The sequence below is a fragment of the Leptosomus discolor genome, chromosome 6 (assembly GCF_034619465.1).
Source record: "Leptosomus discolor isolate bLepDis1 chromosome 6, bLepDis1.hap2, whole genome shotgun sequence".
NCBI classification, from domain to species: Eukaryota; Metazoa; Chordata; class Aves; order Leptosomiformes; family Leptosomidae; genus Leptosomus; species Leptosomus discolor.
Window position 1 is genome coordinate 19,753,204 of NC_141396.1, and position 54,253 is coordinate 19,807,456.

Sequence of the window (54,253 nt, forward strand, 5' to 3'; positions counted from 1 at the left end):
CTCATGAATGTTTATGCTACTGTTCATGGAAAGAATATGACTTTTTACTGATGCCAAGCTTCATGGTGCTGGCAGTGTCAGTTTTGTTTATGGCATATGGCTGTAGCCCTCTTTTTGTCTACCTAGTGCCTTATGCTTTGAGCGTTGGAGTGAGTCATCACCAGGCTGCCTTCCTCATGTCCATACTTGGTGTCATAGACATCATTGGTAATATCACCTTTGGATGGCTGACAGACAGAAGGTAATGCCTTGTAGCTAAGGAAATGTAAGCTTTAGCTGGTGGGAGGCTGGATGCAAGTGAGGTATAATGCATATAAAAGTTAACATTATAGACTTTTTCTGTAGCATGTGTAACTTTTTTTTTTTTTAAAAAAAAACAAACAACACACAGTCTAACTTTCAGGAATGCTTACTATTTAGTGTTTTTGTCTCTTCTGAGTTTGTTCAATTCTGCTGGCTTAATTTCTTTTTTTCCTGAAGAAATGATGTGTTTGTGCAAAGCTCTTGCATTTGACAGTGGAAACATAACCCCCTGCCTGACGTATGTTAAGCGTAATCTTCTGTACCTATTTCATAGAAGATCTCACTCTGCTTCCTCTGCTTTTCCACCTCTTTTGTGCTGCTGGGGAGGCACAGAAGTTATGGAAAAGGATCAAGGATCTGGCCTGACCTTGTCAGGAATATACTCAGAAGCACTGACCTAAAAATTGTTACACATTTTCCAGTATGTAAGAACTCACCATGTTTTGCTAACTCAGCTCACTCCAGACATCTGTGTACAGCATCTGTAACATCAGTAGAAACTACCTGAATTAAGAAGGATTTTGATTATAAAGGACACACTCTGTGTGTGTATTCAGGTTGTGCGAAAAATCAGTTACTGGTTTTGTGGGGCAAGGAGAAAGGGAATTGCCATTTTAGCTCACGCTAACGCCAGTATTTAAGGGCTGATGTGATTGATGACAGCTAAGAGAGTTATACTGTAGTATTTTTTTGCATAATACTGGGAGCACCTTGTTGAGCTGGGATGTAAAGTCTGATGGAATACTGCTTTGAACATTGAAACTTCAGAGGCCTGCAAAATCTTGGCAGCGAGGCAGCTCCCCTCACTAGGGGCAGCCTGAAGAACACTGCATGCAGCATGGGCTGCTGCTTACCAGATGTTTCTGCAGCTCTAGGTGGGCAGCTTTCTCTACGTGGGCTTATTAGTGCTGAGCTTTTAATCTTGAAGACTGTGTAAGAAAATGGACTTAAATTTGAGCTATATAAAAGAGAGACTGAAGTGCTGCATGCCAAGACACAGAAACTGAGATGCTGCGTCCAGTGATAATCTTTTTCTTTTCTGTTTTGAAATTTGCAGGTGTCTGAAGAAGCATCGACATTTTTGCTACCTCTTTGCTGTGGGAATGGATGGCCTCTGTTGTCTTTTCCTGCCAGTTCTCCAAAACTTCCCCTTGCTTGTGCCTTTCTCATTTACCTTTGGCTACTTTGATGGAGCCTATGTAACGCTGATCCCTGTCGTTACGGCAGATGTAGTGGGAACTTCTTCCTTATCATCAGCACTGGGTGTTGTGTATTTTCTGCATGCCATACCATATCTAGTGAGCCCACCTGTTGCAGGTCAGTTCAGAAATGACTTTCCTATGATCTTATCACTACTTCAGGTTTACTTGTTGGTGTGATGTAAAAGGAGAGGAAGGACAGCAAATGCACACTGAATGTGGAGGGTAGCCCCTTGGCAGGGAAATAACACACCTAGACCTTCATAAGACTCCAGATCCCACTTAAGCCCTGTCTTGATGGGATAATTTCTACACATAGAGTGAGTTGAAATTTTAAAAAAAAGCAACAGTATGGAGTGGGGCTTCTGAGAGCTGTTACATCGCCACTTCACATAGTTCAGAAATTATGCAAGTAGAAGGAACAAAACATTTCACTGTAAAATTACACGATTTTGAAAATGTGACCTGAAGAGTGATTAATTCCAAGACTGTTGTTGTTGTTGTTTTGGGTTTGGCTTTTGTGTGTGTGTGTGCAGAGTACTCAATCTTTTCATCATTTCATCAAACTGCTTTGAAGCTTCGCTGCTGTTTGGTTGCAAGCTCATCACTGTAATATCTAACCATCATTGTCCCTATCGGTTCCATTAGAGTGAAGTAAGGATGAGAGCTGTGCTGCTATTATTCTTTAGAAAGAACTTGGCATGATTTTGAATGTTGTGGAAGGACAGAAATCTTTTTCAACCAGCATGTATATATATGTCTTGCATATTTTTTCCGCTGTTCACATCAATTCGCAATTAATCTCTGCTTCTGAAGCTTTTAGTTTAATTTTCCATAGCAAAAAATATTGAAAAATGGAATTATTTAAGTGATGCATGAACCTAGGGCATAGCTCACTAGATGCTTCTGTATGAGGATCTCACGTACACAATATTTAATCCCAGGGCTCTCTAAGCATGACTAAAGAGTGCCAGTTAAATCCATACAGTTGAAAGATGTTTATTTAGTGTTGTGGTAATGACTGTTGTGCCTTTTCACACAGGTTTGATCTCTAAACAAAAGCCCATAAAAATCTTATCTGCCCGCTGAAGACAAATCCCTCCCTGTCCCAAAGTATAGGGACAGTGATGTAAACCCATATTGTTTGATCGTATTTATATGTGATAACTCCAGGAGTTTATAAACTCCTATTGATCCCAGGATTTGCAAATTATCAGAATTTTAGGGGGCCTTTAAAAAATAATGATTTTTTTTCCGTACAGGTTGGCTTGTGGACACAACTGGCAGCTATACTGCATCATTCCTCCTGTGTGGATTTTCTATGATATTTAGTTCAACGTTACTGTGCTTTGCAAGACTAGCAAAGAAAATCAAAAGAACACGTTTGCGGTCACTCACCAATGATACTGGCACCAAACAGCACATCTGGACAAATGGAGCAATAGCTTACTCTGTCACAGCAGAATTAGACCAAAAGGATGTTGAATTTTTGTGTGCGGATAGAAACAGCTGCAGCAACAGATGACAAGTACCATCAGGATTCAGGACTGCACAGCTGTGACTGAGATGGAGGTGGCTCTGTAGTGTTACGCTATTGAAGGTACTACTTCTGTGAAACAAGGCATCTCTCAATTAGCTTTTTCTGTTGTGTTTTAGTTGGCTAAAATCTACATACAGCAACAGTAATACCAAGTTAATGCAGTAATAGAAGAAAGCTAGACTGAAAATAAAGAGAGTTTGTAGATACAAATGTTCACAGATTTATTTGAAATGCAATATGTCAACTCCACAGGTAATCTCAAAGGTGATAATTGGCTATAATCAAAAGAAAATAATAAAGTAATCAGTCACCAAAACTGAACAATAAAGTTTAAATTATTTCAAAAATAGTATTAGTTAAATAAGCTTTTTGGTATTATGATCTTTATGATCTATTATGTTTCAATGGACTAATCACACACAGCACCAAAACCCCTCCACCTTTATAAGTCTGCATTAAACTCTTTGCAAATAACTGTTTCAAATGCCAAAGCCTCCCCCCCCCCCCCCCCCCCGAAAATCTGTCAAGAAACTGTGATTTATGCTGGAAGTATCTCTAGAGCAGCTTTAATTTTTACAATGTGCCTGAATTTTGTACATAAGTTGCAATTTAATTTCAAATATGGTTTTAGACCTATTTTCCCAAGCCCCCTACAGCAAAATTTTGAGGTGGTTGCTGCTTTTTTTTCCTGGATATCTTTAAAGCTTGAATTTTTAAACATTGACATTCCAGGTATGTTCCTCGAGCTGATCCTTGTCTGGGAGGGTGGAAGAGGTGCTGTGGCTCCTGTTCTATCTGGAGAGAGTAATTTTGTGCCAGGGGACTAGGCATGCTGGCAGACAAACCTGCTTTAGCTACATGAGTTGGAAGAAGCCCAAAGGCAGTGCAGGAGACCAGAGGAGAGGCTCATCTTTTTCCAAATAGAGGACCTCTTCCTCCTGTAAAATCAGTAGCTGTTGAAGAAATTTAGAGTCTGTGCAAGCAGATGACCAAGAAACTGCCCACTCCACAGGCTATTAGTAAAGAGGGTGTTGGCAAAGTTGTTTCTGCGTGTTGCAATGGCAAGTCTGTCTCTTTTTGGACCCAGGAGCTGTATCTTCAGATGGTGCAAATTACTTGTTTGTGCCAACTGAAGAGTTGATCTGGTCACTTGTCCTGGATGGCCAGAACACAACAGCTGCGATTTGCCAATGGTTTCCTGCTACTTGTGTGAAGAGTGTACTACAGCTGGCTGCTTGATGGGAGCTATGGACTCAGTGTAGCTCCTGGGGGTAAATTACTGATGTGATGATTTAATAAATAATGGGATGTTTCTACATTTCCAAAGTGAAACTGTGTCAGCAATGGAGGAACTTCACATTCTGCAATGCAAATCACTTCTGTGTTTTGATGCCGTATGGATTTGCATTCTGTTCATTAGCAAATTGATCAGAGTCCAAATAATTTTTATCAGTGCTGAACTAGTAGTTTTGTTAGTCATCTGCAGCGTATTCAATGTTTGCTCATGGTGTCCTATTCCAGTTTATGCCTCAGACGGGAAAGCAAAATAGTTTGATATTCACAAATTTGATTTAAACCAAGAGATATGTATATATGTGAATAGTATGTGTATCAAGTGGTTCTATTACTCATGCGTATTTCAGATATATTAATTTTTTTTACTTTGGTTGTCTGTGCTCAAATAAAGCATTTCTCGCTGCTCTGCTTCGGAAGTGTGGTCAGAGCCAGGAGCATGGCTTACATGCACAGACAACAGATGAAGAGATGGGATGCAAAAACTGCTTAAAAATAAGGACATAACCTTTTTTCAGATCTGTGTGGCAATTGAGTCCTGGGCCCTAATTTTTCTTTTAACATATGTTTGTAAAAAAAAAGACAAAAATTACCCATGAGTATTTCTTAATGAGTTAGAAAAAATGTGCACATCTGGGAGGAAAAAAAAAGATGGCTTTATTAATTAGTAGTGGTGAATGTATTGTTTTCGATCTTAATGGAGAAGTTTGTGTCAAAAATTAGGGAATATGTGGTCTACAAAGAAGATAAACTATTTCAACAAGTTATAAGTTACCACTGTTATTTTCTTTACAAAAATTTAAACACTTTTTTTTACCCCATCATGACATGTCAGCAGTTGTTCACACTGGAACTGCATATTATGAAAGCCTGCTGGAATAATACTATATGCATTTTTATCCTAGTAGACAATCCCGTGTAACACATTATTAGGATTTTTTAAATTTTTTTTCAATATGTTTTTTCATACGCATTTCTGGTTTGTGTTTAACTTACAATTAAGACAGTATTTCTTGTTTTAAATATCTAATTCAGCAGAAAACATTCAACTGGTTTTATACGCAGATGTTTTGTAGAAAATGATGGAATTATTTCAGGGTTTTCTAACACTGTTTCTGCTCTGAATTAAGCCAATGGACAAAAGCTTGTCTACCAGTATGATGCTTTCTGTCATAAAACACACTGTGAAATATCAGCCCTGTCATGAATCTCCCCGGCTCAGAAACAGGAGGAAGGAAGCGTAACAAGAAGTGACCTGTGAGTAGGAGAAATGGGAATTCCATCCAGGTTTGCACAGCCTTGTTCCAAACTTCTACCCCCTGGTCCACACAACCCAAACTGAACAGCTCATCTTCATCCTGCAGTGTGAAATGTTTCGGGTGGCACATTATAGAAGTCTCTGGATTATACCATTTTTAACAAATGATGTATTGTATCTACAGTGGTTTTTTTTTTTTCAGAAACTATAATATTCAGGCTGTTCTCCGCAGAGGATATTTCCTGGCATGGCACGGTGCAACAGTAGGCAGAGGTACGTGAGCTAGCTATGAACAATTTCGCCAGCTAACACTGCGTGTTCCTGACAGCCCTGTTGAGCACTGATGGATACGAGCTTGGATGGAGCACTGCACCACTGAGCCTGTCTGGCTTCCTGGGACAGTGTGGTCTGACTTGGCAGGGGTAACATCTGTCTGAGACAGAAACAGATTGATCCTACCTCAGATTAATCCTGCCTGGGATAATACCCTATTCCATGCAATGAATGGGAATTCAGTGCAAGTAGGTGAAACTGCTTACAACTGCTGAAGTTATCCCACCTTTTAGCATTCCATGAAGTTTGAAATGGGGAAATCATCATTCTTGTGAAATTGCTTATGTTCTAGTGATAATAATTATCAGATCACCTTTGGAACATTTAAGAAATTGTGCTGCAAAAATTATGTGAAGATAGCATTGGAAAAGTCAAGTAACATCTGTTGAAAAATAACCTTCTTTTCAGAAAAAAATGAGAAAACTTTGAGCCTGAAACATTTCTGCTAGCTTGGATGATAATTTCTCTCCTGAAAAACCAAGGTTGTCTGTGCTACTATATGGTGAATATATTGCTGCAACAATTCCTTGTTTGCTTTCTAAAGTGTACAAATTCATGTGAGAAGGAAGAACTTGTTTAAGTTCAGCTGTAACAGTACTTCGTGGTCAGCACAAGGAAGTCCTTAGTTGGGATTGCCTCAATAAATAATAACTTCTTCTATGTGACTATTCTGGTGTATTCCAGCAGTTTTCTATATAATTTAGAAGGTGCTTTTGATTCATAAATAAATGCTTCTTGCAGGGTTATCTTCACTCCTTTTTTCCCTGCACCGCTACCATGGGCTCCAGTGATGTATTCATACTTGGGTGCAAATCGAGAGGTGTTCAGCTTCTGTGTCATTCTGGTTTTGCCCATTGGACCTGGACATTGCAAAATGAGTGTTTCGTTTTGTCCACTTCCCGAACCTCAAGCTTAGCCTCTTCCCTGTGTCGCCACGCCAGGCAATGCAGCAGCACCACCCTGTGGGAAATAACATTTCTTCTCATTCATAAGACTCTAGGTGAGAACTAGAAGGCAGTGTTTGCACAGAGCATCCCCGGGTGGTACTCCGGGTCAGTGCAATCGTCCAGAGCCAAAAGAAGGTAAGGCACAGCAAATACATTTCTTGCATCAGTATGCCTCACAGTCAATTTCTTTGATGTGGAGAAAATTGAACTGCTCTTACTTTTCATAAAAATTCAGGCTCACGTTTTTATCGAAATACTTTATTGCTGCTTCTTATTTCTGCAAGGTTCATTTTCCAGAAGAGAGGCAGGAGAGGCCCTGGTGGCAGGGTGTGGAGGGGAACATCGATGTGATACCACAGCTTTAGGAACCTGCACTACCTCTTCCTCGAATTCTTCCTTGCTGCCCTCCATGCCCTCAGGAGGGTTTGGATGGAAACGATGCTGATGTTAGAAGCCTCAAGGTTAAGAAAGGCAGTGAGGTTGCCTAACGTACCCTTTAGCCCACATAACTGAGCACAACACCATAGGTAGTTACCAATTGCTGACTTCAACCCTACTGTTGTTCCTACCAGCCTTCAGGAGTGGTGTGCCAGTCCTGCTCCCAGTCCTTCCTGTCCTTCTCCCTCCCTGCCCTTCTCCCTCCCTGCCCTTTCCCTAGGCACGGTGTCCTGGTTTGTCTGGGACGGAATCACAGCCCAGCCATACTAGGGCAGGCTGCTAGCAGTTTCAAGTCAGCCAGAGCAGCTGAGCTGAGTCAGCTACAGATGTAGTCCATACCATAATGTCATCATTATAAAGGGGGAAGGTTTGCTGGGGAAGGGAAGCTCATGTGGAGTTCCTCCTGGGGTCCTGCTTGAGTTCCTTCTGCTTGTGAGAACTGTGATGGCCAGATATTCTAGGCTGAGTATAATGTTGTATACTTTATTAGTTTTGTTGTTTCATCATTAAATCTGTCCTTGCTTCAGCCTTCAGATCTCCTCTCCTTTTCCTGCTTCCCCTTCTCGACTAGGGAGGAGTCATTGGGTGATAGAATAACTGCTATAGTTTAGCCCCCGGTATGGGCTAAATGTAGACACAGAGCCACCTTTCTTTGTAAAAGAGAAGCTAGCAGGTAGCTGGAAAACAAGAATGGATTTTTGCCTCAGCCCTTTCTTAGGAAGAAAGTGTGGCTGTATTATGTGTATCGTTAAGCTCCTGATCACTTTCACTTGTATTATGAAAGATTCTTTGAAGGAGAGCTGAGAGGGGAGAGGTTTCTTGGTGCTTCATGATCTGGCATCGTATTTTACGCTCCTCCAGGCCTGTCATCCTGTCTGTACATGGGCCTGCTGTGCGGTGACAGGAATGCTTCAGGATGGCTGGAAACAAAAGTGCGCATCCTTCCTGATGGGCTCTGTCACCAGTTTGCTTCATTCTACTCTACTGGCTAGGGCTCAGAAGCGTTTTGGAAGTACAGCATTAGTTTTCTCTGAGTACCATGATCTCTTATACCAAGGTACAATACTGTGGAATTAGGCTGGCCTGTTGTAAAGAATACTGACTTTCAGGTGGATATCTGAAGACAGTCACCTCTTCCACTCCTTCTCTCTGTCCTTTCTTTCATTCATGTAGAGTCTGTGGGCACCCATCCCTTTTCCCACATGCTCCTTGCATTCTGCTGCTTTGGCATCTCAAAGACTGCCTTTCCTTCCTCTACAGATGTTTGCTGTAGCAGTTCCCGAGAGCGTGGTTTTGGGTAAACTAGATGGATGTTGTTTTGTGCAGTTTAATTCTTTGGTGCAACATCTCTGAAGCTAGCTTTGCTGAGAGTTCGGGGAAATAAAAGGGGCTATCTTCTGACTTTCATATCCTGCCAAAACTTTATCCCTGTTACTTTTTCAAATGGCCATTTCCCTTTCTTTCATCTACTAACGTGAGGATTGGTCAGCAGAGAGATAGCAGAAGCAAGTTTATGGATGCTCTTTAATAGTTCACAACAATAATACATATTTTGTAAGCTTTCCAGTGAGCTAGCCAAACAGTGGTTATTTTCCATAGTTAAACAACATACAAGGCAGTAAACTGAACAAGCCTTTAACAAAAGTCTTCCAAGTAACACTAAAAAAAGACTTTTTTTTTAAATTTGAAAAAGTATCAGAAATTCCATTTGTGTATAAGCATGCATTTCAAGTGGATAGATGACATACTACAATATGATTCCCTTATCTTTTTCTCAGTAAAAGGTAAGATCTGATTTCTAGCTCTACAGACCATCACTGTAGATCTGTGTAAATCACAACGTTTACACCAGCGTTAGCATTGAAGGCTAAGATAGTTTAGCTATTATTTAGTCTTTCCAAGCATGCTCTCTGTTGGTGAATGAACAAACAAGTGAACAATCATCATCTGCAGTTTCTATATTATCACCAGAAAGTGATGCCACCAGATGTTTCATCTGGTTATAACTTCAACATCAAAAAAAAAAGTTTTGAGTGTCTGTTGAAATGTCCTTGGGTTTGGGTGTGTTTTTTGGTGTGAAGGATTTTTGGGAGCTTTAGCTTGAGACAGAAAGTTGTAGTTCATATAATGCATTCAGATATTCTTCATTGTCGGGATGCAACGTAATGGCTTTCTTATAGCACTCAATTGCTTCATGTTTCTCATCATTTAGATGATGAACAAGTCCAAGTGTACCAAAATCTGTTGCATCTCCTAACCCTCCCTGAATTCTCTTTTCCAGCAATTTCTTCAGAGCATCTCTGCACTTACAGAAGAAATAAGACTCTTTTTCAATTTTCAGCCCTTCTGTGTAATACCTAATGGCTTCAGATTCTGATTTCATATGAAAATGCTGAAAATTGCCATAAACGTAGCAGAATTGTTGTTTATCCTTATCGGATAGAATATTTATCTGAGATGCTTTCTGAAATGTCTCTTCTGCTTCTTCATACATCTTTCTTTGTGCATACATGTCTGCTAGATCAGTATAGGCAGAAAAAAATTTTGTCTTTTGGTCAATTGCTGTTTTAAAATGAAAAATGGCAAGTCGGATGAGTTCTTCCACTTGCTCTTTAGGTGGGTATCTTGTAGTCCTTTTCAATTGAATCAGCTTTCCTCTGTAGCAGAGTCCTATCTGGTGATGCAAAAAGACAGATCTTGGTGTCACTGCTAGGGCCTTTTTCAAAATCTCCAGTGCCTTGTCCATTTCTCCTTTCCTTCTGTAAAATTTAGCAGCATACCGCAGGACATAAGGAAGATAATGGGTTTTCTGCATTGCTTCTTCAATGTATCTCTCCCCTTCCTCAACTTGCTTTAAGTCCTGAAGTTTTAATGCAAGTAATGTCATAACGAAAGTGTCCTTCGGATTCAGTTCCACTGCATGCTTCAGGGGCTCGAGGGACAGGCTTGTACCCTCGATTTTCTGCAAAAAATAATCTTCCAAACGATACATTGTTATGGCATAGCCGGCATTAAATTCGGGGTTGTTGGGTTCATCCTTCAGAGCATTTTCAAAGCAATCCTTTGCTCTCTCATAGTATTTTTTCCCAAACTTTAATAATGCCCATCCTTGCTCAGCATAGATCTCTGGAAGCTGAATCTTCTTCCATTGAGCAGTACCTGAAAGCTTTTTGCAGCCGTTTTCCACTTTGCTTACGTAAGTTTGAGCTTCTTTATATCTCTCCATGTAGTAATAGATCCAGGCATAGTTACCCCAAGTAACAAGACTTCTCCTGGCAATTTCATCTGGATGATTTTTTTTAACTACTTCTTCAGCTTCTTGGAGAATTTTCAGGGCTTCATCGTTTGAATCCTTTAGGTGGTATACATAGGATAGTAGATTATAATTTCTGATGTTTGATTCTGCGAAAAACTCTATCTGATCACCTATTGTTTCCTCTAGGTGTTCAAGATCCACATCCTGCTTCAGCAAAGTCCATGTAAAATGGCATTCTATCTGCAGCAGGGAGCTCTTCAAGGAATTCTTGGAAACGGTACTAGAAGAAATCAAAGAAAAACTTACTTATACTCCATTTGCTTTTTGCTACTCTTGTTTTTAAACCAGGCATGATGTACTTCAAAAGCAGGCAATACCTTAGCTGGTGCCACTAGTCAACAATACTTCAAACAAGCCAAAGCTGTGGGAAGCTGTGGGTCTAAAGAGCTGAATAGTTATTTTAGTAATTTAGCAACAGAGCTGGTGGTCTGGATGTCAAAGAGGACATGGTAGTCTCTATGTTAAAGCTGGCACACCTCTAGGCCGCAGGAACAAATTTCCTATGCTGAGAGCAATTGCTGAAGCCTACCCAAAAGAGGTAATAAAATAAAAAACTTCCCCCAAAATATAAAGTGGTATAGTGCCTTTCCCATGTCTGTGTATTTTATGGTTTGGATTATAAATTTCACTTTGAATTTCCTGCATTTGTAAACACTTGTTTGTTAGATCATAGCACTATTTTTTTGTTGTGATTATGCTGATGTATTTAGTAGCTGGCTCCCAGATCCCAGCAGTCTCCCCAGTTGCTGGCACTTGAGCGTTACAGCCTCCTGAGGGTGCAACCACACTCCCCTTGCTGGTACAGACCCCACACTCACTCACTCACCCTATGGATCCCTAGAAGATGGCTTTGGACATCCTCAGGGATCCTCTCTATACCCAGGTGCCTCACCCTCACAGACAGAGACACATGCACAAGCATAGCGATCAGACCCTGTTTACATACAAGTGGTCCTCAATAGCCCTTTATCCCTCTCTGCTTTTCAACATTGTTGTTTTGATGATTTCCCTGCCCTTGGTCCCCTCCCCAAACATCCCATACTAAGTCTTGTGCAATCCCCAAATGCTTTCCCTTGCATCCCGTAATGTGTTCCGTATTCCTAGCTAGTTCAGACTTGCAAGATGCTCATGTGGACCCCTGGTGCTGGGTGTCCCCCAGCCCGTGGGGCTGAGGGTCCCCTGGGGCAGCCCTGGGAGGGCTGGGTGGGGGCTTGTGTCCTTGACTGGGGCATTGTGCAGCCCCTGCCTGCCCTTGTGCGTCTGTGCTCCTCCATGCGCATGGGGATGGGATGATGACTCTTGGGACAGGGCTGGGAACAGCTGGGGCAGGGTCTTATTTGGGTTCCCCCTGCTGCCATTGCCTGCCTGTGCCCCTGTATGGGTGTGCAGACAACCTACCAAGGACAAACCTTTACAACACAGAGGAGGTAAAGCTTTAGCCCACATAGTGCTCTCCCTTAAAGAAGGAATTTTACATGACTAAAACCAAGAGTTCTCAGTCAAACCATTCTTTGTTAAAAAGATCTCTTTGCTTTCCCTCCTGTAAAACCTAGATGGTCTAACAGCCTGTATTGTATAACATGTGCTGCTGCTCAACTGCAAATTCATACACAGGAGGAGATGTATTTTGGGTAAAAAAAAAAAAAAAAAAGGAATGACTGGAAAGACTGGAAAGTAATGAGGCAGCAAATCAGGGAGGAATCAGGAAGCAATTCTTACAGCTTCTGGGACAGTGGGAAGGACACCGGGGAAAGCAACGCTCATTACAAGTTTTCACCCAAACCATCTCACCTAGAGGTCCTGAAGGAAGGTCAGACAAAAATAGTATTTATAAATGCTGTTAATGCATAAGTTTGTCTTACAGACTTCTTTGCCTTTCTCAAATAATGAAAACCGGCTACAGGTGAATACCACAGAAGAACAGATACTGGCTCCCAAATCAGCAAAATATTGCAGGAATAGCTTGAAGCATTTAAGTAGTCCCATTCAATTAAAGATGAGATTAATGTTGTTTTCTATTGCCTCAGCTGAGAACTGTGAAAATTTGACTGGAAACAACGGTGAGAGTAATTAATGAAAAGGCATTTGTGGAAAATGAATATTCATGAATGTCACAAAAACAGACTTGTGATGCAGATTAAACATAGTTTAGCTTAGTTCAACACATAACTGGTAAATGCAATTTCTAGAGTTGTCATAAACATCTTGGCTTTGCCCTAGTTGAATGTGTGTTTGTGTGCCTCTGTGCATGCGTGATAGTCTTCAGAAAATGTTACCTGCCTTCTTACACTTGAAGGTGCAGCCCAGAACCTGCACTGCCCTGTTTGCTGGTCCTTGCAGTAGTAGAGATAAGAAAGTAAATTCTTAAATGCATCAATGCCAGTCACCCATTTGGCTGGGCAGCAGCTATGGCTGCAGCCTGGATTTCATCCCTGAACTGCATGCACACAGTTTTTCTGACTGTCAGTTCTGTTTGCAGAGACTGGCCCTTGGCAGAGAAGCAATAATATTACAATGTTCAATTGTATCTTTATTTTATTTTGATTCTTCCAGTAAACATTCTGTAAAATATTTTCTGCTGTTTTGATCCCCAAAGTCCCTCACTACTTACATTTATGTAAATCATAAGCATTATTTTCCCATGACATAGCAAAAACCATCTTTCAGAGCCTTACCTCATGGTTTTCCTTCTCTGCTCACTTAAGGTAGCTTCAAAGCCAAAGGCTGCTCACTGTTGTTATGACTTCCCTTTTATGTGCTCCAGCCCTCACGTGGTCGGTGAGTAATTTACCGAGAAATCAAAAGTGAAACTTTGGGTTGTGTCTGAATATACAAAAGGAGCGAGAACAGCCACCAGCAGGGGAATAGAAACTTAGGAGTCGCTGAGTCTGGCTCCGTGCCATGCATTACAGTGTGTTGTGGAGAATGTGGTAACAGCTCCTAATAGCTCCCAGCGTTTACTTTGTTCAAATCCAGAGGCATCCACGATAAGGAGAATATTTCAGGCTAGTATAGGCTGACCTGGTTATCATGCATAGGCTAGGGCTCATTTCCCCCTCCTGCTTCTGCTGATACATTTTTGCACAGTTTTGCACCATGCTTTAGGCTCCTGTTTTATGGATGTTGTGTCATCCACATAACACTCTCAGAACATCTTATCACACCTGCCTGGGCTCTTTCATCCTGTGTCTCCACATTGCAAGGTCTCTGCTGTTGTACCAGGCCTGTATTTCTCTGCGCTATGTCATTGTGTAAGAGTACTAAATATCTCATCCCACCTAGAACTACAGTTTGTTGCTGCTCTTTACATAAAACTGCAGTTGTACTGTGCAAAGATAAACAAAAGTTAAAAAAAAAATGCAGACAGCCAATTCAAGAAAATGCTGTCACAGTTGTGCCAAGCAAAACAAAGCTGCAGGCAGGTCAGCACAAGCTCAAACAGAGCGTGCCTGGCAGGCCTTGGTCCTGAGGCCATGCAAGCTCAGTGCAAAGCTTGTGGCCTGTTGCTAGCAAAGCACCGCTGTGTTACAGGGATATATGTCAACAAAAAGATGGGGCACAGGTTGGGTACTGGAGCACTATGCTTATAAACAACTCAGTGATGCTTAGTTTAAGAAAAAGTAAATGCAAGTGTGGCTTGATAAAACTGATTTTAGGGGTAACAAAGAGATCAAAGAAATAGTATCTAACATACATAGATGGCACTATATATAGTAAATTCAGATGCAACCTGAAGCTGCAGACCAGTGAAGAAAAAGAAAAGTGTAAAAGCATGTCAGCAAAGATATAAAAACGACCCAGAGGTGATCCTGGGAGGAGGAAGAAGAAACCACCACCGTAGCATCCTGTTTCTCCAAAGAAAGGATTCCAGTTGCTGATGACTGTTGGCATTATTCCCTCCAGCAGCCTGAAAGTGCTGATCTGAATGCCCAGGGGAGCACTCTCAGGGGAAGGAATAGAAACTAGGAAGTGTCCATGCCTCTGTGTGTGTGTAACAATTTTAACCATAATATTACTAGTCTTGTGACTTTTTCTGTAAATAAGTGCTTTAACTGCATTATTATTCTTTCTCTTTTTGTAATAATTAGATCTAGACCAGTAATAATTCTTGTATTAGACTAAGATTTTCATTATATTAACAAAAATCTTTTTGTCTTTACCTATCTATGAGATTTGCTTCCTCTTTACCCATAAACAAGATCTTTTAATTAACACCACAGAACCTCTCTCCATTCTTGAATCCATTCCACTTGAAAATGTGAGAGCATCTTAAGGAATATGTTAAATTAGATACTGTCTAATGTCCTTTCATAATTAATATCTGTAGAATTTGATCCCCTGCCCCCATTTTGTAGGAATAAGCAAATAAGAATGCTTATAAGGGTGCCTCACAAGGCTTCTTTTTGTTCCTGGTATATGACAGTGTCAGCTCCCCTTGTTTTGTGAGTTTTTCAGTGGAGGATGCACAAGGTTGTCCCTTTGTCTAAATAAGCTAGGAATTCATTTATATAAAACCTCTTTATCACCTCAGAACTGCTGCTGCTGCTGTCATGTTCAATCTCTGCACTTACAGACAAGAATTGACAGCATTACATGTCCCAGGTCTCTGTTGTCCTTGGTACATTGCTTGGTACCTAGCTTGGTACATATGGGAAAGTGCAGGAATTTTCCTTCTGGAATGCAAAAATTTGCCCTAGTATCCACATTTTTACAAATTTAGTTGCATCTATATGCTTTGGTTTGACACAAATGCCTATTGAATAGAATAAGTGCAGGAATGTGCTTAAAATGGAGTAATTGAAAGTAAGGGAATAGTTATGCAATGCCTTTCTGCAACCATCTTTGTAACTCGCTTGGCACAGCACAGGAAATTTCATAAATACTGCAGCCTTGCGGCTGTCACTTTGGGGAAAGCTGCAGCTGAGGCGACTGTTATCAGGGAGAGCTGTGTTGCATAGCAGCAGATGCAAGAGCTTCTTGGAAAACACTTGTCCAGAAATGGGCTGTAAACAACAACTGCATTCATATGTAATACAAAGACTTTGTTTACTTGAGTGCTGTGTTCATATACAAGAATAGGGAATGGCTTAAAAAATACCTATATATTTTAGGGAGAAAACTCATATCTGTACATTTCCTTGGAGCTGAAATGGATACCTGCTGACAAAGAATTCTCCCCTGGTATCATCAGCCCAGCCAAACAATTGCCTGAAATGCATTTTCATTATTAAAATATTGTAAATTAACTATACCATAGTAAATGCCAGGACCACTGTAAATATCCTATTTTATGCTGGATTCAATTTAGCCTAGTTTAGCATATAATAACTATGTTTGATAGCAGCAGTTGTGGCATTTTATAACTTGGGTTTTCCCCTAGGAGAGAAGAATACCCTCTAATTAATTTGACAGAAAACGCACGTGAATCACTGAGCAGTATTTTTGCTATCTCAGTTCTTTAAAACCAAACGACCCTAAGAAATGGGATCCAGGAACACAAAGGGTCGCACAGTGTCACTCATATCAAGTGATTTATCCATGTATCAAAACAAGGGGATACTATGAAAATGTCAATTTTTCAATTAGACTCTTAATGGTTTCTAAATAAACAGAAACATTTCTGTTCTTGACACACTCCTGCTCTACCACTGTGTATTTTATATCAGGTTTCTGTATTATTGTGAGGATATTACTACAGTCCTGGACGTAGTAACATGGGATATTTACATTATAGGATTGAATTTGGTCCAGGTTTTTGCAAGCCTGGTCACACGTGCCCTAGCCACAGGCAGCTTCTCTGTGAAAGTGTAGGTATGCAATGTAGTGCCAATTAGTTGCCTCAGAACATGAAGATAAAATAGGTTTGCAAGAAGCTGTGTTGATAATCCTGCTGGAACTGTGTGCCTGCATGTAACTTAAGCCCGTTTGCATTAGGTATATATCTAGGCTGCGCTCAGAGATGATGGATAGATGATCTCTGTGTAAGAGTAACAGTGATTGCCGACAACCTTTTCTTCTCCCTACAAAGCACGGGCTCTTCCCGAGGCGCAGGCGTTCAGCACGTCGGCGAGGCATCCCCCGGCGATGCTCCCGCTGCGGGGAGAGGCCGTAGGGGGGCGAGGCTTCACCCCCTCCTTGCTGCTGCTGCTGCTTTCTCGCTGGAGACTGCTGCGGCTCTGCGGCAGGATCGGGGCAGAAAATAACACACACCCTCCCAGGGCGGCACTGGGAGGGTTCTGGAGACTTCGGATGAGGCGCGGAGGCAGGAGAGGAGGAGGGCTGGGAAGCGCAAAATCGCGGGCGCCGTTCTCGGGACTGAAGGATTTCTGACAACGTACTCCCGGGGGGGTGTGTGTGACTTGAGAACCGCTGAATCACGCCGGCTCAGGCAGCCCGAGGCCGCGCAGCCCCTGCCGGCGGCAGAGAGAGGCAGGAGCGGCCCGCGGCCGGGCGCTGCGCGGGGCTGGGCGGCCACCGCCCCCGGGCGGGCTCCCGCTCCCCGGGGCCCGGCGGGGTGGGTCGGGCGGCTCCTGCCGTCGCCGCCGCCGATAGGCCGCGCCGCATGGCCTGAGCGGCGCCGCCGGCCTAGCGCCCTCCTCCCGCCGCGCCGCGCTCCTCGGCGCTGGGAGCGGCGGGCGAGGGGCGCAGGTCGGGCGCGGCGCGGCAGCAGCTCTCCGCGGGAGACGTCCCGTCCCGCCGCCGGGTGCCTCCGCCGGGCCGCAGTCACCCCACGGGGGAGGCGCGAAGGGGCGCGGGACACACCCCGGCGCCCAGCCCTTCTTCAGCCGCTCGGGGCTGGGCAGCGCCTTCGGCCCGCGGCTGCCTCCCCGCTGCTGGCAGGACGGCGGCCGCCCCCGTCCTCGCCCCGTCACCCGGGCGGCCGCCCCCGCCCCTGTCACGCGGTCCCGTGCCCGTGGCCGCGCTCGGCGGAGGCGGCCCGTAAGCCTCGGCGGGGCCCGCTCGCAGTCGCCCCAGCGCCGGGCTCTGCTTCGTCGCGGCGAGCCGGGGTCTCCCGCCTCCTTCCCGCGGGGCCAGCATGCGGGGCCTGGTGGTCGCCGCTCTCCTGCTGCAGAGCATCGCCGCTTCGGGCGCGTTCGCCAGAGGAAGGAGAAATGTGGACCCCGAAACGAACATGAACATCGTGAGTGGCGCGGCAGGGGCAGAGTGCCCGAGTCTTGTCACCGGGTGTGGCCGCGGGGTTGTAACGGGGCGAGGAGCGGAGCAGAGGGGGTCTGGGCGGCGTGCGGCCCCTTGGCGGCCGCGGTGGAAGCCCGGAAGGCTTCAGGTCAGCGGGCAGCCTGCTGCTGCTTATACCCGCTGCTTGTGCATCGTCTTTCTCTTTTCCTTCCAGGTCTTTCTTGGTCCCGTGTTGCCTGTGGCAGATCTTTCTGTCACATATTTTCTGATCCAGACCCTTGTTTTTTGCTGCAGTCGGGACATTGTTTCTTAACTGCTAGAAAAGCGCATGTTTATGAAGCGTACTTGCGCTGCTAGCGTGATGCTCCCGTGTTCTTACCCACAACTGTGTTACTTCCCATTCGGCATTTACTCTCTTAACTTTATTCTCCTTCTGCCACAATAGCCAACTCCAGAAAATTCTTGCTTTTAGTAACTGGTTATTAGTTGTGCTTTCCTCTGCCCCATCTAACCTGTGCCATTTTTTCACATGTGCGAGAACATACTTCAAGCTAGAAATGCTTAAGAGCTATAAGAAGTGCTTCAGTCATCACTATCATCTAAATATCATTTTGAGGACTGAAAATAGTAATTTAGTGTAAGGCTAATAGCATTTGAAAGGAATTAAGCCTTAAAATTAGTTTGGAATGTTAACGTTGCTGTGGATGATTAAAGATTATTTAGCAGAAACAGCATGTTTAATTACATGCTCCTTCTCTTCCTTGCCCAGCAGCCTACAAGTAAAACTCTGATCATGTCTTGCAGTTCTTACATTTTCTCAAGGCATGGTTGGTGTCTTCAAGCCAGTTAATAGCAAGTTCCCTTTCCTAATGGAGTTGCATCAAATGAAAATAACAAAGTCTGAGACATAAGAGATGGGAGATAAACCTACTAATGCAATCATAGTGTTAAACAAGCATGGGTTTATTTATTATTATTTTCTTGTTTGGCTTGTAAGCAAAGTCACTTAAAAACTTAAAAGCTCTGCAACAGACATAAGATTTGAGGAGAAAGGCGAGTAAGAAGTGGCAGATGAAACTACCAGCTGAGGTGGCAATGTCAGCAGCTTGCACATGTGAAGAGTGTGACCTTAGTGTTTTAAAGCTGCTGTATTTGTGGTTCATTTTAGCATGTTGCCTGAACAGGATTGTGTTGTCTGTCTAACAGAGAATTCGGTGTAAAGTTCAGATATAAATCTGAAATGTTTTTAAGGACCTTTGCCCAGGTGGCCAACGCCAACAGCATCCTGGCTTGTATCAGAAATAGTGTGGCTGGTCGGACTATGGAAGTGATCGTGCCCCTGTACTCATCACTGGTGAGGCTGCACCTTGAATACTGTGTGCAGTTTTGGGCCTCTCCCTGCAAGAAAGACACTGAGGTGCTCCTGGAGCACATCCAGAGAAGGGCAACGAAGCTGGTGAAGGGTCTGGAGAACAAGCCTTATGAGGAGTGGCTGGGGGAACTGGGGTTGTTTAGCCTGGAGAAAAGGAGGCTGAGGGGAGACCTTATTGCTCTCTACAACCATCTGAAAGGAGGTTCTAGTGAGGTGGGTGTTGGTCTCTTCTCCCGAGTAACAAGCAATAGGACAAGAGGAAATGGCCTCAAGTTGCACCAGGAGAGGCTTAGATTGAATGTTGGGAAGAATTTATTCACTGAATGGGTTGTCAAGCATTGGAACAGGCTGCCCAGGGAAGTGGCAGAGATATGTAGATGTGGTGCTTAGGGACATGGTTTAGTGGTGGCCTTGGCAGTGCTAGATTAATGGTTGGACTCAATCTTAAATGTCTTTTCCAACCTAAACAATTCTATGATACTCTTGATTCTATGATTAAAGAAGCCTTTCCCTTCAGGAGAGAGTAGCTCTTCCTTCCTTTTCTTTCATATGCTGCTGTGGTGCCAGTGGCTTTTTGCTATCCTCACGTGTTCGTTACTGGAAGATACTGCTTTCCTTGAGAGCAGGCACTTTCAATTTTTGTCTGCCAAATCCACATCTCTGTGTTTAGCCCTGTTATCATAATCTCCTTTTCAACACTTCGGTTTCCTTTCTCACTGTAAGCAGCACGTGAGTAACAAATGTGACAGTGAATGGGGACAGGTTAGGGAGTCCTCCCAAATTCCTAGGATAAGGTTTGTGCTCTGGCTAGTTCCTGACTCCGTACTGGGATAAGTCTTATAAAAAAAACTTGTCTGCATCAAATGGGTGGGTGGTATGGCACATTCATACCACATCCTTTAATTTCAGCCACTGTCTCTGGCAGGAACTCAGAGTACTTTGGACATGTTAATGAACTGAGGAGGCTGGCAGTCTGACTCCAAGGCGGTTTCTTTTCTTTCCTCAGAGTCAAATAATTACCTTCAGGGGTTACCCTAGTGAGGAGTACGAAGTGACAACAGAAGATGGATATATCCTTTCTGTTAACAGAATTCCTTATGGAAGAAAAGGCCATGATAGGAGCAAAGGTAAGATTTATGTCTGCTTGGAAAAATGGGAAGTCATGAAAAAGCACTCTTTGATTTATGAAACTTTTGCTCCTTTCATAATCCAGAAAAATATTTAAGACTGTATCACCTATGCGGTTAGAATGTTTTGTTGGTGAACGCTATGGCCAAAGTAGATTAGGCACATGTGCAGTGACGAGTAAAAGAAGGGAGAAGGAGTTAGAAAGCTGTATTTTCCTGGTATTGCCTTTTTGTGACATTAATACAAGCCCTTCATTGTTTGATTTTTTTTGAGGGGCTGAGAGGCCTGGATTTTCTTGGAAGTGGAAAATAAGGGCTGAGATTTGTTTGGGTTTTTTAAAGAATAGTTGCTTGAAAAGATACTGATTGTAATGTTGTTGGTTTATTTCAAACTTCATTTTAAAAAATGCTTCTTTATTACAGATAAGTTTGTTAAAAATGCCTGACCGTTTTCAGAAGTAGGAGCAGTTCACATGACTTTTTTTGGTGAAATATAACTAAACTACAAGAGTTGCCATTAGAATGTTCACAAAATAGTTACTGCCTGATTTCTCCATAAAATAAGAATTCTCTTGTTAATCTCAACTTCTCTGAAGCTCCCTTTGCAGTAAGGTACCAGCCAGACCAATAGTGCATACTACTGGGCTGTCATATTTCTACACAGCTGCTTAAATAGGTAAAACAATATAGTAAGATAAAATCCCTTCAGAACATCTTGAATAGAATACATTTGAAAATATATTGCAAATTAAGATATGTAATAGATAGTTGACAGTAGTCAGCCCAGACCAGGTTGTTTTATGGACGTGATTTGATGAGGGTCTGGGAGGAGCATTGGCATCTGCCGCCAGAGCACATTGTTAGAAGCTGTAAGAACTACTGTGAAAGCTGGTGTAAAACCATGGAAGGGCTGCAGGTGGTGTACAGGTGAGGAGGTGGGGGAGAGGAAGGATGGGGGGAATGTAAGCTGAAACTGAAGGGAGCGATATGGGCAAAGGTTTTTGCAAGGCCAGAATGATGGAATGCTTTAAAAATGAGACAAATATGTGTAGAAGAAGAGAGACTCATAGCCTTTGACTTGCTATCCCCGTACTCTGCCTATGAAATTAACAGTGTATTTGTGCAGCAATGGCTGAATTTGGTATCAGTCTTGTTGCCACCCCTTATAAAAGATCCTACAGACAATCGCATGCATACAACAGCAGCCTGTTTGCATGGAAACTGTACATACTCTAAGGACTGCCTCAGAACCCTTTGGACTGAAAAAAACCTAGGATGAGGGGTAAAAATGTGAAGCTCACAAGAGATATCGGTGATTGTCCTATAGCCTTGGGTGTGAACAAGACCTGTGGAAAACCCCTCTCCTCTGCCGAAGGCCAAGCAATAGGCTTCCTGACCTTATCTGTTGTTGGCTTTGTATGAGTTAGGATGTTTGCACTGTCCGCTGACTCTCACAAGGTGGGTGTGTAAAGATCAGTGCATGGACGAGGCCAGTCAAACCTGGCAGGTGTCTTTGTACTTAAGAATTTCAGAGAAGCCCACAGGAAAAAGACAGACTGCCTTTGTACCTATTGATTTTTGTCGAATCCTTCATCGATGACATAAGCAAACAGAAGTTTCCTGACCTGTGGGAATTCTCCACATTCCCCTTGCCACACCCTCGACCCCAAGTTCATGTTTTGCAAAGTGCTTTAATTTTAAAAACAAGGATTACTGAGCACATTTGAGGAAGTATGATCTCCTAGAAGAATGAAGATTTCAAAGTTCATGTTGATCTTAAGTTTTTATAGACTTGGTATCTTTTCACAGAAAGATACGAATGATGTGTTACTGCTGACTTAGTGAATGTATACCATAATTCTTCTTTTGCAATACCTGCATAATGTGAATAGGTTCCCTTGAAATTATGTATCACATGATGTTTTGGAACCTGCAGTTCTTCAGCTAAAAAAAAAAAAAGGAAAATGTCCAGAGAACCTAAAAGCAAAACATCAATGATTTTTGGGTTTAGTATTAACTAAAAATCTAGAACAACCGCATAGCATGGGTAAAAAGGGTGTGGAAATAAGTCTCTCTTCAACTTCTTGGGGGTGCAGTGAAGGGAATGAAACGTTCTATAGGGGAAAGCTTAGTCTAAGGACCTACCTTTCTTATTCCTCTGGGGTTTTTAGCATCGGATGTGATACAAAATTATTATTGTCCGAGTCAGTTTGTGATGCCATTGTGCAATTCATGTGCAGATCTGGTGACTGCTTGGTAAGGTGGAAAGGGAACCGGCAGAAATTGAAGGCTAATAGGAGAACAGAATTATAGCATTAAAGCAGTTAAACAGTTTTCCTTTTCCTGTTATGAAACATGCAACTAGCAGCTTGAGAAGAGCCTGTTCTTCAAAAATCAGAAGTTGGTCAATGTGAGTTTAGTAAAAGGGAAGAAGGTATAAAGCTAAAAGTGAACATAACTGAAAGCAAATTGAATGTTAGGCTTGAAAATCCTGCACACTGTTCATAAGTCAATGAAGTATTACTGCAGCGGAGTAAACAGTTGTGTTGAACTATACTATCTCCAGTGCCAGTTTGACACTGCTGGACACTTACTCTGGTTGCAGCAACAGTATACTGCAACATGGTTTTTTAACAAAATGGGAAAAGCAGGTACCAAAAAAGGTCCTTGTCGCAAGTATAAAGGTTGCCAGCATGAAAGAATATTGCTAATTTGGATTTTGGAACTCACAGCAAACATTTACAGACATAACCTGGAATGGAAGGTATAGGTCACTGAAACAGTTGTGATTTGGCTGTTGCTGAAAGATCCAGGTCTAAATTATCAATGGAGGAAGTATTGCGTGAGTTAGTGTTGTAGTAAAATGATGTGTCACTGGAGAAGGTGAATTCCTGAGTAATCTCTGGCATTGAGCTAAAGTTACCATGTTATCGGATTTCAGTCATTAAAGCAGAAAAAAACCCATGCCAAACGCCTGTGCTACTGCAAGATCCAGAGACAGGTCTTTGGATTTTCTGAAGGTCATGTTCCTCCTAAAGGATTATATGTTAATTTATTTTCTTCATGTAGAAGCAGGAACCCTCAGTTTTTTAATGATCCGTATTGCACATAAAGTGTCATTTCCCTTTTCAGGATGGGGAAGTAAGGAGAGAGGCTTCCTAAATTCCACCCCGGTCTTGACTGTGGTTCTTTTAACTACTTAAGTCAAGAAGAGAAAGTCCTTTGAAACCTAGATTCCCTTGTTGGCTACTCATACTGCTTTTCAGGTTCTGCCAGCAGTTTGTTAATGGAAGGCAGTAGCATACTGAGATAATATCAGTACCAGTTGCAGAGATTTCCATAGCTCAGCACCCTAGTTTGGCATTGTCTTAACTGGAAAACATCTCAGTAGCACATATATGGCAATGCCTTCCCCAGGTTTAGGGGCAGGGCAAGGGTCATAAGCAGTTTAGCTGTCTCTGTGTTTGGACCACTTTTGGGTGAGTATTTGTGAGCTTGAGACACTTGTAAGGGGTAACCATATTTTTCTTCTAGCTTCTGCTTTGCTCATGTTTACTTACTGCACATTGCTTTTTTGAACTTCAGGGAGTCTTTTGCTCTAGTTAGGAAACTAACAGATTGCTAGTTTAAAATTCTTAATGATAAAAAGTAGCTTTTTATGAAAGCATGTGATTTTATAGCACTATAAATATTATACAAATTGCTAATCTGAGTAGGTTAAGTCAAGTAGTTAAATATTCGAAGTGCAAATCTAAAGCAGACTTTCAGTAACTCACTTGAATTCTTCTTAGGCATTCAATTCCAGATAAACGGGAAGCTATGATAAATGCTTTATTTTTCAGGTCCAAGGCCTGCTGTGTTTCTGCAGCATGGTTTGCTTGCAGATGCCAGCAACTGGATCACAAACTTGGATTACAACAGCCTTGGCTTTATGCTGGCAGATGCTGGCTATGATGTATGGCTGGGAAACAGCAGAGGGAACACCTGGTCCAGGAAACATACGCACTTCACAGTGAAGCAAGAAGAATTCTGGGTTTTCAGGTATCCTTGTCTTGTTAATGGCTTTCAGTGATGTGTGGTGTGAAGACTCAATCACCAGGGTGTTCTGCTTCATCCAAAGGAAGCTTTTCTTTATGTCCAGACAACTGATCTAGAGTGCAGTAAAGCTCTGTGCAGTTGTTCCACGCTGATGACAACTGACTTTTTATCTTTGTTTTGTAGCTTTGATGAAATGGCTAAGTATGACATTCCAGCCTCAGTGGACTTTATTTTGAAGAAGACTGGCCAGGAGCAAGTATTTTATGTTGGCCATTCACAGGGCACCACAATGGGTATGTGAAGACATGCATTCATTAGAGTATATTGTGTTTGAAATGATATCCAGTTCCATATATGTGGTTTAATGCTGAAAAAAATAGCACTTGTGAAATCTAGTGCTGCTGGTTTTTAGCTGCTTCTTGGAATACACATCAACATTAGAAAGAAAAGACTTAACCTTTCTGTGTTTACTTAAAGTGGGAACCTGTTGAAATGATGAATTGAAGTCATGGGTAGCCATCAGTACACTCTCTATTAAAATAAATTGAAGTGTGCATAATAAAATCAGAATCATCAGACATGTAGAATAAAGATTCCCATTTCCAAAATATTTTGCTGTATGTAAGGCCTGGCTCCGGTGCTTTTAGACCTGCAAATAGAAAGAGCTGGAAGAGTGTTGGATTGGTTAGCATGAACTTGTTTTTCAGAAGAAAACAAATCCTTCTGATTTGCCTCATTTAATTTGTGTTCCCTAGTAACTAGATAAATTTAAAATATCTAAACTGATCCTAGAGACAACAGTCAAACTATTAATCTAAAAATACTTGTGCACACTCAACATATCTTGGATTTTATAGAATCACTGCCAGGTGAAATTCTCATCTAACTTGTGTCAGTGAGGTTTGTTAATTATTCTCGTGTTGTTTACAGCTTTCATTGCTTTTTCAACCTTGCCACAGCTGGCTAAGAAAATCAAAATGTTCTTTGCCTTGGCACCAGTAGCTACAGTCAAGTTTGCCACTAGTCCTCTGGCAAAATTGGGAGTGTTTCCTGACCTGCTGCTCAAGGTTTGTATTTGAGTGTAAATATTTTAAGCCAAATGAGGTGTCCCACTTTCTAGTTGAAAACAGCATAGCAAAGAGTGTTAATAACTGTGATTAGATTAACATGTTTGACAAGAATACTGGACCAGTTTTTCCATAATAATGTTATGGAAATAAGCAGTGGCTTCTCTGCCTTTACTGCTGTCTAGTGAGACAATTTGCATCAGTTTAAAGTAGTATTTTACAATTACAACTTAATAGATGGAATAATTTTTTTCCATTTACATGTTTCTAGAATTTGTGCTACAGAAATCACATGATTAATTGAATAGTTGTTTTAGAAGAGTCATATGATAGCTTTATCAGAATACTTTTGAATTGTCATGAACTTCAACGGATTTGTTTCACAATTAACCATTTGGTATTAGAAGAGGATCCTTCAGAGGGTGACTAAGAGCAGCAGCTTTATTTAGATGGTGTGACTCATCCTCTGGAGGAGTTTACCTTTCACCATCAACATCAAAGAGAATGTAGGCAGACTGGCAGGCTGCAGTAAGTGCCTGAAGTCAGACGTTGTGAACACCCTGCTGTGTGTCATTTTTAACCATCACTTTGCTTTCCACCACCCGGGGAGATTCCCACGCGGAACTGTTTGTTCTGTTAGCTAAACCCTTCTCTAAGGTACCTTGTGTGCATTTAGCGCGTGTCTGTTTGCATTATTAGTTCCCTGCTCCAAAGGCAGGCACATAAAAGTGATAATAACAATTGTGGTCTCCCGTTCCTCATGTAACGAACTTTGTCTAATGAGGATCGTGGCTGATCAGTGCCCTGTGCAAATATTCATGTTGTGTTGAGGAACTTGATTCTCATGGTGACTTGCAAAAAATCTGGAGTGCAGAAGTACATGACAGCTGCAAACCCACGGGTCAGCTGTATCTTTAAAGAGCTGTGTCACTTTTAAGGAAGTGCTCAGTGGGCCATTTTCAAATCCTTGGACTTTTTAAAAATACTCATCAAGAGGAAGGGGCCACCACAGCTCATGCAACTTGTTTTTCAGACATGGTTTGAAAAGAGGAAGTTGCAAGTACAAAGCCATTTAACGTTAACAGATGCAGCCTAAAATATTTTAGTCTTAAACAGTTCCATTTAACAAGAAGCTGTGTAGTATTCCTTTAAAATACTGAATTTAAAACTGATTAGAATTTGAGGTTAGGTTTGGAATTCTTTAATGATGGTCCCAGTTCTCACGTACTTTTTGTGAGGGTAATGGACTGCATCATTTGTAGCAGAAGCACTAATGGTGACCTTCCCATTGGACTGTAAACAAGGCTCGTAAGGAGGAGATAAATCATTTTCATATGACACACCTGTCACCAGTGCAAATGGAAGTAATAACCTCAAGAATGTTGTAGTATAAAAACTAAACGCAGGTAATTCAATGCAATTACATGTTTGTCCTATGTGTTATTTTATAGGACATGTTTGGAAAGAAACAATTCCTCCCTCAGAATTCTTTGCTGAAGTGGCTTGCTACCCATGTTTGTACCCATAGAATACTTGATGACCTTTGCGGCAACATTTTCTTTCTTCTGTGTGGTTTTAATGAGAGAAACTTGAATATGGTATGTTTTAGTGACTTTTAATAGCAGAGTAATTGTGAACTCTAACGGAGTATTGACTGTGTATCTTTGTACTGCTTGTCCTTTACATGTAATTAGAAAAAAAATAATGCTGCCTTTATCATACTGAGTTTGGCTGAATATCTTTCCTTGGTGTAGATGTAGTTGCCCAGCTTGGTTGGATAGAATTAACCTTTTAAGATGTTACTGGAAAGCTAAAATACATTATTTTAGATCTGTTGGGGAAGTGGATGAGAGAAGTTAATTACTATGATGGTGTAAGTATTTAATTCTTTTTGCAAGGAAGTGAGGAATAAAGATACAGTTTCAACTGTTTTCAAGAGAGCTGATGAAGTTTTATGGTCTCTCGGTGGACGTGTGCAATTACTTTCTCTGGGACCAATTTCTGACCCTGCTGTTGGCTCCACCGGTGGTTCTAGTTCCAAAGGACTTGTTCATAAGACTTGTGTTGTTATCCAAAAGCTAGTTAACAGCAACTGACATGAGACTGCCTTTTTCCGTAATGCTTCTTAAAGTGTTTCTAATTTTGTGGAAATCTGTGGAAGCTGGTATCAGTGTACCCACAGGTGGATGGAAGCTCAGGATCTTTTTTATTGGAGTGGGATAGAATCAGCATTATTTTTTTCACCATTCTGTGTGCAAAAATGTACAATTTTTGTATTTTGTGTCAGGGTGAAAGTGCAATTTTTTTATGTTTTCTTGCCCAGCACATACAGTTTTCATGGTTTTAGTGGTGAATAAGGTTTTTTTTTTTTCTGCCAGGATTTAAGTTTCCCCTGGGTATTTTACACTTCTAAACTCAAAGTGTATGAAGTTCTGAATCACTTTGGACTGAGAGTTACTAGTTCAGATGTAGAGTAATGCAAGATTTCTCTGGAGGTCTGCCTAAATATTAGTTAATGTGCTCCTGATTCTTACAATGCTAGCACTTTTTAAAAGATATTCTGAATATATAAAAAATCCTTAGGGATACCATTATCAGATTTAAAGTTCAGCTTTAAAGTTCTGCATTTAATTGTAAGTAATCCAGAAACAATTTGAACTATTTATCTCATCTGATTATATGGCTTCAGTTAACTTTTGTTTGTAACAGTTTTAAGAGGAATGGAAAATTTTCTGTTAGTCGTTCAAGAAGCGATAATGGTTGCACTGTGAGGAGTAAACCATATTAATTATGTTGTTGCAGAGCCGAGTGGATGTATATTCAACACACTGCCCTGCAGGGACATCTGTACAAAATATGATCCACTGGAGCCAGGTAGAGTTTCCAGAATCTAAAATGTCCATGACTCTGGCTTGTTTGTACAGTATTGTTATGTCTGATATTTAAATGGAATAAAATGCCAAAACATGTATGTAGCATAGCCTGAGAGAAATCCTGGAGCTGCCAGTTGTCAGAACGGCAACTGTTCACTGCAGCTGCTTCCATAGTACTGACTTACGGTGGCTCACCCCTCTCCCCTATTTCTTTGAAGATAGGCTAACTGTAAGTACTTCAGGCCAACAAACAATGCAACGGAATAACTCAGCTCGGAGAGATGCTGTAACAAGTATTTGCTCCCCTTTCAGCAAACTCTGTTTTGATTGCAAGTTATATTTTTAGCCGGTGAAAACCAGCAGGCTTCCTGTTCTGTTCTGTTCTGTTTGGCTCACTTTCTATTTTATTAGTCTATTTTGAATTTCACCTCAGTGCATGATTTCATGCCTATGATGCTATTGTGCCTGAAGCTTGCTCAGCAGGCTGACAGATGTGAGAAGACATTTGCCATGGAAGTGGTGGTCAGTGCTACTTGTGGTCTTGTAACTGGACTTGGTCGTTTATTCAGAAGCAATGTGTTCTGCTGTACATAGCTGTTCAAGTGTTGGCTTGGAAAGAAATTTGTGAAGACTTTTTTTTTTTCCAGATCCCTATTATGTAGAATTCTGTTTCTGAAAAATAGGTGGTAAATCATACAGAGTAGGCTTTCTAAGAAAGCTTCGTGCCGTGTTCATATATATTTAGACAGCAAGGTAAATATTTCAGAAGTAAAGATGGAGCTGCCACATCCTGACTTTGGATACACTGAGCTGTTTTCCTTAATCTTTCCTACCATTGCTATGAAAGAGTGTGAAATCTTAAGTGACAAAGCCTAATGGTATTGAATATTCATGTTTCCCACTCCTGTGACACTGGGCAAAGCAGTGGCACTTGTCCTTGTTAATACTTGGCATTTCACTGTTTCTTCTGTCACTTGCCTTTGCCAGTTTTCCAAATGAGCTATATTTTTTTTATTCCTGCAATACAAGTGTTGTGGTTCTTCTTTGCATGTGTGATTATTTGTTTATTTCTAGGCTGTGAAGACTGGGGAACTCAAAGCTTATGACTGGGGAAGCAAGGCTGCAAACATGGCTCACTACAACCAGGTAGACATCTTTTACAGATATGTTGTCCTTCTTCAGAGTCACAAAAGTCTTTGGGCACTTTTCTGGGTGCTGTGCTCATGCTGCATGCTAAATCACCACTAGTGTTGGCCAGTAACCAACTGGAGATCTGCTTTTTCAAAAAAAAACCCAAACAAACCAAAAAACCAAAAAAAAGCCAGGACCATTGAGCTCTGAGGTAGTCCTAAATCAGTGTGGAGCCCATGCTTGGATACAAAGTTGTGACGGCACGCTGTTTCTTGAGAGGGGTCCTGCCTGCCTAGATATCTCATGAGATCCTACTGCACTTCTCACAATAAGGCAGAGGCTGTCAATTCGTGTGTATTGCTTATCTTCAGCCTGTTTAATCTCCATGCATGTTTGTTTCTTAAATGCTGTGTGGAATACTAAAAATATTTTCCCCTTTGTCACATTAGTGACTGAGAGAGATTGCAGGATCATACTTTCAGAGTTGCAATCACTTTTAGTATTTGATTACAGTTTAGAAATAACTTGAATGGGATGCGTTCTTTGAGACTTCTGCTACCCCGCTGTCCTGTAAACGCTTCAAACCACATCTTTACTGCTATGCGTGCTATAATATTGCAGGACTTGTGGAGTTACATTTTCTGTCGAGTCAGGATATCTCCATCTCTAGCTGCCAAGAGAGGAAGAGAAAATGAAAATCTGACATGTTCTTTTTGCATTTGCTGGCATGTTAAACTGCAGTGTAGTACCACACTGAAGACTGGTTCTTTCTAATGCTTTTGTTTTCACTTTCCCCCTCCTCAGTCTGCTCCCCCTTTCTACAAAATAAAAGAGATGACTGTACCAACTGCGGTGTGGACTGGTGGACAAGACTGGCTGGCAGACCCAAAGGATGTTGCTATGCTGCTCACTCAGATCACAAACTTGGTTTACCACAAAAACATTCCGGAATGGGAACATTTGGATTTCATCTGGGGCCTTGATGCACCTTACCGCATGTATAATGAAATAATTAACATGATTAGGAAGTATTGCTAAACCAGCATGGTATTTCAGAGTATTAGTTCACCAGGAATTTGTCTTTTTGGAGCATACGCTTTTCTGACGATAATGCTACATTGTTTATTTATGATGCATTTTTAAAATGCCAGCAATGACTACTGAATTGGATTAATATTTGGTTTGTTTTACTCAGTATTATTTCTCTCTCCTACAGAAATCCTCATTGTATCCTGCTGATTTTGCACACAGTGGCATGGTACTCAAAAAACAGCAGTGTGACTTTGCACAAAAGGACTATGTCGTGTGCATATAAATTTAGTGACATGTCTGAAAGACGAGTTAGTCCATTCAGCACCTCAGGTGCTTGACAATTAGTAAGTATTTCACTGTGCATAAAACACTGCCGTTTCCCAGTACGTTGCCATTTCTGAGTACCTTTCTGAAGTACTCCTTGCACTGCAGTGACCCATTTGGTGCTGGTACTTTAAAAAGCACTTAATGACTTTTTGCTGAGTTATAATTTTAGCCATCACATATGAGCCAGATGACTTGTACAGATGACTACATCAGATGACTTTCTTTTTCAATATTGCCCGGAAGAACTGTGAGGAAGACGGAAAAGATCACCACTGTCATTTGAAATCTCCTGTTTGGGGACTGATTGGTTGCTGCGTTTTTCATGATTTAATGGTGTCCCTGAAGCCTTTCATGTTTTGTGTACCAGCTGTGGATATGGATCGTGATTTGTCCTTGCAGACTCCTGGAACAAGAGAAGTGGTTGAAAGAAATACCACTTTCAGTTAGCTTTGTCAATAGATTATGGCTTTCAAGGAGAGTGATGTAACATACTTGTGTTTTTGTTTTCTTTGCACTGACCACTAGAAAACAAGCTCCCCCAGTATACTACCGGCAAGGGAAGAGCCAAAGCATTAGTTCTATAGCTTGAGTGACTTAATTTGTGTGGACTTTTCCCCTTAACCATCTGCTGCTTTGAAAATCTGTTTACTACTTAGCTGCTTACGTGGTGCTTGCCACCATTGTGTTCAGGAACCATACAACACCCTGGTGAAGCCTGGCAGTATTAGTGGCAGTTTCCATTTGTCTCATTTTCCACTTCAAAATGGGGCTAAGCCCCAATTTAATGAGGGGAGAGGATTCACATCCACTTCAGGGGTCTAACTTTGGAGCTGTAATTGTCTGTAGTATAAGTGCCTTGCACTTTTCAGACTATGCAGAGGACTTTGGCTCCTCTGAATTGCACAAAAGTTCCATGCCAGATGTAGATGTATGAACAATCTCCAGAGTCAGTTGCCTCAGTCCAGATGGTAATTTCTGTGCCATGGTTGGATTCAACTCAGCTTTCTGTCAGTAATCGCAACGGGATAAAAAACCTTTTCTACATGGCATAGAAAATAGTGCATTTTAAACTGAGGCAAATGTTTTTGTAAAAAAACGAAACAAAACACAAACCTGCAAAAAGATACATAAGCCATAAATTTGTTTGTTTGTTCGTTTGGGGTTTTTTATTCCTAATTCAGACTCAGGGAATCCTCAGGCTTTGTTAAGGAAAAAGTGGTTCATGCTACTTCAATGGCAATTCCTAGTGGGACCTCTTAAGTTTGCTTTCTATTTGTAGTAGCCATATTTGCTTCACCTTGCTGTGCTGAAAGGAAGTTCCTGTAGGAATCTGAAGTGGCTAACTTAACAGTTGTGAGGGTATGTGATTCAGCCAGAGCCATGTGCATCATGTTTATTAGGCTTGAGATATTTCAATAAACCCGAGACCTGCTTGGAGTTGGAGTGATGTGTTGTGTTTCACTTCTTGTTTTTTCGTGAATGCATGTGAATCTTTGGGACAGAATCCAGAAAGATGAGGCTGTAGAACAAGTACAATAAAAAAGTAAACATTTTACTTTTGTCCTGAAAGAGGCTTTTCGTAAGCCTAAAAGGCCATTCAGGTTGTTTTGGGAGACTTCTCTGAGACTTTTAAGTAAGGTACTGATTGTAAATAACTGCTCACAAGACAGAGTAATTTTCTAAGCCTCCAGGTGAGGCTCTTTTCAAACCACTGACATGATGGAAAGCTTCTTGTATCACATTCCTAAACCTTGGGTAATTGGATTGCTTAACAGACTGTCTGGTAATCTCATAAATAGCATTTAACCACATAGTAAGGCAGAGAACTCACATTTGCTGTGGTACATTTGACCCAGCTTTTGACCTTTGTCATCTTCAATAATAAATATGCTCAGGCTGTACCTTTTTGTACATTCTGAATACAGTAGATGTGCAGTCAAGATAGCAGGGTGCATTAAATCCTATGTGTTGCTAGCTTTGTCAGCTGATGAACTCCCTGCGTGCCTGAAAATAAAGCCCGAGTAGTGGAAGCTTTACACAAAAGCCGTTACGAGGCTTCTCTGCTTCACTGGAGCAGGGATGGCCATGGGAACTATGAGCTGCTGCGCTCTCCCTGGCTTGCTAAAGCTACAAGCACTGGGTGACACAAACTTTGAGAGGTGTCAGTGGGAAGAAATGTGCAAAATGGGACACTCCGAACATAAAGAAGCTGAGCGAGAAGCAGGTCTAATAAGAATGAGCAGTGATGAATGGTGCATTTTTCAAAGCAGATCTTACATACTTAGTGCCTATTCTATAGACATCTTTGTGTTACAGGTATGTATATATGATGTTAAAGGTTGGCTGAACATCAGCTTTGGATATTGTGAAAGTGTACCAGCATAACAGAGGGCAGACACCTTCTGCTGAGTGGGTCTTAGCATGTAGTGACGTGATCAAACTATGCTAGAAAGCCAGAATAGAATAGTCCCCATTCAGTGGATGGATTTCCAGACTCGCATCCCTGTGTGCATCTGAAGTGAAGGCACAATCCGGTGCTTTGGCTTAGAGACGTACAACACAATTGGGCACACGAGGGCTTATGCAGACATAAAGGCATGTGTTTTTGTCCACGTATTGTGCCTGGAACTTGAAAAGGATCTCTTTATAGTCATCTGCAAGTATATTCACATGGTTCATTTCATGCAGAATGCCTAAGGATGGTAGACTGCATGTATGTTAGTGGTACGTAGTGAATGATGTACTAGCTCCGTGCAGAGCATTTTTACACTATTTAGTGATTCTGTAGCTAGCGATAATGCTGACAAGAGTTTACACATCAACTTAAACAACATGGAAGTGCCTCAGCATAGGAAGTGGTAAAACAGAGCTCCTACTTCCTTGGGCCCTGTAAGGAAACAGTTTTGTCAGCTTGGGAACAAAATAAACCAGTTTTCTATAAATTACTCTTTATGGTGAATGTGCCATACAAAAAAAGGAAGCATGAATACTGTCACATCATGAAAAGTTACAAATGGCTTTGATCTGTAAGATATGAGAGAGAAACCTTGATGGCTGAATAGGTTTTCTGACATATTGTAAAACGAGGCTGTGGGTGATTTTCTTATAATTAAAGCATTTATAATGTCTTCTCCTTTTCTTCGATGTCTCATAAAATAAAAGCACATGCTGCAGCATTGCCCATCATGAGCATGCTAATAATGGCCTCTCCGGTAGCCTATTTTCAAATAACTTTAACAAAATCATTGAAATCATCAATGAAAGGAAAAATTACAAAGGTTGAATGGGCAGTAGCCACACCTGTGACATGATTGCCTTAATTTCTGAGGATACTGAGCTGAGTGTCTGTATTGCATTCTGACTCCTCCAGAAATGATAAATGTGTGTAGTTGCAGAGGGTGCGAATCAATTTCTCACTACTGAATTACTAGTTCTTAATGAAAGAATTTTAGGATCTTTTCCTAATAGTTATTGTTTTGAAAACTGATCCTGATAAGATAAAGTTTGATAATTAACAGTTTACTTTGCTGGCAGCTTTATATCCCCAGCCGTTGTTAGGAATGAATTAAAAATACCATTGATTAAGCTTTCTCTCTGCTGCCTGGAGAGGTTTTCAGTGAAGCTTGGTTGAGTGGTGGTGTGAAAATATTTTGATTAAGAAAATGCGTTCGTTTGTTAAGAAAAGTGTTTTGTGTTTAGGCTAAAGTTTTTCATCAGAACTGAAGAGGAATGTGTGTTCTTCGCCCTCAAGTACTCAGCATACCCATGGGCTCAGGGTTCAGGCTGCTTACCTCGGACGCGAGGAGCACAGGCTCATGTCCCTTCTCTGGATTCAGATCTCAGCGTGCCTAAACACAAGGGGACCCTCGGCTGAGAAGGTGCAAATCTGCAAAGCTCTCTCTTTCCCTCCCAGCCTGTTACACCTATGAGGCCTCCTGTGACAGATCCATGCCCACCAACTTTTTGTCCCGCCGCAAAGCAGTGCGTGTGTCGTTATCCCTGCAGATTTTAACGAACCGTCGCGACACCTGTAGCGGTAACGGGGAGCGAGCGGCTGCGGCGGCGGGCTGCTGCGCTGGGGGGAGCTGTTGCCCGCGGAGGGGCCGCCGCAGCCCCGCGCGGGGCCGCGTCCGGAGCCGCCTGGGACCCGCCTGGGACCCGCCGCCTCGCGGAGCTGCCGCGGGCGCTGCCGAGCAGCGGGTCTCCTCGCCCTCAGGCTCTTGGAGGGAGGTGAGTTAGGATGTGAGGGCCTCAGGTTTATTGTGTTTTTCCAGCACGGTAACAATTTCTTTTAAAGTGAGAGAAGGGGGTGCCTCTGTCTGCCTTTGCTCTGGTTACTATCCTGCTTCCCTCCTGCTGTCCTTAGCAAGTTATCAACCCCCATCCCTAGCATCTTCTTTCTGCTGGAAGGCTCAGCATGCACTGGGATGTTGCCTTATCTCTGGTACAACAATTATCCTACCGTACAGAGGGGGAGAATAGGAGGAGGGAAAAAGAAATTTTGCTTCTGCTGTGACATTAGTTTCTTCAGTACGTTGATCTTGGATTTCCCTCTTGCTAATTTTTCCACCTTTTCCTACCCACTTAGTGTTTTGCTATTTACCTTATAGCTTGTCCCTAACAGTGGAGCCTGGGGTAGGTGCTTGCGTCTTGTGCTCATGTGGAATCTATTTAAGACCCTTTGCGGGGCCTCATTCCAAACTATGTGCCCTTCAACCTAAACTCTGTAGCAGAAGCCTTGATTTTTTGAGAGACCCGTTTAGAGTCTTGTAACACATGGGAAATTTTGGCAGCATCGTAAGCTGAGTGAAAAAAGCTGGGGTTGTGTTGCTGAATGAAGTACAGAAAGGATTTACGCGTACTTTGTCTTTTCTTCACATTGTACCTTGCACTGACAAAGAAACCTAAGTTAGTGGCGTGGAAATACGTGGTAAGTGCTCTTTGGTGGCTGAGCCAAACCACTTGAACTCGGTTTCTGGAAGCCGAGGGTTTGCCCCCTGTGATGCATGAGGGTTCCCGCTGGCCAGCAGACCCCTCCTGCGTAGCACTGGCAGGGGGAGTGGGGCTGCGCCAGGCGCCCACCTGAATCCTGCTGCCTTGCGCCTTGCCTGCGCTGTATGCTGTGGGATGTGTCAGTCATAGGACTGCAGAATTCTGTTATATTTCCTTAAGGGACTTCAGAATATTTTTCTATGACCTAATCTGCAGGCAAAATGCCTGTTCTTTAAACTTTAGCTTATAGGCATCAGTGGTTCTAAAACTTCTTGAGACTTCATATGGTGATTAGTTGGAGGGATGTCTTTAGAGCAGCTGAGCAATTTCTGTCAATCTCCCTTTAGGCAGATTTGGAATATGTTATAGCATAAATTTAGTCCCTGAATAATTCTAATAGAGAATCAGATATCCCATCTGGGAAGCTTAATTTCTGATTGTAACTACATAAATCAACAGAAAGCATCTCTCACAAGAATATTTTTAGCCCCAGACGGCGATTGAGTTACAAATGCATTTTTTATGTCCTTATTGTGAAATGGAGGTCAGGATAAAATACAATCAGAAGATTGAAATCAAGTTCTTGGATATAGATCCTCATCCATTAAATTAGTGTCTCTTACTGGGTTTTAGTTTCACTACATTCAACAGTCTGAATCAATTGAGTTCAATAGAACAGTCTTACAATTACAGAGAATCTGAATATATTTGTAAAATGTATATGCAACAATTAGGTTCTTTGAAGGCTGTACTATACCTGTCTCTAACAAAGAACTTCTGATTGACTGCATAACAGCACAGATAATGTTACTGTTTCAGTAAATGCCTTGAAGTCTAAGGAGAGAGCAAAATCTGCACTTAAGAGCAGAATCTCTTGAAAACAGTTGAGACTGAAAGCAAACTTAAGTATTAGAAGTTCATGCATAGTTCAGAAAAGGTCACTGCTATTTGATCGTTCTTAATTACTGAGAAGCAAGGAAATTCTGTCTCCCATTTCCCACCATCAGGTTTCTTTGCTGAATAGCAAAGAACTAAAATAATCTGACAAGCTAATAAAGTCATCCAGGAAGTTGAGCTCATTTCCAGTATTAGAATAAATGCTGTACCTACAAAAGAGGTGAGTTCATAGGAAGCTGATGGCAAGTTCTGTTTCCCTAAATGTTCAAAGCTTTGTTTGTCTTTTTCTAAAAGCACAAAAGAAGTGATATCTTAGTGGTTAAATCAAAACCTCCATCATTTACCCCTAAAATACTTTTAGCAAATTAGAAATGTTGAGAGCCAAGCCTGCTAGCTTCTGTCTGCTGTTTGCTTGCCTGTGGTCAAAGCAAGAACCTTTAAAGGACGTAAGTCTAACCAGTGGATCTTTTAATTGCATAAGTCAGTTTGATACTTGGGTAAAGGATGATTTCCATGTCATATTGCTCAAAGGGCTGTTGAGATGTGGAGTGACTATTTTAATTATGCAATAATACTTGTCACTAAGTATCTGTTTGGAAGCACAGTGAGATTTTACCTTATATTCTTCCCAACAGCTGGGGGATATTTTGTTCTCCAAAAGTTGTTGGCTCAATTTTGCATCTAGTCAAGTCATGTGGATTTTGCCATGTCAAGTAGATACAGGAGCATAAAGGAGAACATGACCTCAAAAGTAGATGGAGATAAGTCATAGCCATCACATTCAGACTGGAAGCATAGTGTGGGTCTCCTTAAGGTTTTGACTTAGCCTATTGCATATCCAAGGGATCATTAAGAAAATGTGTGTTTGCACACATCCATTACCCACCAAACATCCACAGGTCAGACCTGGGGTTTAGGTACACGTACATCTTTGGTAGCAGTCACATAAAAAAATCAATGGTAAGTTGCATTTACGTGTAAAGGCAAAAGATAACAAAGGGTGACACAATTTGAAATTAGTAAGACACAGCAGTTTTTCAAGTGTGTGCGCTAAGTAGAGTGAAAAATGTTCCTACCCTCTTTCTCTGAATTCTAGTGTTAGACTTCTACCTTTCTGCTTATTTTTCCTATCACACAAGTCTCTTGTAGAGCTCCAGCAATTACCCCGGCCAGCTACTTCTGTTCTGAGATTGTAATGCATTATACCATTTCTGTACGACAGGAAAGGAAACTTCCTCTTTAAGGCTACGTATGACTAAGTAAGGAGGATTTCTGAGGGGCGGAGTTGTCCCTCCGAGCAGCCTGGATAAAGGCTTGCAGGATTTACAGACCTTTCAGACTGCAATCAGCATGAACTGCAGCCTGCCAGACAGAGTGCCTCTCTGCTACCCGATGGCTGGACAGCAGGATAGGTTGTGCCTTCAGTCTCTTTGGGACTTTGTCACAGCAAAGGAGCCATTCATCAAGTCACCATTTTTTCCAGTGCTGTTTTCTTTCACAGCATACATGGCTTTCTGTCTTCCATATATTGCACTGGACTTTTTAGGCGCTAGACTACCAAACTTGAGAAAATACAAAATCCAGCCGCAAAACTATCCAACTCTTGGAGTGATGGTGCCTTGCATTATTCAAAGTGCGTATCACCATGTTGTTCTGATCTTCCCAGTGACATTTATCCACTGGTACTGGAGGCCAATGAATTTACCAGTGATAGCTCCAGAGCTGCCTGAGGTCCTGCTGGAAGTAGGAGTTTGCCTGCTTCTATTTGATTTTGAGTACTTCCTGTGGCACTTGCTTCATCACAAGGTGCCTTGGCTCTACAAGACCTTCCACAAGGTGCATCACAAGCACGTGTCAACGTTTGCTCTTACTACACAGTATTCCAGTGTATGGGAATTGCTCTCGCTGGGATTTTTTGCTGCTATCAACCCAGTGCTCCTCGGATGCCATCCTTTGACAGAAATTATCTTCTTCCTTGTAAACATTTGGCTATCAGTGGAGGATCATTCAGGATACGACCTTCCGTGGTCAACTCACCGACTTGTGCCTTTTGGTTTGTATGGAGGAGCACCACATCATGATCTCCATCATCTGAAATTCAAATCAAACTATGCTCCTTACTTCACTCACTGGGACAAACTTTTTGGGACATTCACAGAATCGCATTCTAATTAAGGCTATTTACCTTTGGAAGAACTCTTATTTTTTTATAGAGTAAACTGGGACATTCATTTTTCAAAGACATACAGAAGATTGTGTATTTGAAACTGCCTATAAATAGCTGTTGCTTTTATAACAAATCCTCTTAATATATGTGTATTTGAATGTATACTTGGAACTGCCCATGTTAAATGACTGCAGATGGGAGAGTAAATATCTGTTGCTTAAATTTGTTTGAGTCAAAGGTGTAAGGAAAGCATTAAGAGACAATCTCTCTTCTTTCCTCTGTCCAGCTTTCATAAAGCATGTATCGTAATGACATTTTATACATATGCCAGAACAATTATCTTACTGTTGTAGGATGATTTATGATGTAAACAGAAAAGGTACACATCATGGATTTTGGGGAGTTTAATCTGCCAAGGCGTATTATTGCACGATGATGTTGTAAAATATTGCTGCCAAATAAAGCTAGTTGCCTAACTGCAATAATTTTGATATTTATGTTTTAAATGTATATGTACTGTCCTTTTTAATAGAAAATAAATACGGTAATTATTTTTAAATTATATTGTTTCATTTTATTAATTCCTCTATTCATATTAGGAACAGGTATAATTCCTTTTGCATAGGTGTTGTGTTCAGTTTCAGACTTTTCTTATTAAAATATTGTCACATTATTTCAAAAGCGAACCATTTACTTTTTCACCAAAATCATGTTTTATATTTAAATAGTTTTCAATTTTGTAGAAACAAAATTCAGTTTAAAAAGCCATTATTATTACATTTGTGAGAACTTGAATAATTTTCACTAAATTTATGGTGTGAGAGCAGAACATTAAGCAGCCCCTTAAAAAAAGGGAGCACTCGTCCTTACAACCACACCAACTAATTGTTACTTGCATGCAAAAACCTGGCAAGGAATGTAAGCAGCGTTTCTACAGAATAGATTATTCTTTCAAGCAGATTTCAGAGGAATAGAATTGAAGCTTTCAGGACCCTAAACCACAGAACAGAATGGCTACATGTTGGTAGAAGAACAGTTTTATATATAAAACATTGCCATGTAGTCTCATGGAAGTCACACCAAAAAAAATAAGCATGAAGAGACAAGCAGGTTTTCAATGTCTCATTCAGCAGAGATCCATGCAGGCTTCTTATGTCCACTACATAACATTTTAATGCTTATAATCTTCTATCCTGTATTACTAATAAAATTCTCAGGATAGTGATAGGAACAGAGAGAGAGAAAGTGTAAATAATGTAGAGAGTTTGTAATGAACACTTAGACATCATCATCCAAAAATGTCTTTGTCATTTGCTATGTCTAGAGGATTATGTGACCTTACAGAGGCTGTTTGTCCAGGAGAAGAGAGAACCCTTAGTATTTCCAACAATGGAATCTTATAAACGGAACAGCACTTTTGGACACTATCTTTTTGATAACAGGAAATAATTTTCATAAACTTCTTCAAAAACAGTATGAAATGCTGCCGTCTTGATACTTAACTACTCATTCTGCTCTCTGGATATCACAGAAGAGCAAGCCTTCTTTTCAGTGGTAAGAACATGACACATCCTGAGAGCAAAAACTGAGTCTTGATAGAATACAAAACTGGAATTTTTACCATACATCTATTCAGCTGAAAGAAAGAATTCCCGATCTTTCTGATGATTATAATCACAAGTATTTTGGGGTGTGCCTAAAAAGAGAAGAGAGTATTATTTTTTTCTGCCAAATGCAGAGGGCAAAATACAGTCTCTGATTTCTTTGAGCTGCTTAGCCATTTTGAGGTAGCCCAAAGTTACCCCCCTCAGTTCTAGAAATCCCACTTAATTCAGCTTGGAAAATACTGAGCATCTGACGGGGGTGCTCTGTGGTTTCAATGGATTATACCTTATACTATAACTACAGATTGTAACTTATACTATAACTATATATTGTAACTATACACTATAACAGTCTGTTTGATGTACTGTTGGCTCTCTGAGTAAGCAAGGTTAAGGCTAACTGGTACTTGGATATGTTGCTATAGGAAGCCAATAAGCAAATCCCACAAGAAAGGTTGTAGCTGAACCCATGGGGATTATTCTGCTTTTTTGCATGAAGCTTAAGAGTTGATATAATAAACACTTTACTACTGGAGAAAGAGTCCTAGTCAGCTGCAGGCAAAACTATGCTTGCTCTTGTCAAGTCAAGTGAGACAGTCTCATTTGGCTTTGACAGCATTGAGGATGATCAAAGCGACAATGGAAGGGGGCAATGTACTGCATGATGATCCTGCCTGCTCCTCTCTTCCTCACATCCTCAATATTTGCGTGACTTCAAACACACACCAAGAATGCATGTCCTCAAATATGGAATTTTCCCCAGGTTATATCCATACTGAACCTCTTGCCTACCAGACCTGGAACCTCAGTTTAAAGGCTCGTTATTACATGAACTTGGAATACTGGAAAAAAAAAAAAGAAAAAAAAAAAAAAAGAAGTTGTCAAATGAAAATATGACTAGTATATGTCTGGAAGGGCTTATTTGAACTCCATGCTAGAAATATCTCTATTTTGTCATCATGATATAATCCTAGCACACCTTGTCTCTATTACTTCAATGCTTTGAAGGTAATTTAGGTTCTGAACGGTGAGGGATTTAATCCATTTGCGTATTGTGTGTACTTTGAAGCACTTTCTATAATATAACTTTAGGTCTATGTATGAGAAAAACTAACGAGCAGGAGACCCAGACAAACATGTAACTTCGGGCTTTTGCAATTCAATGAAAAGCAAAATGTAGACAAAAAAATATACTGAAGATAAAGCAAATAAGGTTTGGTTTTTTTCCTGTTTTCATTGAAAGTTCAGCATATACTGTACCACTGAACGTGAGAGCACAGTGAGTTTTGTGTATTGATGGTGCTCAAATTCTAAACCAGGACTTTACAGATGTTACTTCCCATATTTGCACTTCCCCATGGTCTTTACCACAAGTCTTTACCAGACAGACGGAACAGCATGATACTCTATCGTAAGGGTTTATATCAGAAAATCAAAACCAGCTTTCTCTCTTCTGTTCCCAAATTCTCCTAGCTTCCTTAATCACTATAAATAACGTGACATAATGTGCCATACAGACTTCCTATCTAATCTGCTGAAAGCTAATTTGTTGTCGTTTGTTAGTAAACAGAGGATGTTTGCACAGACCCTTGAAGGTATAAAATGAGATTTTTGATGCTGCTATTGTCCACTTTATATCTTTAAAAATCCTAATTTAATAAAGGTCAAAGAAGTAAGATTTTATGCATTTCTCTTTGTAACTGTATCTTAAGTCTTAGGGACCTGGTTAACTATTGAACTCTTTGTCTGATCTTACAAATTGCGGGAGTTCCCAAATTTTCACTGTCAATTTAACATTATACATCTTTTGAAATTTAAGCTCTTTCAAATGGTACCCTGTTTGGCAGTTTTGAGGTAACTGTATACAACACTGCAAAGGGACAGGGTTTTGCTTAGTGGGTGCCTTCTCAGTGCTGTTTGAAAATGTGCTTATCTCAGGTGCTTTCAGAGAGAGCGTATGAAGTTTAGAGCCATCCTGAGTCAACATTCACTTCTGGAAAAGGCTTTGTCCTTATTCGTGTTAATCAAATGCAAGTACTTTACACAGGAAAACAAACACAGTCTACAGTTAACAGATGTGATTTTTTGTGATTTGAAAAATAATCTATGTCATTAATGGATTTAGTGGTTTGGCTAGTCACTAGTGTGTTATCCGGATTAAATGAAAAAATAGCATCTCTCTGGGCTGTGAGACTATGCTATCTCTAAATTAGTTTTGAAGCAATTTGTAGTGACAAAACACTTAATTGTCATCCGTTGCCCCTCAAGGTTATTGGAAGGAGCGAATAACTCTTTGAAGTGGCTTTATCTTCGTGGACTCAGCAGTCACCTCAGCAGTTTTACTTATTCTTTATTTTCATGCACAAGTATTAAGCTTCTACTGTTACCTGCCTACATCCATGCAACATTTTGTGAACCAGTTATAGTTCTGTAGCTGAAAAAAATGGTCATCTTGGACTCCCTCAAAATTCAAAACCCTCGTGGATTTATTCCCAGATTACCTTGGTTGGGAGACTAATCAGTGCAAGCCTATTATCACGTTTACATGTAAACTGTGTCTAAGATCTTGGCTTTGTGTGCTGGGCTTGGCTGATGTGCCAGTTTGCTCAAGTATTTAGGCTGGTCCTGTGTTGCTCAGTACAATCCAACCTGAAAAGTCTTTGTAGCACAGTCTGGAGTTGTGTTTGCAGTATGTTTTTCTCGTAAAAACAACTGCCAAACAATTGTTTTCCAAAACTTAAATGTGTTTCTAATTTATAGAAATTCGAAGTTGCTTAGGACACAGGGAAAAAAACCCCACTCCCTAAAACCAACCAACACAATCATCCCAGACTTCAAAAGGGATGTAACTAATGCAGAGGGGCCTTTAGCTGTGGAAAATGATGCTGAGGGTTTTCAGACTTTCTTCTTTTTGAAAAGAAGATTTGAAAAGCTTACTAATCACCTTGTCCCCCAGACTACAATGATTGGCATGATCAGGGCTGTAGGTGTGGACAGAGGGAGAAGAGAAAGGAGAAAGGGAAAGGAAACTGATGCACCTGCAGGCACTTCCATCACTGTCCCTTGGTGCAGCGTACCCTGCCTATCAGGTATGGATGGAGTGCTGCTCTGCTATATCCTTCCCAACATGGCACAGATGCTTTCAGCCCTCGGGTTCTTACTGCTGGAGCAGTACAGACTCCACATCCACGCACAGCTTTTCCATTCTGTTATCTAATTCTTTCTGGAAATTCCCGCAGCAGCAAAACACAGTGACCTGCAAGAGGGAACTCCACCTTTGATCAGCATAAACGCAAACAGACTTTTGTGTCATCAGGTATAAGATTAAGTTAAAAAAAATCTAAAGGCACATGGACTGGAGTGCCTCTTCCATCCTCAGTTTTGAGATAACAAGTTTCATGTGTGGGAAACCAAAAAGCTAACAAGCCAAGCTCGACGGTTAGTAGGCCAGGCAGGCAGAAACATGACTACTTTGGTTTCAGTTTACCGAGAGAAACTGAGAGAAATGTTATTTGGAGCGATGTGGAAGGATGCGTTAGCTATACTTCCAAGGAGGGTTTAGATGGCAAGTACTTTTATTTGTCCTTAGAACTAATCATAAAACTATTCAGGGGATTACGTAACCCAAAGTCAAGAATGAGCTATAGTTTTTAAGGTGAGCAAGGTGTACCCTCTTTATCAAAAGGAGATGAAAAAGCACTGCTAGAAATTGTATTGATGTAAGGCTGTTTACACGGCTCTTCAGACAGTCACAGAAGCTGTGGAAGATTACGCCCCTGAGAAACAACAAGCTTGGGTAATTGCAAAGCCCCTTTAAGTGATTTGTTTACAAAACTTCTAGAGCTAGTTTAAATAGCTGACACAATGGAATTTGTCAAGCTATCCAGAAATGAACATGGGAAATGCATGGGTGCTAAGGATGGAATGATTTAATACCATGTCAGCATGCTTCTCTGATGCTTGCAGCTTACAAAACCTGCAAGCTCAGAGATGGCATAGTCCATTGAGCTTTCAGAAAGAGTAAATGCCTACCAGCTGCCTTCCCTCCTTTTTTTTTTTTATCCTAATGATCATCTCCACTGGTATTCCCTTCTCCTGATAACTCCAAAATACTTCCCTTGAGCAGCTGCCTACAGCCTAAGAAATCTGGCTGAGTACTGCCAGCTGCTTTGCCAGGTTTGCAGTGTTTTTACACTTGGGCAGTCAGATGAACACTCCCTTGTGCCTGCATCAGGTGAGAACATGTAATGCATTGCGCACACATGTCCTGATGCAAATGGAGGCTTATCCCTCCCAACGTATCCTGGAAAACTGTGTCTGAGAAGGCAAGTACTTGCCTCTGTCCCTTCTGCTCTCCTACTCGGCTCCATGCAGGCTGGCTTGCATTTCAGGTGTTTTCTCTCTAGGTCTTTCCCCTTGTGGGAGAGCCTCCTCTTACCTTCCCACCTGCCTCTCTAGAGCCCACTTGAGCCCAGCTCATCCCAGCTTAAAGGAGGAGGAGAGAAGGCTTTTCCCTCCTGAATCCCAGTCTTGGTTTGGGAGGTCTTGGTTTGACTCATTATGCTTGCTGAAGTGAGATTAATTCACCCTGGACTTCTCTGCTGTATAGTAAGTATGTTTGTGGATGGTGGGGTAGCTCAAATACTCCCATGTGTGGTTTCTTCCGTGGAGGCAAAGCAGGTGCCAGGTCCTCTGGTGAGGAAGCTGAGCAGACTTATATGTGAGGGGAAGGGTCTCTGTTGGGGCCTTGCTTGTTGGGTCAGCAGGGCCATGCTGACGTAGAGCTGCAGGACACAGCGTTTGAGGGTGTCAAAGTTTCTCGCCACAACAATTCCAGTGTGATCAGGCCAAACCCAAAGTTGGAGCCTCAAGAAAGTGAGCAATGGCTTAGTAGCTTTGCTACAAATGTGGTAAGGATAGCAAGAGAATATTTAATTCCTTGTTCTGTTGGGTTAATTGTTTCCAGCTAGTATCTTTCCTCTGTTCCCACAGCCATGGCTCATCCTGGATTCAGCACTATTTGATGCTTTTTGCCCCTGCCTGTGGGGAATTGTCTTTCCAGTTTATGACATCTCAGTTTCATATTATGTAGTATGCGTGTTTCCTAAACCAGAAAGCTGAAGTAAAATTGCTAGCTTGCAAGTGTCTGGAAGGCAATTAGTCTACATAGCGACACCCTTTTGCCAGTACCATGGCTGACAGTTTGCTATTTTATCTGCTCTCTAGCAAATTCGAACGCCGTGTTCATAACCAAACCCCACCTCCCACCACTGTTAAACCTAAGCCCTAATCCTACTGTTCTGTATCCTTTTCTTTCTGGAAATTGATTGCATAGTTTAGCCAATATGCTATATGCATTTTTTAGATATTTAGATTCTGTGACTCAGATTTGTATTGTGAGTAACCAAACCATTTTTTAGAAGAAGGAATTTAGTTTCCCTCCACACTTGGCACAGCTAGTGAAAGAGCACTGTTTTACTCTGAAGGCTATGGACAGCTAACAAATGGAAAGGCACATGCACTCAGTCATATCAGCAAACCAAGCTAATTTTCTGTTTTATTTCCTTTGTCTATTGAACTTCAGCTTACTGCTTCCCTGCTCTTCTCTGATATCTCTTAATCATAGGGTAATGGGATACGTTAGTGCTCATATACTAGCATCAGTATTATTTCTAGAAGTTAGCCATTGTAATAGATCCTAATAATTTGTGATTAGCACTATTTCAAAGACTATTATTTATAATTTAATTTTTAAACCCTAGCCAAACTCTAGATCCCAGGAGCTCTACAAACACAGAGGGAAAAGCTATCTCCCAGAAGGCTAGAGGCATAGTATGGACTTTCCGCATTCAGAAATGACTTATAGCACCTACTTATTGCTCACAAGTTTTCTTCTGAGACCAAAGCATTCCCTGAGGATGAATTATGTTTCTAATCATTATGGTTGAAGAGAAGAAAAATGAAGAATAAAATCTATTAATGTACATGTTCTTCAGCTACTGTGACCTGATGTATTTTTCCCACTAGGTCTGAGAGTAAGAAATAAGAACTAAACTTATAACTGTAGGAGGCTTTAACACAAAAAAATATGGTGCTAGGAGTGGAAAGTAAATATTCAATCTTTCCCTCCCAAGCATTTTAATGGAAAAGTTCAATTGTATGCTTTACCCTGCATGCCAAATAGCTCTTTTGGTACCTACACCTTCCTGGTGGCTACAGTGAAGTTGTGAACTAAGAGTGAAGAAATCTGTAGCGTGTATTTTGTGAAAGCTGTATTAACTTCTTTGCTAGAAGAATTTAGTAAAAACTTTCTCAATACAAACATCTAAATTCACCTTGACAATAACTGTTCCTTTCAGATACCTGAAAAGCTGATGGGTGTGTTGTTATCTACAAAGCACAGTTACCCAAACAATTTATTTCTGTTATTACAGATTGTGATTATAATGTAGACCTAGCACCTGCCAAGCTTCTAGCTGACTGTGGCAAGGAGAGGGATTTAGAAGCTTGTTTTGCTTGTTGCAATACATGTCATCAAAGGTGTAAAATCCAGTGTTGCGTAAGAGTTTTCTAATTATTATACTGTTACAGCCGTGTACTTACACTACTTCTGCCTTTTAATGTAAAAATTCCTGATAGCAGCATAGAAAAAAGTTAATGTAGGATCCAAAGCAAGGTTTGGACTCAGGTCATACAAATGTAGCTGGAGTTTATTCTAACTGCCTTTGCCACTGGCTTCCAGGGAAGAACTGCATTTTCATTTTGCTTGGGTGACAATTCCAGGATGAGATTATGGGAAATATGTGGCACTTCTGGTGATTGTCCAGCAGCATGCAAGGTAGCTCATGACAGTGCATATATATCCATTATATATATATATGTATATATATATAAATATATATATACAAATATATAGAAAAACATTTTTTTATATATATGTAGAAATAAAGCCCCATTTCTTGGTTTGTTCCAGTATTTCTAGATACATATAAGAATGAAACCCTGTGGTATACAAGGTATGGTGTAAGAAAGCTGGAAATGACAATAAACCAGTCATGGCTTATGGTCTGACAGAGGCAAGCTTCTCCACAATGGACCATGAGGGAGCACTGATGGGGAGATGTGGGCATGCATGGTCAATCTCAGGAGCAACCTAAGGGTCTTCCCCCAAGTCAAGACATGCTGACAGAGAACAAGATAAATGAAACTTGTGTGATGGTGATAGTGTCATTTCTTGCTCAGTTTCAGAAGGAAACAGTTACGCAACTGCAGCACTTGTCAGAGTCTTCCAGTAATTTGTGGATTTGTTATGCAACTCAGCAGAACTGGAAGAGCAGGAGAGGTCCCAAAGATATTAAGTGCTCTCACATTTTATAAAAATCCCTAGCTGGGCAGAGGTGAGAGATATTTACATCATTTTATTTACCCATTTACAGAAAGGCAGGGTGGAACCAACCCTGGTTCGCTCTGTGTGAAAGCAGTCTGCTGGCCCCTGCACGAATGTGCAGCTCCAGATAAATTGCAGCCTGTACTGTCTTTTCTTTAGCTGCAGGCCAAATGAGACACAAGTGTGATGTTGCGGTGTGCGTGAGGGGCAGGTGAGCATTAGGGACATGGGAGAGGACTGAGGATTTTGTGGGACAGTACAGAAAACCTGGATGTAGCTGGAGATACTGCTGCATCAGGGAGGACCTGGCAGAGGTTCTGTGGTTTTTGTGGTTGTAGTGTGTAATTCATAAAGACAATAATTCACAGGAAACAAGGATTTATGACTTGCAAGCAGCTGCTTTAATTTGAACTATGCCCCTCTTTTTTCATAAAAAAGATGATAAATGCAACAAAATCACAGAGCCAACTCGTGATCCAAACAGAACAGTTCTGCAGAAAAGACCTAATGACGAGCTCAGTAGTGTCATGCTTCTTCCCAAGGTGAACTCAACAGCGAGAAAGGAGAGCAGCTCTTGCAAGAGGTGCTGGTCAGTGCTACAGGAGAGGGAGAGGTGGCAGACTGACCACATGGAAAAGTGAGTGGCAGGAAGCATGGAGTGAATTCTAGGAGGTAGCTCATATGCCACATATTCTGTGCTGACTAAACACCTATTTGTACTTATTTCTGGAAGTCCGTTTGATGTGTTGTAGTACTGGGAGTCTTTCGTGACAGGAATCTTCTTTAGCTTTCATTGCAACAACAGGACGGGCAGTTGGTAAAACTGTGCTGCTGTGTTTCTTATTTTGGCTCTCACTGCATGCTAGCCTATTTGAATTAGCTAACTCAAATAGTGTAACACATTACAAATACAGTGCCCTCAAATGATTTAATGTATTTGCTGTTGGTCTTCAAAAAGCCTGATGTATTCACAGTAAGAACATGCTGCCTAAAAAGAAGCTGAACCAGTGAGGTTCAATAACAGATATGGGGCTGATTTAGGAAAAGAGGAGAGAAAAAAAAAAAAAGAAAAAAAAAGAAGAAAAAAAAACAAAAAAAAAGAGAAACCGTATGCCTAGGAATGCTCAGCCTCTGAAACTGCACCAAGAGTGGAACAAGACAGAAGATCAGTGGTAGTTTGAGTGACTAAAAACACTGGAAGAGTTGCAGTTTATCTGATATTCACTGAGAAAGGTAGCTTAACCCTTGACTAAATAATCTTTGTCCTAAAACCAAACTCTAAAATCTGTGGAAATTAATGAAGGAAGGACGTCTGTGAACTTCAGAACCCACATTATTTTAGGACTCATAAATGTACCAAATGAAGTTTTGCTATAGAATGGGAGCAGTTCTAGGAATGAAGTACAAAAATGTTGTGATTCAATTGCATGAATATCTAATTTTCTGTATTTTTTAGTCATCACTGTCCACCAAAAAATGTTTCAGAATCATCATTGTAAACTTTTTTTCTAGGTCAATCACTTCTCTTTTTATTTATCTAGTTTAGATGAGTTTAAGACCCAAGATTGCATGATAGCAATGTAAATCATTATAAATTCTGGGAGAAGAGACATTAATTGTCAAATGGAGTAGCCTTTTCTGAGAAGAAAGGTACTCCACATTAAACGGAGATAAAATCACTACGAAGAATTTTCCTAGAAACTGCAAATTGCTTTTATTTGTCTCTAAAACTGTAAGGTCTTTGAAAATTGAGTAGACTAGTCAGGAAGCTATGTGTAGATTCAGTTCATCTGGCTTTTTCTTCTTATATGTGACTGTTCTGTAGATCCAAACAGATTGGTCTGTCCCAAACTGTGTGTCCTGGCGTCCAGGCTCTTTTGACTGTAGCAATCCATGCTGTCTACTCACTTCCACACCTGATCTTACACACAGACCTTAGCAAAACCAGTTCTAGCCTTATCCAGCTCAGCTATCCCCCCAGTTCTGCATCCCCACCTCCAGAAAGCCTCCTTGCACAGGATAGTTCCAGCTTTTTCCACATAGTCCCCTCCTTCTGCTCCTACATGCCTTAATACATCCCTGCACCGGTTAGAGAGACAACAAACCCTGGACCATATATGAAAATTAAAACACTGCACCTTTTTTTTTTTTTCCTGTTTTTTTCTTAGTTTACTTTCTTTTTAGTATTTTTCTGTCAGCCTAAGCAAGCAACACTTGGCTAAAACATCAGGTTACCAATTCCAGAAACCTTTCCTCTTTTGGAGGCCAGTTGAAAGCTGCGCTTACTTTGGTTGAGCAATACTCTGAAAGCATTCCCCCTTACCTGCAGGTATCACATTAATCTCAGTTGTGTCATCCCGACTGATGTAAGTTGTTTTGCATCTGGAATAGAAAGAATGACAAAACAAAATTAAAAAACCAAAACAGAGCGGGCCCTAATCCTTTCTCCTGGGTAGAAGTTTGGTTTTGGCTTCCAGCATGTCAAGACGAAGATTACACCTCCCCTCTGAAAAAAAGGAAGTGCTGATGAAGACTTTAGCAATGTTTCCTATGAGCCGAAACTAACATTTGAATCTGGAAGGGGCAGGAAAAAAGGTTACTCAAAAGTACAAGGATCTGAAACGTTTTCTGGGGTTTTCTCAACTCCATAACACAAAAGGGGAATAACAGCCTATAAGGACAGAGAAAGAGGAATTTTTCTTGTGGTAAAGGGGGAATTTCCCATCCAGTGAAATCCTGTGTTAGTCCTCAAGTGGCATTGTGAAGGTAGTAGAAAAAAAATCTGTGGAAATGACTAGTCCAAACGCTGGCTGAGATTAACTGTCTCTGTCTTTGCAGCAAGCAGAATTGCTCTGTGTTGAATACTGATATTTTTGTACTTACAGTTCTCATTCATCCTCTCTTTCTCCTTTGTCTTTTTTAACCCCCACCTTCTTTTTCATAATACCATACCACTCCGCAATGCTAGTTTTGCCTCTGAAAGCTCTCTGGTTCTTGGTCAACTTGATTACTGGACCTCCTTTTAAGAGAGTGAAAATTGAGAGATCATCAACAGTCAGAAGTGATGCTAGTTCACAACTCATCTAATCACATGCTGAGGACAGTGTGATAATGTGCATCAAAGCCTTTAATCTCTCAGGATTTTGGGAGTCTTATTTTTATCCACTGTCAGCCTTATTTAAAAGGAAAAAAAAAGTTTTTTTTACATACATCCATACTCACGAACGTGTATTTTTTAAATGAATGGATAGGTTATAACTTTGGAATTTTTGATTGAAAAATGAAAGATTTTCTTGGAGATCTGTACAACTGAAGAAAATTCCAGAATGTACTGAGGCTGTTAGGTGACTGGACTTCATTTGATTGAAAATGTTCATTCCTGAGATCTTGGGAAGTAATGAACAGCATAGATGCTAAATCTTAGTTGAATGTATTCTGCATAGATCTATGACTGGTATTTCCTGTGTGTATTTTACTTTACAAGATGCAGGCTGGCCACAGGTGGAATGGAAAAGTTGGATTCACCTTGGAGAGGGTTTTGTGATGTTGGTGGCATGATGGTCCAGAATTGTAATGAAGACTGTGGTTTTTCTAGAATTGCGTATGAAAACTAACCAGTCTGGATAAGAGATTGAGAAGAAAGATTCTCACAAATGGTAAGCTTCTAGCGACAGACCTGTTTTCTGTCTAGACAGTGAAGCTGCAGTTTGAGCACAAAATGTGCCTACCATCCAGTGTGACCACTTTTTCTAATGGTTGCAGAAACAGAGATCCTGTCTCCCTGCTCCTTTCCTAGCCAGGTGACCTGAAGACTAAGTGAATAAAGCTGGCCAATACTGGGACATATCATCTTAATGACGTGCAAATATTCCACAAGAAATTAGAATTAGATTAATTAAGTTTATGTAATGTAAGAATTTAAATAAATTACATTTATGTAAAATTTATTCTGAAGTGAAAACAGAGACATAACATTTGCCCTAATTGGGATCCAAAGCTCTGGCACTTCATTTCAAAAGTACTTGCTAAAAATGTCCTTTTGGGTTTTTGATTTTTTTTTCCTCTCTTCATTTCATCTTATCCCATCACGTACTGTTTTCCCATACCATCTCCACATCGTTCCTAACGACCAGTTCCATGGACTCTTACCCCTCTGCCCTCAAACTCTTGTTCTTCTCCTTAACATCTGCTGTTTCTAATCTCTATGATTCTACATCCTCCACAGCGTAGTATAGCCATAGCTCATGGCAGCCCTGCAGGAGACAGCTTGATAGCAGCAGAGGAGCTTATAAGGGGACACGTTGAAGGCTTGACAGAGCACAGTGCTCTGGTGTCTCCATCTGCCCATGCAGGGGCAGAGCCTCGGTCTCCCTCCTCTGCGGGCCACATGCGAAGGGGTACAGAGATGTGCAGAACTGTTTAGAAACAGCTGCATGCATCACAGAAAAATTGGAGCTTTCTGTGACTTTAATCGCCTCACTTGGAAAACAGTCATTTAGAATCAAACCAAGTGGGGTATTTTTCTTAATTTTTAGAAGGAAAGTTACATTATCTATTTCTTGATATTTTTAAGCTTTATATTAATTCAAAATTATTAGTTTAACTTGAAAACAAAACTGTGTCCTGATTTGGCTGGGACAGAATCATAGGCCAGCCATGCTAGGCAGTTTCAAGTCAGCCAAGGCAGCTGACCTGAGTCAGCTACAGGTGTAGCCCACACCATAATGTCATGGTCATTGTAAAGGGGGAAGGTTTGCTGAGGAGAGGGAGTTCCTGTGGTTTTTCCTTTGTGATTATTCCTCTGCTTCTGAGGACTGGATATTCATTTGGTAGAGTATATCTCTGTGAGTACTCGTGTTATCTTATTAAAATCTTTTCTTGCTTCAACCTATGGATTTTCTCTCCTGTTTATCTTCCTTGGCTGGTGAGGGGTTTTTGAGTGATAGAGTGACTGTTATAGTTTAGCCCTGGGTACAGGCTAAATGTAGACAAACTGAAAGCACTTAATTTTGTAAAAAGGAAATTAATCATATGGATGTGTTACTTTAAAAAATCGGGGGTTTGCCCCAGGAAAAAGAATATAAATTTCCTAGTTATTTTTAGTAATCCAAATATGCATCTTTAGTGGCAAATAAAAGTTTAGTTTTATTCTGAAAAAAACCCCACCTAGCTGCTATGTGAGAGTTTGACGCATGGCATCATCTCTGGAGGCTGTGTTCTCACATTACAACTCTGACATCAAAAGACAGTGTGTTTTCCTTTCTTTACATTGCTTTACTCTGACTTGTCTTTTTGCTGTTGTATAGCAATCAGGAATGCACATAAGACATGTATTTTCTGCTTATTATTGTGTATATTTAATCTAATAACCTCATTAATGAAAAGCTTTTCCCTGTTGGGTTACTGACAGTGTGTGTTATGGTTTATTGGGTATTTTAAGCCTTTGGTTTATTTGGATGGATGATTTGATATGACAAGGTGCTGTGCACAGATTGTGCAGTGAATTTACCAGAGGCTGAAAATAATGACATTTGTACCACTGGGCTCTCATTTTACTTGAGACTTAGTTCCAGTTTGGGAATTATCTAGAAGCAAAGCCTGTAAATGAGCTGTCTGTAAATGCTACTTCTGTTTTCTAATGGTGAGAGCTAAAACCTACATCCCCACCACTCCTAAAAGCAGCTGATTGTTCTGCATTTTGTAGCTGGATCATCCCTGTGTGTTTATTTTACATACACTCTTTGGGTTTTTTTTTATCCTAATTGCTGTGGGTTTTTGTACCCGAGAATTGTTCTGCCACATACAAAGCAATTTCATTCCTGCTTGCTTAATCTGTTCTGATTACATGTCTTCTAACTTGACAGGAGTCATAACCATAGGTGCTAGATCCCATAGAAAATATCACATGTAATTCAGAATTGAAACTAATCATTAGCTCTGAAGAGGTCACTAAAGCTTGTATAGTTTGGTCTACAAAGCTCTTTTGTTGAACTCTGTTATTTTTCTGAAGGCCAGTGTAATCTCTCAACTGTACATCGCACGAATGAGGGCGAGATTGAGCCAAGAAACTCCCAGTAACATGCTTGGCAGAGCTGGCTTAGAGACATAGAGCCTTAGCCTGTTGGAAATGGGCTGAAGGAGTGGGTTGTCTGTATTTCAAAGAGCTTAAAAGTCACAGAGAGTTCAGCAGCCTGGGATGCTGCTTTCTGCAAAAAGTGTAGTCAGAATCAGAGCTGAGATTCCTAATGATGCTCTGTAACTTTTAAAAAGATGTTTTGAATGTGAGACTGAAGGAAGACAGTGTGTCATGGCATCATTGTTTTTTGTTTCCTTTAAAAAACAAAAATCCCACCAAAAACAAGAAAAAAAAAAAAAAGGGATGGGGGGGAAGCATGCTTCTGTGAAGGAAGATTTAGTAGCTTTAGATCCTACTGTTTCCCTAGGGAGGAGGGAGACAAAGTCTTGATGGATTATT

General features: G+C 41.0%; 4 protein-coding genes across 4 annotated transcripts in view; 3 read left to right on the forward strand and 1 right to left on the reverse strand.

Annotated features, from left to right (window-relative positions):
• The window catches only part of SLC16A12 (solute carrier family 16 member 12), a 9,235-nt gene extending 6,208 nt beyond the window's left edge, over positions 1 to 3,027 (forward strand). The window contains exons 4-6 of the mRNA XM_009961043.2: positions 1 to 241; positions 1,361 to 1,620; positions 2,765 to 3,027. The exon at positions 1 to 241 is cut by the window's left edge and continues 351 nt beyond it. Coding sequence (XP_009959345.2) covers positions 1 to 241; positions 1,361 to 1,620; positions 2,765 to 3,027 — 764 coding nt within the window. The remainder of the gene's footprint in view (positions 242 to 1,360; positions 1,621 to 2,764) is intronic.
• A 5,790-nt stretch (positions 3,028 to 8,817) lies between these two features.
• Positions 8,818 to 13,342, reverse strand: LOC104354208 (interferon-induced protein with tetratricopeptide repeats 5). Its single transcript, XM_009961044.2, has 2 exons — positions 13,303 to 13,342; positions 8,818 to 10,847 (listed from the first exon to the last, which is right to left on the reverse strand). The coding sequence occupies exons 1-2, from the start codon at positions 13,305 to 13,307 to the stop codon at positions 9,407 to 9,409; spliced, it is 1,446 nt and encodes a 481-aa protein (XP_009959346.2). The 5' UTR covers positions 13,308 to 13,342; the 3' UTR covers positions 8,818 to 9,406.
• Positions 13,343 to 17,663: 4,321 nt separating this feature from the next.
• Positions 17,664 to 32,174, forward strand: LOC104341146 (putative lysosomal acid lipase/cholesteryl ester hydrolase). Its single transcript, XM_009950802.2, has 9 exons — positions 17,664 to 17,768; positions 20,143 to 20,263; positions 24,106 to 24,304; positions 24,485 to 24,594; positions 25,232 to 25,368; positions 26,820 to 26,966; positions 28,171 to 28,242; positions 29,316 to 29,387; positions 30,177 to 32,174. The coding sequence occupies exons 1-9, from the start codon at positions 17,664 to 17,666 to the stop codon at positions 30,408 to 30,410; spliced, it is 1,197 nt and encodes a 398-aa protein (XP_009949104.1). The 3' UTR covers positions 30,411 to 32,174.
• Positions 32,175 to 37,936: 5,762 nt separating this feature from the next.
• CH25H (cholesterol 25-hydroxylase) lies at positions 37,937 to 39,245 on the forward strand. The gene has a single exon (XM_009956338.2). The coding sequence runs from the start codon at positions 37,971 to 37,973 to the stop codon at positions 38,793 to 38,795; it is 825 nt and encodes a 274-aa protein (XP_009954640.1). The 5' UTR covers positions 37,937 to 37,970; the 3' UTR covers positions 38,796 to 39,245.
• The last annotated feature ends 15,008 nt before the right edge of the window (positions 39,246 to 54,253 follow it).

Coding starts and splice junctions, on each gene's coding strand:
- CH25H (XM_009956338.2), top strand. CDS start 37,971: ATGAACTGCAGCCTGCCAGACAGAGTGCCTCTCTGCTACCCGATGGCT.
- LOC104341146 (XM_009950802.2), top strand. CDS start 17,664: ATGCGGGGCCTGGTGGTCGCCGCTCTCCTGCTGCAGAGCATCGCCGCT. Junction 17,769..20,142: donor CCGAAACGAACATGAACATC/GTGAGTGGCGCG, acceptor TTCTTTCCTCAG/AGTCAAATAATTACCTTCAG. Junction 29,388..30,176: donor ACATGGCTCACTACAACCAG/GTAGACATCTTT, acceptor CCCCCTCCTCAG/TCTGCTCCCCCTTTCTACAA.